The 72,089-nt window shown below is 42.7% G+C and overlaps 1 protein-coding gene across 2 annotated transcripts; it reads right to left on the reverse strand.

The window, feature by feature from the left end:
- Positions 1-34,482: 34,482 nt before the first annotated feature.
- On the reverse strand, positions 34,483-40,941 carry LOC127299578 (cystinosin homolog). Of its 2 annotated transcripts, XM_051329558.2 has the most exons (9): positions 40,580-40,941; positions 39,366-39,498; positions 37,294-37,383; positions 37,078-37,202; positions 36,912-36,954; positions 35,933-36,050; positions 35,796-35,845; positions 35,601-35,673; positions 34,483-34,730 (listed from the first exon to the last, which is right to left on the reverse strand). In XM_051329558.2, exons 1-9 carry the CDS (start codon positions 40,699-40,701, stop codon positions 34,678-34,680), a joined length of 807 nt encoding a protein of 268 aa, XP_051185518.1. In that variant the 5' UTR covers positions 40,702-40,941; the 3' UTR covers positions 34,483-34,677. The 2 variants fall into 2 exon arrangements, with proteins under 2 accessions (XP_051185518.1, XP_051185517.1); XM_051329557.2 differs by lacking the exon at positions 34,483-34,730 and having other exon boundaries at positions 35,369-35,673; positions 40,580-40,940.
- Between the last annotated feature and the right edge of the window lie 31,148 nt (positions 40,942-72,089).

Raw genomic sequence — 72,089 nt, forward strand, 5'->3', positions numbered from 1 at the left:
ATTGTTTCCTTCGAAGGCCATTCTAGGTGATGGTAGCGTGAGAAACATCGAGAAAGATACATTTGTAAAATTTGAGGTTGAATTTTCAGAGATGGATCCTCAAGAACTACAGTCAATGGAGGAGAAGGCAGTGAAGAATTGGGTGGAGAAAATAGGGGAGAGTGTAGTTTGGGGTCCAGAGCAAGAGTTGTCACAGTTAAGGTTCGATGATTGGTAGGGCGAGTATGTTAGAATTGAAGATGGAGATGATTTGGTTACTGAAATTGATCGGAGAGATGGTTGGACTAGCAAACATGCAACCTTTTATGCAGACCTTGTTGATCGCAAATCTGATTCCAAAGTTGGATATGTGGCCTCCAAGTTGGCTGCACAAATTGCAGATGATGAATGGGCTTCACAAAGCCAGATTATGCCCATAGTTACTAAAGTGTCAGCTATATCTGAATCTGATGCAGCTGCACAAGAGGTGTGTCATGGTGATGCAAATGTAGCTACAATTGATTGGAATGCAGTAGAGCTAGAGGAGGGTACTGATTTAGTCATTGCACCAATGAGTGACATTGAGATGGCAAGAATGTATGGCATTCCTGTAGATGACAAAGATAAGGAGAAAGACAAGGATGAATCTGAGATGCCTGCTAATGCTAACAGAACTGGGGCTGGGTCAATCCCTGAAGATGTTGATCCCGAGTTAATGCAAGATGCAGCAGATGAAGTAGATGATGCACATGATGATGAACTGGTGAATTTGTATGATTAAAAAAAACCCTGTAATTGAAGTTGGGAAATTGTTCCCAAATATGGATAAGTTTAGAATGTGTTTTAAGACATATGTAGTGAAAGCTGAGTTTGATGCCAAGACTCTTTGGACTGACAGAAGCAAGTTTTATGCAAGGTGCAAAGGTTTTGATGGGAATGCCAATCCTTGCAAGTGGTACATATCTGCTAGACGCCAACCTGATGGTACTACCATTAGGGTAAATCAAATACCACATGAACATACTTGTATTACCTGTTCACAGAGAGTATCAAGCATGACATCTCAACTTTGGGTTACTAAAAAAATTACTCCTGTTTTAGCCATGACACCTAACACTACTGCAAAGAAACTTAAAGTTGACTTGGAAAAGCAGTACCCCATTGTGCTGAAATATACCACAGTGTGGAAGGCAAAACAAAGGGCGATGAAATCACTATATGGTGATTGGGCAAATACATTTAGGATGTTGTACAATTTTAAAGCTGAGGTGGAAAAGAGGTCACCTGGGAGTGTGGTGGAGATAGATACAGAGGTATCAGAGGATGGCAAGGTATATTTCTCCAAGTTTTTATGTGTTTTAAGACTTGCATTGATGGATTCAAAGCGGGGTGCCGTCCATATTTGAGCATTGACTCATCTTTTTTGACTGGAAAGTGGAATGGCCAATTGGCAGCATGCAATGCACTAGATGGACACAACTGGATGTTCCCTGTTGCTATTGGTTTGTTTCAGTCAGAGTCAGAGGCATCATGGACATGGTTCATGATGCAGTTGAAAAGATGCATTGGTCCAGTTTCACCCTTGGCCATTCATACGGATGCATGTAAAGGGTTGAAAAATGCAGTGAACAATGTTTTCCCCCATGCTGAGAATGCCATTCTAAGAGGTCACCATAAAAAGGTGATCCAAGGGGTCAATCGCCAGGATGAACAACCCTAGAGAGAGGGGATGGTGACCCTACCGCCACCCCCGTCCATGAGCAATCCTCGGACTCGGCTTCCCGTTGAGCATGACCCTGTATGTTATCATGGAGAGCAAGAGACAAATCCAACGCCACTGTGGCCCAAACCCTAGTACCTTCAATAGCTCCAATAGGTAGGCCTGGCTTATGAAGTCCCCTTGGACTATAAAAGGACCATGGCAGAGAGAGAAAAAAGGCCGAGACGAGTCACGAGAGACAGAGAGAGGGGGCTTTAGGAGTAGTTCATCTTCTACCTTGGAATCCCGTCAAGGAAGAACCATCCATGTAATCCAAGATTTTATGCACCCACTAAAGCAATACGGATCGGACAAGCATGAGTAGGGGTGTTAGCCTATGGGCATCCTGAACTTGGCTAAATATCTTGAGTCTTTGCATCTTGTCTAAGATTCAGAACGTACTAGCCGCGCCCTCACTCAATCTCTAAGAAGGGGTATATAATATCCCTTATGTCCGTGTTCCCGCACACGACAATACACGAGTCCCTCTTTCCTGGAGCGTCAGACCCAAGTAAGCTCTAGCCCAGAGCGTTCGCGAAATGTGGGATGAACCACGGACGGGGGAGGGGGTCTGCCAGCTGAGAAAACAACAACATCGTCCCCAACATACATACCAAAGCGACATACTTCTGGACAAGGATTACATCCAAGACCTACTACATGGTGAAAGGTGTAGGCATAGATGCTTCACAGTGCTACATGGTGTGAGGTGTAGACATAGTTGCTTCTTGAAATTCCTTCTATGCCATGATCTGCCTGTCCACGGCCTTTAGTCCCATGAGAGCACAGAAAGTACAAAAAGAAGCAAGCTAACTCGCATGCTCAAAATATATCACCCAAGGCATCGATAGTTACATACATGGTAGACACACCAGCTGGCAACAACTAGAACACGCGCTCTTTCACATGCACATGCGCACGAACATGTTGCAACCACAAAGCCACGGTTTCATGGACGAAGCACAAGGAAGCCATGCACACAAGCATCACAAACAACAAGCATAAGCAGAACAGCCCACATGCGGCTGCTTCAGCTAGCACATCCGTGGAAACCTAGTGGACAAAAGATGGCACCACCACCTACCACGCTTCGCACAAGAATCAGTCGATGGTAGAACCCTGCCCCACATGAATGTGCCTATGCAACACAACATAAGCATGCACCACAACCGATACCCTGAACACACGAGGATCATGTTCACACAATCAGCGTCCATGACCAACCCCACACGAACACACACAACTTTGATATGCCTCACCACACTATAGGTTGGTGTGCGCAAGGCCACCATCACACCATGGACAAACGGTTGTGAGAACCGACCGACTCACATAGATAACTCGCCTGCTAAGAAAGCGTTGAAGACAACAGCCTAGCATACCGAGCATATGGGAGCACGTCAAAGCATAGAGGCTGAGATACCTAGATACTCACATAATACCTCTCATGTCAACAGATTCCTCGTTGTTGGTCTAGGATCGTGGTTGAACCGAGCTGAGCTCCCATGCATAAAGAACAAACAAAATCAGTAAAGAAGAAAAAAGACATCAGACACCAAAAAAGCGAAAGGTAACTTGAAAGTCCCAAAACGCACGTAGACTGAACTAATGAAAAAATCAATAATAAAAGGATTTTACATCCTACTACATGGTGCGAGTTGTAGGCAGAGGTGCTTCACATGCTACATGGTGCGAGGTGTAGACATACCTGCTTCTTGGAATTCCTTCTAGGCCATGCTCTGCCACATCCACAGGCTTTAGTCCCATGAGAGCACAGAAAGTACAAAAAGCAGCAAGCTATATAATGATCGTAAACCATAAACCTTGTTCTTTAAGCAACATAGAATGATCGTATAAACTTGGAGCATCTTTGTTAGTGTAATATCTAGTTTTGTTTGGAAATAAATAAGACCACCATGATAGATATTCTTCCATTCTTAGTCAAAAGCTACTGAAACAAACTATCCCTTGAATGAGAGCTTTGATTAAAATAAGTTATATGCCATGAAGAGAAAAGTGAATGAAAGAAATAAAAAATCTGAAATTCAAAGTTATTCTTAGTGTTGCTAGTTTCAAATACTTTGATGGATAATATTTTGCTAGTGCCTTATATGGTGCTACCTTTTGCTCATATACATGAATGTTTAATACTAAGGAGCTTTGGTTATAATGAATGATTGACGCTATGGGATTCTTCTAGATCATTTTGTAAGCCCAAAAATTCTCAAAACAAGCTAAGACTGTTTCCAAACATCTCAAACTAAACACCCACCATACCTACCTATGTGAAACTTGCTACTCCAAGTATAATATGTGTGTTATGCCTCCAAATACTTCAAAATATCTCTTGTGTGTAGTTTTAAGCTCATGAGAGAGTAAGGTGTGGGGGATACCGCTATGGAAATTTATGTGGCTGACATTTTAAAGTTGTTTGTTAGCTCAACCATGTTATTCTAGAGAAAACTTTCACATGATATCATGTTTTTTTTGTTAAGGATGCACGTCGGTGTGAAATGAAATGGAACACTATGGAGTTCTCATATAATGAGAGACACGCCTGGACCGCCAACTAAAGCCATGCTAAATCATGGTGGAAATTTATAGCATGAACATTATGTGAAGCCTTTTTGTAAAAAGCTATGGAAATAGTAAATAAAAGAAAGTGTTGAGGTGATTCATTTGTCAGTTCTCTTGTCTTCTGAGGTATTGATATGACCCGCCAACCATGAAAATAAGAATTCCAAAATGGAATTTGCTACCAAGGGGAAAGAGGTACCTCAGTTGACGCTCTTGAGGACATTATATGTTTACGATGACAAGCCTAAGTGTCCTAACTATCTAGCATGAGGTGTGGGTACTCATGGTGAAGGTGCATGAGACATTCAAATTGTAGGATGTTGAAAGGACACGGATGTCGCCTAGAGGGGGGTGAATAGGCGGTTTAAAACTTTTACGAGATGGGCTTAACAAATACGGAATAAAACTAGTGTTTACTTTGTCAAGCCCAAAGCCTATAAACTATGGTTCACCTATGTGCACCAACAACTTATTCTAAGCAAAGGTTCACCTATGTGCACCAACAACTTATGCTAAGCAATACAAGCAAGTATGTGATAGCAAGATATATATAACTTCAAGCACGATAGCTATCACAAGGTAAAGTGCATAAGTAAAGAGCTCGGGTATAGAGATAACCGAGGCACGCGGGAGACGATAATTTATCCCGGAATTCACACTCTTGCGAGTGCTAATCTCCAGTGGAGAGGTGCGGTGGCTTAGTGCTCCCGAACGCCACAAGAGGCTCACCTTGAGGTGTGGTTGCTCGATGCACACCAACGCCACAAAGGCCTCACCCCAATATGCGGTACTCACACCACACACCGAACGCCACGAAGGCGCCTCACCTAAATCTCCGGTAACCCTCGCCACAAAGGCCTAGGTCACGGTTCCACTAAGGGATTTCCTTCGAGGCGGAAACCGGGCCTTACACAAAGGTTGGGGCACACATCCACAACTTAATTGGAGGCTCCCAACAAATCACCACAAAGGTCTAGAATCCGTCTAGGGTTCCAAGAACCCAAGAGTAACAACCTTCTTGCTTTCACCTCCACGAATCACCGTGGAGAACTCAAACTGATGCACCAAATGCAATGGCAAGAATACCACAAAGATGCTCAAGTCCTTCTCTCTCAAATTACAACAAAGCTACAAAAGCTATTGGGGGAATAAGAGAGGAAGAACAAAGTGGAGAACACAAAATTCTCCAAGATCTAGATCTAGAAGATTCCACTCACAAAGAGAGGGATTTGATTGGTCAAGATGTAGATCTAGATCTCCTCTCTCTTTTCCCTCAAGAATATGCAAGAATCATGGGAGGAATCAAGAACTATGGCAAGCTTTGAAGGACAACAATGGAGGGGAGAGAGAGAGAGAGTGAACCAACCAGCCCAAGGAGGAAGAAGGGGGTCTTATATACCCCCTCCCAACGAAATATGACCGTTTGGGACCTCCCAGGCCGGAAAATCCGCCCCCGGGCCGGATTATCCGCCCCCCGAAAACGCCCCTGGACTCGGGCCGGATATTTGGCGGATATTTGCCCGGAATTGGCATTCGGGCCGGATTATCCGCCCCCCAGAAAACTGCAGAAACACCAAAACTAAAACGGGCATAACTTTAGCATCCGAACTCCGATTTTGATGATCTTGGGCTTGTTTTGAAGCTAGGAACAAGCTCTACAAGATCATGCAGAAAACCATCATATTCCAACAAGGGAGGATAGAAACAAATGATGAAAGGTTTGACCTATCTAAAAAAGACATACCGGTAAAACCTCCAAACTCGAAAATGCAACAAGTTGCCCATGCAAAAAACCATTCTCAATGAACTAGAGCTTGTCATGAGAATAAGAACAAGCTCTAAAACATCACATGGATAAGATCCAAATAAAACCAAGAGAGATGATGAACCAAACTCGAAAACGCAACAAGTGATCTATGCGAAATCCGTTTTCGATGAACTAGAGCTTGTCATGAGAATAAGCACAAGCTCTAAAACATCACATGGATAAGGTCCAAATAATCAACCAAGAAAGATGATGCAAGTATGCAAAGGTTTGAGCTCTCTCCGAACGATACGATCGAGTTACTCACTCGAGAGCCCTCTTGATAGTACGGCAACTAAACTATAAACCGGTCTCCAACTACACTATGAGACCGGTGAGAAAGAAACCCTATCAAGAGCAAACCTTATACTTGCGCATTCCACTTGAGCTCGATGATGACGATCTTGACCGCAACAAGATGGAACGCCCTTCTTGATTGTGCTTGCTTGACGAAGTCTTGTGGATTGCTCCCCCATAATCCATCATGGGAGAACTTCTTCTTCGGTGCATCTTCACATATCCATGAACACCATATGGAGAGAATGCTTCAAGCAAATGATCTCTTTGAGATGGCTCACCTTGAACTTGCACTTCATTTCTTCATGGAAAGCTTCAAGCATATGATCTCTTCGAGTTGGCTCATCTTGAACTTGCACATCATTTCTTCATGGCAATCTTTAAGCATATGATCTCTTCGAGTTGGCTCATCTTGAACTTGCACATCATTTCTTCATGGCAAGCTTCAAGCATATGATCTCTTCGAGTTGGCTCATCTTGAACTTGCACTTCATTTCTTCATGGCAAGCTTGGAGCATATGATCTCTTCGAGTTTGGCTCATCTTGAACTTGCACTTCATCATGTTGATGTCTTGAAGTAACTTGAGGGCTCACTTCATCTTCATCTTCAAGACATACTTGACACTTGATATCCTTCATCAATTCTTCTTATTGCAACCTTGAAGCCAACATATGGTTCAAGCATTGCCTATAGACAACACCTACAAATATAACTCAATGCAAACATTAGTCCATAGGGATTGTCATTAATTACCAAAACCACACATGGGGGCTCCATGCACTTTCAATCTCCCCCATTTTGGTAATTGATGACAATCTCTTTGAGAGGGTTTATATAAGGAATTTAAGTAACAAACTAGTTGAATATATAGAGCAAACTCCCCCATAATATATGCATGTGTGAATGATCTTGACTTTCATTGCATATATTGGCATTCAAAGCCTAGTGGAGTTTCCTCTAAATATTCAACTATGCAAAGCAACAAGATGCAATGCAATAAAGGCACATGCTTAAGCACAAAGCAAAGACATAACCAAATTCCCTTAAACCCTCCAAACTTCTCCCCCATTGGCACCAATTGCCAAAATGGGTGAAAAATTTAGAAGGCTAATATAGTGAGAGTTCCTCCATAGCGTGTGCATTTCTCATAATTTGAGTGGAATCAAATGCACATATCCAATGACAAATATTCGGAAGGAATCACACTATAGATAGGATCAAAGATTGCAAAAAGATAACAACTTCAAGAAGCCTCAACAAATGAAGCAAGCAACCAAATGAACCACAAAGAAGATACCATAAGAAAGATAGATATTATGATAAGGTCAAGAAAATTGCTCTAAATAATATGAGGAAGCTCCCCAAGGTTTGTGCACAAAACTAGACAATTTACATTGGAGTATAAAGTGCACAAACATGGAATCATCACTCCCATAATATCATTCAAAACAAAAGATACCAAGTGAAATAAACTCTAATGATCACCACAAAATTGTGCTTTAAATAAAATGAGGAAGCTCCCCAAGGTACATGCATAAATTAAAATGTTGCATTTGAATACAATATGCATAACATGGAATCCTTACTCTCTCATTACCATTTAAAGGCACAAACATTTGCAATAGATCATAGATAGAAAATTAAGCTTAACACTTGCAACAAACAAATGGTTGAGCAACAAGTAAGAGGCACCATAATAAAAGGCTCAACAGTGAGGATATGTCAAAGGCATGATAAAGCATATTATAAGACTATTACAAGGATGAGCAAAAAGCATCATCATAGTCTTCAATGAATTATATTGCTTAGCATGACCAATCAACATGCAACAAATAAATAAGATATCAAATGGAGATGTATCATCTCTTATGTGTATAAGTTTCTCTAAGTGAGCAATATCACAAAGATATTTATCCACAAAGAAGCATGCACACACAAAATAGATACACAAGAAATATAGCATGATATCCAAGACGAAGTTATGCAATATACCAATAAGAATTTTTGCTTAATAGCATGGCCAAAGGCTCAATTTTATCTTATGGTACATTCATGAACTTCAACCATAAACACATGAAATACATCACAAATATCCACAAGGGATAGAAGATAGTTGGGATGCTTTGAGAAAGGCAACAAGTATCACAAACGAGGATACTAAAAGAAATAACTCAATTTGCACTTTCATCGATATTGCACATGTGAGAGGCTTGAGGAATTGTGATACGGGGTGGCCTATGGACACCGCCGCCTCAAGACCGACAAGCCCTCCTCGTGGTCCAATGACACGAGCTCGAGCCCAAGCACTACGCCAAGAGGTGAATTCGCTCCTCTCTACCTATGACTTTGACACCCCCTTGGATGGCTTGCTACTTCATGCAAATACCCTATGTTCAATCAGGTACATCGACCAAGACACAAGCCATGGAGACCAAGGCGTTGGAGAGAGAGCTGGAAACGATGAAGACGGAGCTACGAGCGCAGGCCGGAACTTCCGCCCCCCAGGACCGGAACTTCCGGCCAGATTCCCCCAAGATGCCCCCAAGATGCCCTCCAGCGCGCAGGAAAAAGCATCGGACCGGAACTTCCGCCCCGAGGGACCGGAACTTCCGCCCGGTCGGAACTTCCGCCCAAGTTCCGCCCAAGCTCCGAAAGTCCACGAAAAGGCCCCTGGATGTTACTGCAAGGAAATGGACGACTTTCGGAACTTGGCCGGAACTTGGCCGGAACTTCCGGCCCCCAGGACCGGAACTTCCGCCCGGTCGGAACTTCCGCCCAAGACGGCCGGAACTTCCGCCCCCGCGAACTTCAGCACAACAGCACTTTTCAGCATGTAACTTAACTCTTCGCCCCCCACCTATAAATAGCCTAGTTGGCTCAGATCTCAGATTAGACTTGATTTGAAAGAAAACCTGAGCTTAGCTCACCCTTGTGGGAACCTTACCTAGATCTATGATCTTGTATCACCACCCGGGCTCCTATCGACTCGTGAAGATCTCTTTGGCGACTTCTACCGTTTGTTTGATCTTTTGCTTGCACTTCTACCTATTTGGTCTTTTGCTTGCACTTCCATCAAACCTTCCGGTCTTTTCGCCCTTCTAGATCTCCCGAGCTTCGATTAGTCGATCTCTTTGCGGGACTTCTACCGGAAGGTCTTTTCCTGCAATCTCTATCGAGTTGGTGTTTCGAGCCAACGAGGGAAAACTCGAATTGTATCCGTGTGTGTGTGTATCCCCGCGTTTCCCCCACGTGTTCATCGCGTTCATCCACCTACCCCCACGAATCCCCTTCAAATCCGTGAAGATCGGGCACATCCCTGGGCTTAGCCCATATCATATGGTATCAAGAGCTCCTTGGTTGCCACGGATTTGACCCCCACACCCACCAAATCCACCAATTTCGCCCAAAAAAATTTCCAAAAATTTTCCCAAAAAATAGCCCCAAATTGGCCTTGGTTGGATCTCGCGATTTGTTGAGTTTTTGGTGGTTTTGGTCCAATAGAAACTTGTCTTTGGTGTTGATCTGCAATTCCCCCACCTTCCCACCGCTCTTAGTGCCAAATTTTCCACGAATTCGAAGATTTTCGGCCCGGATTTCCGCCCAAATCGAAGAACAGCCCGCAGATCTGATTGAGACCGGAAGTTCCGCCCCGGAGGACCGGAAGTTCCGCCCGGGACCGGAAGTTCCGCCCCTCAGGGCCGGAAGTTCCGCCTGACCGAATTTTTGACAGCAAACTTCGTTTTTCGTTTTGGCACTAACCCCTTGTGTTTGGACTTCGTTGTGTGTGCCATTTCAGCTACCACAAAGCTTCCGCAACATCAACTACGACGACGGCACCCCGAGGATCCAAGCGGTTCATTTGACACCTTCAACCATAGCAAGTTCAACATCGTCGGCCACCGTCATCAAGTGGTATAACTTGCCCCCTAACTTGTAGCCTTAGCTTCCTTTGCGTACCTTTCCTATCGAGAGTGGCTTTCTAGTGTTGCGAAGCATTGCGCAAGCGTCCCGACCGTGAGGGTGTGCATGTGTTGAGCAAAGCTACGAAGCAAGCTCGTGTGAAAAGATAGGCAAAAGAAGTGTGACATACTTACATAGATAGTGAGAAAAGAAAGCTTCTAAGCATACAAAAAAAAAAAAAAAAAAAAAAGAGTGTGAGTGACACCTATACACAAAAGAGTCCAAAGCTTATAAGCAAAAGAGAGAAAAGAGAAGAGAGGCGTCTTGCGCAAATCTTGTTGCTTCTCAATTTTGCAACCAAGCCACGGTCTCTCTTGCGTTAGCGTGACACCGAGCTAGTAGTCTTCGTTAGGACCAATTTTGTACGTGCTCATTTTCCGTCGCGCTAACCCCATTTTGTCCCACGCGTGTGTTCCACCTTGTGTATGCCTTTTGTGATCACCGCCTTTGACTTGTGACTTTTGGATCTTACCCACTTTTGACAATAGACTTTTCGTTTGGTTCTTCCATTTGGCTTTCCACATCCATACCTAACACCATATAGAGTTTGTTTTGTGTGTGTGCATACATATCGGTTGTTCCTCGACTTGAAACACCTTTTCGATTTTGGTTTGCAAGTTTTGACACTCTTGGTAGTCTTTCCTAACCACCCACCACATAGTTCTTGTTTTAGTTGTAACCATGTCTAGTGGAGAAGGGAACCAACTACCGATGACGCGGCACCAACATTGGATAGCTACTCAAGCCGTCCACGCAAAGCTCAATCAATTTGAAGCCATGCTCAAGGATACCAACGTCCGCTATGAAGAAAGAGCTCAAGTGCAAAGGATTGACCTCAACAATCAAGTTCAAGAACTCAATGAGAAGATTGAAACTCAAGGCAATGAGTTGAAGGCAACACTTGCCATACAAGGTCAAGAAACAAGAGAAATGAAGACGGCGTTGGACAACATCCTCCATACACTCAACCGTCAAGAAGATAGAAGACAACATTCAAGGTCTTCGCGCTCCCATAGCTCAAGGTCACGAGCTCCTACATCGTCGCATCATGATTCCAATCAAGACCCACGCCACCATAATGTGGATGCTCAAGTGCTTCAACAACAAGCTCAAGAAGCGGAGCAAGCACGACTTCGACTTGTCCAAGAACGTCTACGCCTTGAAGAAGAACGCCTTCAACAAGAACATCTCCATGCTCAATTCCAAGAGGAACAACAACGTCTTCGTCATGATCAAGATCTCCTTCATGCACGTGAACAAGAAAGGCTCCGCCAAGAGCAAGAGGCACGTCATCATCAAGGGCAACCTCGCCCATCTCAAGTGGCCAATGCTCAAAGGCACCACCATAATGCCGAACAAGAAGTGAACCAAGACCGCCGCATCATCAATGTTGATCAACCTCCTCGTGATAGGGCACCACGCCGTCAAGGTCAAGACAACCGTCGTCATCATGATGATCGCCCTCATGGTAGAAGACCACCTCATCAAGCACGAGATGTTGAGATGGAGGAAGAATCAAATCATCACCAAGCATCAAGTGAAGAAAGTGTGAGGCCTCATCAACGCCACAACCATGATGATCAAGATGAAGGTCATGGAAGACCACCTCCTCCTCAACAACAAAGAAACAACAATGAAGATGCTCAAGGTCCACAACCTCAACCTCAACAACGTCAAGATCATGGTGAAGCAAGACCACCTCCTCGACGCAATGACCGCAATGAGGAAGAAATCTTTGGGAAGCTCAAATTCACCATGCCCAAGTTCCAAGGAGAGGAAGATCCTGACGCATACTTGTCTTGGGTCCTCAAGGTTGATAAGATATTCCGCATCCACAACTTCTCCGAAGCAAAGAAAGTTGCCATGGCATCACTTGAGTTTGAAGGATATGCAAATGTTTGGTGGGAAGAGGTCAACAAGAAGCGTGAGAAGGAAGACCTAGCACCCATTGACACATGGGAAGAGATGCAAGAAGTCATGCACACCCGCTTTGTACCAACTCACCACAAGCGTGACCTCTTCAACAAGCTCACTCAACTCAAGCAAAGCTATAAGTCCGTTGAGGACTACTACAAGGAGATGCACATGACCATGATGAGTGCAAATGTGGATGAGCGAGAAGAGCAAACTATGGCAAGATTCTTGAATGGCTTGAACATCCCCGTCAAGAGGATAGTGGAATTCTTGCCTTACAAAAACATGGTTGAGCTACTCCACCAAGCAACAAGGGCCGAGCGCCAAGTGCGAGAAGACCTAGCAAGTGCAAAGACAAAGACCTTCTTCGCCGCAAGAAATGCCATGAATGCCTCCTCAAGCATCAAGAACACAAGTGCACTTGCCTCCAAGGATCCTCCAAAGCAAGCAAGAAGCGCCATCAAGACAACAAGCTTCAAGCCGGAGCAATCAACCATGTCCTCCAAAGCTTCCACCGGACCTAGTAACATCACTTGCTTCAAATGTGGTGCACAAGGACATAAATCCTTTGAATGCAAGAACACAAGAGTTATGATCACTCGAGATGATGGAGATGTGGAGTACTTGAGTGAAGGAGAATATGAAGCCTTGGTACAAGCCGCAACCTCTCATGAAGAAGATGACTTGGAAGACCAAGAGCAAGTCCTATGTGTGCATGATGCAAGCCCTTCTCTTGTGGTGACCAAAGTGTTGACAACCCATGCACTTCCAAATGAAGACCAAAGGTGCAATATCTTCCAAACAAGAGCCGGAATCAATGGCAAGTCAATAAAGGTTATCATAGATGGAGGGAGTTGCCACAATCTTGCAAGCACCGAACTATGCACCAAGCTCAACCTCCCGCTCCGGAAACACCCCCATCCCTACCATGTGCAATGGCTAAGCGACAATGGAAATGTGAAGATCCAACACACCGTCACGATATCCTTCAAGATTGGCGCTTATGAAGACACCATTGATTGTGACGTCGTGCCTATGACGGTGTGCCACATGTTACTTGGTCGCCCTTGGCAATATGACAAGAAAGCCAACCATGATGGCTACACAAATGCCTATAGCTTCAAGGTCAACGACAAGACCTACATCCTACGCCCAATGACTCCTAGCCAAGTAATTGCGGACAATGCAAAGGCTCTAGCGAGGGCTAAGGAAGCCACCATCACTAGTGAGTTGAGAGGTGAGAGAGTGATCCACCAAAAAGAGAGTGAGCGCCACAAGCCATATGTGAGTGAGATGAAAAGTGTCCTCCTAGCCACCAAGAGTGAGATGAGAGAAGTGCACCACAACCCATCCACCACTCTACACTACGTGCTCATTTGCAAGGGCCCCTCGGAGGAGACTAACGACTTAACCAACATTCCTTCGTCTTTGTTGTCTCTTTTGAAGGATTTCCAAGACGTCTTCCCCGACGAGCTACCTCATGGACTCCCACCGCTTCGGGGCATCGAGCACCGCATCGACCTCATACCCGGCGCTCCCCTTCCAAACCGAGCCGCCTACCGCACCAACCCCGAAGACACAAAGGAGATTCAACGCCAAATACAAGACCTCCTCGCCAAAGGGTACGTTCGAGAAAGCCTTAGCCCTTGTGCCGTTCCCGTCATTCTTGTGCCTAAACCGGATGAGACGCAACGGATGTGTATGGATTGTAGACCCATCAATGCCATTACCGTCCGTTATCGCCATCCCATTCCGCGTTTAGACGATATGTTGGATGAATTGAGTGGTGCCACGATTTTCTCTAAGATTGATTTGCGTAGTGGCTACCACCAAATTCGCATGGCAATAGGTGATGAATGGAAGACGGCATTCAAGACCAAGCTTGGTCTCTATGAATGGCTTGTCATGCCATTTGGTCTTTCAAATGCTCCATCTACTTTCATGCGCCTCATGAATCACATCTTGCGACCTCTCATTGGCAAGAGTGTGGTTGTCTACTTCGATGATATTCTAATTTATAGCAAAAACCTCGAGGACCATGTACAACATGTGAGAGAAGTCTTGTGCATCTTGCGTCATGAAAAGCTTTATGCTAACCTCCCCAAATGCACTTTTGCTCAAAACAAGTTGGTTTTTCTTGGTTTTGTGGTTTCCGCCAACGGGATTGAAGTTGATTCTTCCAAAGTTGAGGCCATCCACAATTGGCCCACTCCCACAAATGTTGGCCAAGTTCGAAGCTTCCATGGACTCGCCGGATTTTACTGCCGCTTTGTGAAAGATTTTAGCACCATCGCTTGCCCTTTAAACGAGCTTACAAAAAAGAATGTTCCGTTTGTTTGGGGCAAAGCACAACAAAAAGCTTTTGATGAACTGAAAAAGAGACTCACCGAGGCACCACTCCTTGCTCTTCCCGATTTTGCTAAAACATTTGAGATAGAATGTGATGCAAGTGGCCTTGGAATCGGTGGTGTCCTCATGCAAAATGGAAAACCCGTGGCATATTATAGTGAGAAGTTGGACGGCGCACGCCTCAACTATCCTATTTATGACAAGGAACTTTACGCTTTGGTTCGTGTTCTTGAAGTTTGGCAACACTATCTTTGGCCAAGAGAGTTCATTATTCACTCCGACCATGAATCTTTGAAGTATTTGAAAAGTCAACACACTTTGAACAAAAGACATGCAAAATGGGTTGAGTTCATTGAGTCCTTCCCATATGTAATCAAATACAAGAAGGGCAAGGACAATGTCGTTGCGGATGCCCTTTCCCGCAAGCTCACCCTTTTACTCACTCGTTTGGATTTCCATGTGTTGGGTCTTGATGAAATCAAAGAACAATATGCCTCCGATACCTTCTTTGGCCCAATTTTTGCAAAGTGTTCCATTGAAAAGGGCATCGATGATTTCTATTTGCACCAAGGATTCTTGTTTAAGGGCAACAAACTTTGTGTTCCAATGTCCTCGCTTCGCCTTTTGCTCTTACAAGAATCGCATGGTGGTGGTCTCATGGGTCACTTTGGACGAGAGAAGACATATGCCATGCTATCCACTCACTACTATTGGCCAAGAATGTACCGAGACGTGGAACGCCTTTGCCGCCGGTGCACAACATGCTTACAAGCTAAGTCCTCTTCCAATCCATGTGGTCTTTATACACCGTTGCCGATTCCTTATGCTCCTTGGTCCGATATAAGCATGGACTTTGTGCTAGGATTACCTCGAACTAAATATGGTCATGATTCAATCTTTGTGGTAGTTGATAGATTCTCAAAAATGGCTCACTTTATACCATGTTCCCGAACGGATGATGCTTCACACATTGCCTCCTTGTTTTTTAGGGAAATTGTGAGACTCCACGGTGTACCAAGAAGCATTGTCTCCGACCGAGATGTCAAGTTCATGAGCTATCTTTGGAAGACACTAATGGCCAAGTTCAACGTCAAGCTTTTGTTCTCATCATCCTCGCACCCCCAAACCGATGGGCAAACCGAAGTGGTGAACCGAAGCCTCTCCACGCTACTCCGAGTCCTTGTCAAGAAGAATTTGAAAGCATGGGAAGATTGCATCCCACATGCGGAGTTTGCATACAACCGCGCCAAGCACTCTACAACAATGAGAAGCCCCTTCATGGTCGTCTACGGCTTTGAACCACCTACGGCGATTGACCTCCTACCTCTTCCGCTACATGAGCAAGTGAACATGGACATCGACAAGCGAGCACAATACATGAAGAAACTCCATGAAGACACAAGGGCAACAATCGAGCAACAAGTTCTCCGTCAAGCCACAAGACTAAACTTGAAGAAAAAGGCACGGATCTTCAATGAAGGCGACCTAGTGTGGATACACCTTCGCAAGGACCGCTTCCCTCAAGAAAGAAACTCCAAACTCAAGCCTCGAGGTGATGGTCCCTTCAAGGTCCTCAAGCGCATCAACGACAACGCCTACGTCATCGACATACCAACATCCAAGTACTTGGTGAGCAACACATTCAATGTGTCCGACCTTTCACCATATCATGGAGATGAGGAGAACTTAGAGTCGAGGACGACTCTTTCCCAAGGGGGGGGGAGATGATACGGGGTGGCCTATGGACACCGCCGCCTCAAGACCGACAAGCCCTCCTCGTGGTCCAATGACACGAGCTCGAGCCCAAGCACTACGCCAAGAGGTGAATTCGCTCCTCTCTACCTATGACTTTGACACCCCCTTGGATGGCTTGCTACTTCATGCAAATACCCTATGTTCAATCAGGTACATCGACCAAGACACAAGCCATGGAGACCAAGGCGTTGGAGAGAGAGCTGGAAACGATGAAGACGGAGCTACAGCGCACAGGCCGGAACTTCCGCCCCCCAGGACCGGAACTTCCGGCCAGATTCCCCCAAGATGCCCCCAAGATGCCCTCCAGCGCGCAGGAAAAAGCATCGGACCGGAACTTCCGCCCCGAGGGACCGGAACTTCCGCCCGGTCGGAACTTCCGCCCAAGTTCCGCCCAAGCTCCGAAAGTCCACGAAAAGGCCCCTGGATGTTACTGCAAGGAAATGGACGACTTTCGGAACTTGGCCGGAACTTGGCCGGAACTTCCGGCCTGGCCGGAACTTCCGGCCCCCAGGACCGGAACTTCCGCCCCTGACCGGAACTTCCGCCCAAGACGGCCGGAACTTCCGCCCCCGCGAACTTCAGCACAACAGCACTTTTCAGCATGTAACTTAACTCTTCGCCCCCCACCTATAAATAGCCTAGTTGGCTCAGATCTCAGATTAGACTTGATTTGAAAGAAAACCTGAGCTTAGCTCACCCTTGTGGGAACCTTACCTAGATCTATGATCTTGTATCACCACCCGGGCTCCTATCGACTCGTGAAGATCTCTTTGGCGACTTCTACCGTTTGTTTGATCTTTTGCTTGCACTTCTACCTATTTGGTCTTTTGCTTGCACTTCCATCAAACCTTCCGGTCTTTTCGCCCTTCTAGATCTCCCGAGCTTCGATTAGTCGATCTCTTTGCGGGACTTCTACCGGAAGGTCTTTTCCTGCAATCTCTATCGAGTTGGTGTTTCGAGCCAACGAGGGAAAACTCGAATTGTATCCGTGTGTGTGTGTATCCCCGCGTTTCCCCCACGTGTTCATCGCGTTCATCCACCTACCCCCACGAATCCCCTTCAAATCCGTGAAGATCGGGCACATCCCTGGGCTTAGCCCATATCAAATTGATATGCAATAAAATTGCTAGATAGGCATAGATGGGATGGGTGAATCATGAGCATGATTTTATATACTTCCCAACATATGTACTCATCTCAAATTACTCACATTCGCAATAAAGAGGTTTCGTTAAGACTTTAGCAAGAAGCACAACATTTGAAAATCAAGAGATTCATGCCACGATGCAACCACATGGTTGGATGCTAGAAAAATATGCATGAGAAGATACTTGTTACCGAGATGGCATTGGTGAGGATGTAGTAGATATGTGTTCGTTGACCATCCAAGCTTGCCTCAAGTTACCATTGAGTCACCACTTCTCCCCAAGAGTGAGACAAGCATCCAATGCATATCCATTGTACCTAACACAAAGGTAAGTACAAAAAGGTCCCCAAACTAATTGGGTCCGAAGTAGTTAGACACACTACAACATATATGACAAACTCCACAAAACTATGTGCATATAGATATGAAATTGAATTTCATGCATATCTTAGCCAAATTAGGATTTGATGGAGTTTACCCTATATATTGGATCAAGGAAAGTAACACATACCACAAGATATACATATATTCAATATGCATGCACAATACTTTCAAGAACCAACGGAGGATACAATTTGGAAAAACCACCAAATAAATCAAGAGACAATGGTTGCCCAAATTATATCAAAGAATAAAATCAACACAAGATTGACTCCAAAGACTTATCTCATTATAAGAAGCTAATTAAACTTAAACACAAAGCAATGAGATAACCAACTCCCAAGAGAGCAAGGTTCTAACAAGTAAACCAAACCCTGGAAACTTTTTATGATGGCACAAAGTACCAAAAAAAATTATGTCTCCGAAAACCAAATTTTTGATAATGATCAAGAGATGTTAAGCATTCTAACAAATATAGGAGAGCTCCCCCATGATTAGTGCATTATCTAGGATTTTGCATATGAATACAAAATGCACAAAACTAGGATCATCACGCTACCTATATCTACTAAAATGCTAAGAAAGTTTAGACAAATTAGATCCATAAGATGCAAGGAAGACACATGGGAGTCAAAGCACAACTAATTCGTGGCAATGAATAAGGCAATTAAACACATGAGCCAATGTAAATATGATCAATAAATATCTACCTCATAATAGATTGCCAATTGTCCTAGGACAAGAGGTATTTAGGAAATATTTCCCGGTGGTAGTTTGTAAGTATACCTAAGATCATATTTGCAACAAATAAAGCATATGGTAAAAGATAAGATTTAACCATCATGCAAAAAGAGTTTCTTGATAGATTCAATTAGTCATACCAACATGCAAAGCAATTAATAGTATTCATACAAACATGCAAAGCAATTAATAGTATTCATACCAACATGCAAAGCAATTAATAGTATTCATACGAACATGCAAAGAAATTAATAGTATTCATACCAACATGCAAAGCAATTAATAGTATGAATTGAAGCACATGGTTTTTCATAAAGTGTATTGAGGGACACGTTGTGAAAAACCATGCCAAGAAAAACTTTCACAAATAAGATCCACAAAGATATTAGCAATGAAGCCATTTAAGCAAATTGGAACTTGTTTGAGCAAACATGCCACATAGGAGAGAGATAATTTACAATAGCAATTCTATGTGACACAACCTCAAATGTTCACATTTTCTAGGCTTGTAATATGCACAAAGCTTATTACTCCCCCATAATGTGATAAGGAATTTAACTTCACAAGAGGCAAAAAAAAGATCCAACTAGAGATATTAATGGACATTAGAATTTGAATTTCTCATGAAGATGACATACCACATAGAGACTAGATAATTTTGCAATATCAATTCTAAGTGATATTCCTCATGTACACACATTGTTAGGATGGTGAAATTCCAAAAGGAATACCACTCCCCCAAAATGGGGTAGTCCATTAATTGCTCATAAGAGCCATATAAGATACAACAAGATGCAAAGAGGCTCCAACACAAACACAAATACATGGTGTGCAACCCAACATACATAGACTTGATTTCTCAAGAAAATCAAGTAGGAAGCAAAACATATACAAATACATGCTAGGAACAAAACTAACACATGCAAAGGGGCGAGTAACTTTCAATAGAAATGAGTTGAGCACATGTTACCGCAAGGAGGAACATTGGATATATGATAGAAGCAAGATAACCAAAATACTTGGCTTGATATAATATAAATGATGAAGATCCCTTAATTCTTCATGATGTAGCCATGTCTCCAATGCCCTCCAACAAGAACATATTGATCAAGTTTTGGATTGTTGGTCCCCAACTAAGTTGGGTCCTAAGAGGTTAGTCACAATAGGCTTGGCAACCCAAATGGTTCTTTTCTTGACACCACTTTGAGCACCAACAAATTTGGCAAACACGTTGCCCCCCTCATCCTTACGAAGAGAATAAACATCATCAATGGTGATATAGTTGGATGAGGTACCAATAGTGCAAAAGGAGGAGATGTGGCCCTTCTCGCGGCATATGTAGCAAGTTCTTTTCTTCTCCTTCTTCTCACTAGATTTCTCCACAATGGGAGCATTGGCTTGATTCTTCTTGGGAAGTGGCATTTCTTCAACTTGAGGTTGAATATGAGTTTGAGCTTGAGGCCGCTTCGCTTTTGCTTCTTCTTCAAAGGGCAAGATCTAACATGATGCCCTTCAATTTTGCATTTGAAGCAAACAATCTTCGCCGGGTCTTTGACTTGTAATTGACCCTTCTTAATATTGTTGCTCTTGGACTTGTTCTTGTTGTTGGAGTTGAATCCAAGTCCACTCTTGTCATTGGGGGATTGTTGCACACTCAACATCTTGTCAAGTTTGCATTTCCCTTCATGACTCTTTACCAAGTCGTTCTTCAAAGAAGTGACTTGGGCCTTGAGCTCTTTGATTTCCTCTACATGGTTAGTAGCAACACAAGTAATAGAGGAAGTAGAACCTTCATTGTTAGAGCAACAAGGAAAGGAAGATAATTCATCACAAGATTTAGCAATACTATGAGTGGACGAATTACTAGGACTAGCACATGGTAATATAGCATTTTGAGTAGTAGTGCTAGTATCCACATGAGGCTCACAAGGTGTTGCCTTTGATATGATAGCCTCATGAGCTAACTTTATCCTATCATGAGAAGCTAGAAGATCCTCATGGGAGCTAGAAAGCTTTCCATGATTTTCTTCCAATTTCCCATAATTTCTAGTTAGCAATTCAAGTTGAGCCCTTAGCTCAACATTCTCCTTCAAGATAGATGCTTCACAAAAAGTGGAGTTAGTAGCACAAGCATCATCACAAGACATATCAAGAAGAGAGGGTAACATAGCATGCTCTTTTAAATAGGAAGCTTGAAGTTTCTCATGGGACTTGGTGAGGATAGAGTGTTCGCTCTCCAAGACCTTGTGGGCCTTGTCTAGATCATCTAGATCCTTAACAAGTTTATCATGACCAACGCCAACTTTGGAATTTTCCTTTTTAAGCATTTTTACTTGAGCTTTAGCATGGTCTCTTTCCTTAGTGAGTTTAGAAACTACTTCATTTTGAGACACTTCAAGGGTTTCAAGTTGCTCTTCAAGAGAGGCTACGGTCTCTTGTTCTTCTTCAAGTTCATTCTTTAATGATGCTACATCATCGGCATACTCTCGTTCAAGAGCACCCTTTTTATCAATGGTGTTCTCATGCATCCAAATAAGTTTTTGGCTCTCAATAGCGGTAGTCAAGATTTCAAAGAAGTGAGAGCTAGCAATTTTATCTTTGTAAAGAACCTTGAATACACTCTTACCCTTATCGCGTAGAGAGACAACTCAATCCTCTTCTTCATATTCATCCTCATCCTTATCACCACGAGAAATATTAGGTTCCATGGTAGGAGGTACCGTGAAACCTTTGGCCATAAGGCATATATGAGGACCGTGAGATAAAGATGAGGAGTTACTTGAGGCTCCTTTCAAGATCTTGTCTTGACCAATAGAATTTTTGGTTTCCTCTACATTGTTAGTCACATAACAACTAGAGGAAATAGAAGCATTTTTATCATGGTCACAAGACAAAGAAAGCATATCATCTTGAGATTTATTCAACAAACTTACACATGATATGCAAGGACTATTAACACAAGCATGTAGATGATTTATAGTGCTATATGTGTTTATGTCCATAGATGAAGCATTGCAATGAGATAGAGATGAAGACTCATCAATATTAAGCTCAATATGAACATTGCAATTTTCATCACCACTCACCATATCATTACCTTGTGTCTTGCCACACATTGGTGAAGTGGAAGAAGATGAGAACTCATCACGGCCGGAAGTGGAAGCAATACAATCATCCTCAATAATATTGGACACATCATATTTATCTTGAAGCTTTGTCCATAATTCATGAGCGCTCCCAAAAGGCATAATTGATGAAGTAACTACATTGCTCACAATAATGGAAAACACATGAGAAGCAAGAGCATCGAGACAAGAGTTTTTCTTCTCCTCATAAGATAAATTTTGGGGATCCTTAGGAGAAGAAAAACCCATGTCAAAAAATTGCTCCATGTTCGGGGAATACCCCTCAAAATATTAAGCACATAAATTTTCCAAAGATCATAATTTGTGCCATCAAATATAAACAAGTTATTGTGATCTAATCCCCTAACCGACATATTTACTCTCAAGGCGGTGAAGCCTAAGAATGAGAGACCTTGCTCTGATACCAATTGAAAGGACACGGATTTCGCCTAGAGGGGGGGTGAATAGGCGGTTTAAAACTTTTACGAGATGGGCTTAACAAATGCAGAATAAAACTAGTGTTTACTTTGTCAAGCCCAAAGCCTATAAACTATGGTTCACCTATGTGCACCAACAACTTATTCTAAGCAAAGGTTCACCTATGTGCACCAACAACTTATGCTAAGCAATACAAGCAAGTATGTGATAGCAAGATATATATAACTTCAAGCACGATGGCTATCACAAGGTAAAGTGCATAAGTAAAGAGCTCGGGTATAGAGATAACCGAGGCACGCGGGAGACGATGATTTATCCCGGAGTTCACACTCTTGCGAGTGCTAATCTCCGGTGGAGAGGTGCGGTGGCTTAGTGCTCCCGAACTCCACAAGAGGCTCACCTTGAGGTGTGGTTGCTCGATGCACACCAACGCCACAAAGGCCTCACCCCAATATGCGGTACTCACACCACACACCGAACGCCACGAAGGCGCCTCACCTAAATCTCCGGTGACCCTCGCCACAAAGGCCTAGGTCACGGTTCCACTAAGGGATTTCCTTCGAGGCGGAAACCGGGCCTTACACAAAGGTTGGGGCACACATCCACAACTTAATTGGAGGCTCCCAACAAATCACCACAAAGGTCTAGAATCCGTCTAGGGTTCCAAGAACCCAAGAGTAACAACCTTCTTGCTTTCACCTCCACGAATCACCGTGGAGAACTCAAACCGATGCACCAAATGCAATGGCAAGAATACCACAAATATGCTCAAGTCCTTCTCTCTCAAATTCCAACAAAGCTACAAAAGCTATTTGGGGGAATAAGAGAGGAATAACAAAGAGGAGAACACAAAATTCTCCAAGATCTAGATCTAGAAGATTCCACTCACAAAGAGAGGGATTTGATTGGTCAAGATGTAGATCTAGATCTCCTCTCTCTTTTCCCTCAAGAATATGCAAGAATCATGGGAGGAATCAAGAACTAGGGCAAGCTTTGAAGGACAACAATGGAGGGGAGAGAGAGAGTGTGAACCAACCAGCCCAAGGAGGAAGAAGGGGGTCTTATATACCCCCTCCCAACGAAATATGACCGTTTGGGACCTCCCAGGCCGGAAAATCCGCCCCCGGGCCGGATTATCCACCCCCCGAAAACGCCCCTGGACTCGGGCCGGATATTTGGCCGGATATTTGCCCGGAATTGGCATTCGGGCCGGATTATCCGCCCCCCAGAAACACCAAAACTAAAACGGGCATAACTTAGCATCCGGACTCCGATTTTGATAATCTTGGGCTTGTTTTGAAGCTAGGAACAAGCTCTACAAGATCATGCAGGAAACCATCATATTCCAACAAGGGAGGATAGAAACAAATGATGAAAGGTTTGACCTATCTAAAAAAGACATACCGGTAAAACCTCCAAACTCGAAAATGCAACAAGTTGCCCATGCAAAAACCATTCTACATGAACTAGAGCTTGTCATGAGAATAAGCACAAGCTCTAAAACATCACATGGATAAGATCCAAATAAAACCAAGAAAGATGATGAACCAAACGCGAAAACGCAACAAGTGATCTATGCGAAATCCGTTTTCGATGAACTAGAGCTTGTCATGAGAATAAGCACAAGCTCTAAAACATCACATGGATAAGGTCCAAATAATCAACCAAGAAAGATGATGCAAGGATGCAAAGGTTTGAGCTCTCTCCGAACGATACGATCGAGTTACTCACTCGAGAGCCCTCTTGATAGTACGGCAACTAAACTATAAACCGGTCTCCAACTACACTATGAGACCGGTGAGAAACAAACCCTATCAAGAGCAAACCTTATACTTGCGCATTCCACTTGAGCTCGATGATGACGATCTTGACCGCAACAAGATGGAACGCCTTTCTTGATTGTGCTTGCTTGACGAAGTCTTGTGGATTGCTGATGGCGTGTAACTCACACCTTCGTTGGGAACCCCAAGAGGAAGGTATGATGCGCACAGCAGCAAGTTTTCCCTCAGAAAGAAACCAAGGTTTATCGAACCAGGAGGAGCCAAGAAGCACGTTGAAGGTTGATGGCGGCGAAATGTAATGCGGCGCAACACCAGGGATTCCGGTGCCAACGTGGAACCTGCACAACACAACCAAAGTACTTTGCCCCAACGAAACAGTGAGGTTGTCAATCTCACCGGCTTGCTGTAACAAAGGATTAACCGTATTGTGTGGACGATGATGTTTGCGAAGTAAATAGTAAAACAAGTATTGCAGTAGATTGTATGCGATGTAAAGAATAGGACCGGGGTCCACAGTTCACTAGAGGTGTCTCTCCCATAAGATAAAAGCATGTTGGGTGAACAAATTACAGTCGGGCAATTGACAAATAGAAAAGGGCATAACAATGCACATACATGATATGATAAATATAGTGAGATTTAATTGGGCATTACGACAAAGTACATAGACCGCCATCCAGCATGCATCTATGCCTAAAAAGTCCACCTTCAGGTTATCATCCGAACCCCTTCCAGTATTAAGTTGCAAGCAACAGACAATTGCATTAAGTATGGTGCGTAATGTAATCAACAACTACATCCTTAGACATAGCATCAATGTTTTATCCCTAGTGGCAACAGCACATCCACAACCTTAGAACTTTCTGTCACTGTCCCAGATTTAATGGAGGCATGAACCCACTATCGAGCATAAATACTCCCTCTTGGAGTTAAGAGCAAAAACTTGGCCAGAGCCTCTACTAATAACGGAGAGCATGCAAGATCATAAACAACACATAGGTAATAGATTGATAATCACCATAACATAGTATTCTCTATCCATCGGATCCCGACAAACACAACATATAGTATTACAGATAGATGATCTTGATCATGTTAGGCAGCTCACAAGATCCAACAATGAAGCACAAAAGGAGAAGACGACCATCTAGCTACTGCTATGGACCCATAGTCCAGGGGTGAACTACTCACTCATCACTCCGGAGGCGATCATGGCGATGAAGAGTCCTCCGGGAGATGGTTCCCCTCTCCGGCAGGGTGCCGGAGGCGATCTCCTGAATCCCCCGAGATGGGATTGGCGGCGGCGTCTCTGGATGGTTTTCCGTATCGTGGCTCTTGGTACAAAGGGTTTCGCGACGAAGACTTTAAGTAGGCGGAAGGGCAACGCGGGGGGCCACACGAGGGCCCCACACACCAGGGCCGCGCGGCCAGGGCCTGGGCCGCGCCGCCCTGTTGTGGCGGCGCCTCGTGGCCCCACTTCCTTTCCCCTTTGGTCTTCTGGAAGCTTCGTGCAAAAATAGGACCCTGGGCGTTGATTTCGTCCAATTCCGAGAATATTTCCTTACTAGGATTTCTGAAACCAAAAACAGCAGAAAACAGCAACTGGCTCTTCGGCATCTTGTTAATAGGTTAGTGCCGGAAAATGCATAAATACGACATATAATGTATATAAAACATGTAGATATCATCAATAATGTAGCATGGAACATAAGAAATTATCGATACGTCGGAGACGTATCAATTGCTCCCCCATAATCCATCATGGGAGAACTTCTTCTTCGGCGCATCTTCACATATCCATGAACACCATATGGAGAGAATGCTTCAAGCAAATGATCTCTTTGAGATGGCTCACCTTGAACTTGCACTTCATTTCTTCATGGAAAGCTTCAAGCATATGATCTCTTCGAGTTGGCTCATCTTGAACTTGCACATCATTTCTTCATGGCAATCTTTAAGCATATGATCTCTTCGAGTTGGCTCATCTTGAACTTGAACATCATTTCTTCATGGCAAGCTTCAAGCATATGATCTCTTCGAGTTGTCTCATCTTGAACTTGCACTTCATTTCTTCATGGCAAGCTTGGAGCATATGATCTCTTCGAGTTTGCCTCATCTTGAACTTGCACTTCATCATGTTGATGTCTTGAAGTAACTTGAGGGCTCACTTCATCTTCATCTTCAAGACATACTTGACACTTGATATCCTTCATCAATTTCTTCTTATTGCAACCTTGAAGCCAACATATGGTTCAAGCATTGCCTATGGACAACACCTACAAATATAACTCAATGCAAACATTAGTCCATAGGGATTGTCATTAATTACCAAAACCACACATGGGGGCTCCATGCACTTTCAGATGTCAAGCACATAAACCATAGAATCTCTAAAAAAAAGTAAAAAAAGTAGGAGCTTGGAACTCCATCCTTATGAGTATCGTGGACATGAACTACAAATCTCAAAATTTTATTTTATGCTCCCAATTATCTTTTACTTTATTGGAGATCTCTCACATATGTTCCCTACTTACTTTCTGCTATCTAAGAGTCAAAAGAATCAAAATAAGAGTATCCAAAAAGAAAATAAACAAAAGAGTCTTCCATAAATTCTATAGGTTCATCCAAGCATACTTTATGGTCTATAATACTTTCATTTGTTTGAACACAAGATCACTTATTGTTGAGCATGTTTTGTAGATTGTAAAAGATATCACTTTATAGTTCACTTGCTTATTTTTTTGTTTAAGGATTTGACCTGTGAACTTTGTGTGATAATGAAAAGAAGCAAATCAACAAAGTCCAAAGTCCATGTTAGTTTTATCACCTTTATGCTCGGGGACGAGCTTAGGTTAAGCTTGGGATGTTGATGCATGTAAAATGCATGCATGGACTTTGTAGTTTGTTGACACATATTCCCACATATTTGCAACATATATGATGTTATATCCATGTTTTATATTTATTTTTGGGGATTTACCAATGACCCCCTTTATTTGGGTTATAACTCTGCAGGACAGGAAAACCCTTTTTGTGTTTATTATTTATTTTCAAGGACCTTAGCGAAGTCAAATTGAGCTAGGATTTCGGGGATGTCAATATTTCATCAAGAGAAGTATATAGAGCGCTTGGACGTCACGAGATGGGCCAGGAGGACCAAAAGAGGTCCGGTGGCGAGCACAGACAGGGAGGACACGCCACCAACTCTTTTTCCTCCTCGGTCGTCTGATTCGCTTGATTCTTTTGCCCACAGACTTTGTTTGACCTAAAACCCCATTATAAAGGACTTCCTGAGGTTTCCTCAAAGAGAGCATGGCGCAAATAGAGAAACACCGAAATAGATCCAGAACCACGGAGATTGGAGGGGGAACTCAGCTGGAGCCGCTGCCCAAGGGATCTCCTCCTTCTCCAACGTCCCCACCATTATCACCATGATGAATAGGGAGTAGTCCACCTCTAGATAATGGGTTTGAAGCAGTAGCTTGATCTCTCTCTAGTTTTTATAGATTGTAGTACGATATGAGATGCCCAACATATGATTATGGTCAGATATGTAATTCATATGTGGTGGATCTTTATTCTATGATATTGATATACGAGACTGGAACCTATTATGTGTAAGATGTATTGATAGATGCATATCATGCACCCGGTTCTTAAGTGCTTGTTTTATTCCAACTTGTATGCAAGAGCATGTGTGGGAGAAGTGTGTATTAGATGGAGTAGCATGGTGGTACTGATTGAATAGTGACAACAAATTCATGATCTACTATACTATTACCTTTCTTCTGTTGCCTCACTAGGGATAAAGTAAATACATGTGATACGTTTATCATGTGATATTGTGATAATCTTTTTTGTTTAAGGTAACATATTTTAGATTCAAACATTATGTCATATTACTTAAGGCTATACTCGGTTGATTCTTAATTCAAGATTGTTTGGAGTATTCCCTTTCTTGAGGAGTATAAGAGAGATGTGTTGCATCATCTCTATGTTAATTAGGACGTAATGCACATATGAATGCTTATCAAACACATATTGAAGTTCAACCATTATTATGCCATTGATGAATCGTTAGTGTCCATTAAAACTTAAAAAGAGAGTAGACAAGTGAATCCATGAACCTGATCCATTTTAAATCACTAGAAACACATTTCCAACACTTTTACTTTGCTTTACATTTAATACTGTTATATAATCCGAAAATACCAAAACTACTATCTCTACATACACACATAAAACCCAAATAAAACTAGCTTTTATTTGCTTTCATCTAGTTTACTTAAATCATTTACTTTATTTTACTTTACTTTGCTTTTATCTTGTATTTTCTATTACTAATACGAAACATTGTGCTTGACAACCAAACGGTGGAGTTGGGGACACAAGGTAAGAACTTTATTTTGCATGTTTCTAGAAGAGGAGAAAATGATGAATTCAGCTTCTAAGCTAATTCCCTGAGAGTTTGATATAAACTCTCGAGTCACCCTTGTGCGGAAAATACGCTTGCTGCATCACTTTGCACTTGGAGTCCCAACGAATTGGTACACACATAGTTGTTGCCATCAACCATATTTGGTGACGTCACCAACCGTCATCAGCGGGCAGTGCGCTGCCAGTAAACATATACTGGTAGCATGCAGGCAACGTGTTGCGATTGGACTTATTGGCAGCGTGCCGCGGCCGCACGCGACTGGTAAGTAGCCTACTAGCCGTGTGCGAAGTCCGCACGCTACAAGTAACCCTTACCACTGGCGGGCTTGCGCACGCGACTGGTAGCCAAAATCCGCACGTGAGCGGTAGGCTATTATGTACAAGTGAAGGAAGTAATCCTGGTCGCTCCATGCCTTTAGATTCTATGAGCCCACAACGCATATGATAAAACCTCATGCCACCGTCTTGGATGATCCTCAACTTTCTTCTTGATGAGCTTGATCAAACTTTTGTTGGAAGATTCGGCTTGTCCATTGGCTTGTGCGTAGTAAATAGATGATTTGAGCATTTTGATCCCATGTGATTCATCGAACTGCTTGACCTCCTTCGCCATGAAGGATGTGCCTTGATCAGCAGTGAGTGGGGTATGCCGAATTGGAGAACAATGTACTCGGATATAATTTCGATCACTGATTCATCTAATATGCATACATGAACTTTTCAGCTTATTGCCATATTTCAAAATATTTGCATGTTATAAGATGGTATATTCATGATTTTCACTGATTTATGGTTATTTTCCATTGATCCCCTTTTATATTGGTTTATAACTCTGCAGAACAGGAAATCCTGGTTTTGTGTCTTTTTAAGTTTCAGGGACCTTACGGAACTCAAACAGAGCGAGCACTTTTCTGGAGTCAATATTTTTCCCCGAGACACAATATGAGAAGAATAAGTACCAAAGGGGGTCCACGAGGCTCGAACGAGCACAGGTGGCGTGGGCGCCACCCTAGGCCACGCCACCATGTGTCGTTCCCTCCTCGAGTGTCCGTAGCCATTCGTTTTGATCTCAAACTGGCGGGCTTGACCTAAAAAACCCTTATATAGACCACCCCTCCCCCAAGGAGCTCTCGGAGGAGGCGGCATGGAAACACGAAAACCACGAAATTGAAGCTGAACCTGCGAAGATTGGAGGGGGGAAATGTTGTCGGAGCCATCCCCTGTTGCATCTCCATGCTTTCCAACATCTTCAACACCGCCACCATGATGAAGAGGAAGTAGTTCACCTCTGGACTATGGGTTTATGGCAGTAGCTTTATCTATCTCTCCCTTGTGCTACGTTGTTTGGATTCCATATGAGTTGCCCATCATGATTATGGCCACATTTCTAATTCTTATGTGGTGGATCTTTTGTTTTATTGTATGATCTATGAGTTTTGAATCTTTATTGTGTTCTTGATGTATTAATAGATGCATATTGTTACCCCATTCTTTATTACTTATTCTGATCAAACTTGTATGTGAGAGCATGTTTGGGGGATGGTGCGTATTAGATGGATTAACATATGATGGTAGTAATTAGTTGTGACAACAAGCCTCATATCTACTATGGTATTTACCAATTAGGGATAAAGTGAATGCATGTGCTATATAATTCTTTGTGATATCTAAGAAGTCTTGTTTAATCTATGGATCATATGCTTAATTCAAGGTAGCATATTTGTTGTTCAAACATCATGTTAAAGTACCTAAAGCTATTTCTGTTAATTCTTAAATCTAGTGGAGTATAAGTAACATGTGTAGTATCATCTTTATGTTAGGATGTGATGCCCATATGAATGTAATCAAGACACATAATAAAATCTCATCAATATTTAGTTATCTATCATGTTATTAATGTCACCACATCTTTATGAGAGAGTAGACAAGTGAACCATGAACCCCGGTCCACTTTTTATCATAAGAAATAACTTTTACTCCATTTTACTTGCCTTTAAATTTTTATCATTAACTAATTTCGAAAATACAAAAATATTTGTACTTCTTGCAACTATAACCAAAAACCCACAAACATATTTATTTACTTTTTTTAGTTTACTTTCTAATTTTAATTTTATTTTTAGTATTTTATTTATTATTATTTTACTTTACTAATACCGAAGCCCCTTGTGATTGACAACCACACGTGGAGTTGGGGCCACAAGACAAAAACTTTGCTTTGCAGGTTGCTACACGAGGTTGGAAAAAGCTTCACCTTTGTTTCCCGTGAGTTCGATATAAACCCCAAGTCACCCTTGTGAGGAAATTTTTTTTGTTGCATCACTCTCGTAGTGTCATCAATCACTTCCTTGTGAGTCATATTCCGAGAGGTACTACTTCAGACCATTTGGTGAAATAATCAGTGGCCACCAACACGAACCGATGCCCCTTTGGTTAAGCTGGGTGGATCACTCCAACAAATTCAAGCTCCCAACCTCGAAAATGCCACGATTTTTTGATAGGATTAGGCCTAGAAGCCGGAACCATCTAAATGTCTCCAAACTCTTGACACGCTTTGCACCCATTGTAGTATCTGAAGCATTCATTGATCATAGTTGGCCACTAAAATCCGGCTCGCCAGAGCATCCACTTCATCTTGTGGGTCGACTGATGAGTACCACACAAACCTTCATGTGTGACGACTCTAGCCTAGTCTTTATCCAAGCACTTCAAGAGGAGGCCATCAGTTGTTTGGCGATACAGGTCATGATCGAGCAATGTATATTTGATAGATAAATGAAAAAATGTCTTATCTGTTTTTCGGCTAGGATCCTGCAAATATGTCCTGATGGGCTTCTTCTAGTCGGAAAATTTGCTGCTCACGGGTCTTCCGCCGTCATCTCACTAAGCAAGTAAGTCAAAATTATGAAGGTCTTTAGATATTTCTCTGAAATCTCAGCACCAATTGACTCAACAAGCAAGTTGGATCTTTGACAAGCTAAGGGTTCTTCCTAGTCAGCCTATTTTGCAAGTAAATCGGCAACATACACATTGGCTTCCTTGAGGTTAGAACAAGCAAACATCGGCTTTTCTGATATGAAGAAAACACTACGACTAATGTGATAGCCCGATGCTTGTTGTGCCAACTCATTGGAAACCCAATTATTGTGCTTGGACACATGACCTATGCTAAAGTAATCCAAGGTGGAAATAATGTCCAACCAAGTGTCGATGTAAATGTTGAGTGGTCCGTCTAGGCATTGGAACGCGTTGGATATTTGTTGTACAATCAACAACGAATCGTTGTAAGCCTTAATATGTGTAACTCCTGCAGAAACTAGAAACTCCAGCCCGAATAGTGCTTCAAGTTTGGCTTGGTTGTTAGTGCAATTATACTTTGTTCTGCAAGAGGCCTAAAAAATGGTACCAGTAGGAGATATGTATACAACGACGAGTCCTTGGCCGTTGCTATAAACCGATCCGTCAAAGTATAACCTCCATGGTACCATGGAGACAAGATTCAAGGTGGAAACAACTTGATCGAAACGAGTTGGTCGGAAATAACTTGGTCTTGCTCCTCACAGCCACGATGTTGCACATGATGAAGTCATCTAAAATTTGGCCCTTCATAGACTTGATGGATTCATAGGCCAAACCATACTCGACCAACGTGTATGCCATTTTTTGATTCGCCCACTAAGAATCGGCCTTTGCAATATGTTTGATAACATCGGTCTAGCACGCAACTACACAATCACTGGAAACAAGTAATGTCTTAGCTTTGTGGAAACGTAATACAGACATAGGCACAACCTTTCGATGAAGCTGTACCTAGACTTTTTTTTCGAACCATGCAGGAGAACTGCACGTATTATATTAAGAAGGGAGAAAAAATGCCCAAAAAAGGGCAAAGAGTACAAAACAGAATATAGTCTTGTGAAACTCGACCTAACCTGTACCTAGACTTGGCATCCAGCAAACGACGACTCAAGTATGTGATGGCATATTCCTTGCCTTCGGCTTCCTGGGTAAAAACAGTGCCAATAACTTTCTCCTCGGTGGCAATGTATAGTCGGAACGGTTTTCCATGAGCTGGTGCTCTCAGAATGGGAGGAGATTATAAACATGCCTTGATTTTTTTTCAAATGCCTCTTGTTTTCTTGCCCCCCAAGTGAATTCATCATCATTCTTCAGCCAAGGATTGGGGTGAAGGCATCAATTTTTTCAGCTAGATTGATTATAAATCTTCTGAGATAATTTACCTTGCCAAGAAACTTATGCATCTCCTTTTTGCAAGTCGGAGTTTGGACTTTCTGGATAGCCTCTATCTTTGTCGGATCAATTTCTATTCCATTCTCATGTATGTTGAAGCCTAGAAATTTTCTGGCTCACACACCTAAGGCACATTTGAGCGAATTCATCTTGAGTCCATACTGTCTCAGCCTTTCAAACGCTAGGCACAAGTCGGCCATGTGATACTGCCCGGCTTCCGACTTGACGACAATGTCTTATATGTAGACCTCTAGTATGACTCCGAAACAATCATGGAAGATCGCATCTTACTTGTTCCTTGGCGTTGCTTGCCCTAAGGTCCTGAAGAATCTTCTCCTTGCCCTGACACTTTCTGATCGCCTCGTCCATGTCACGCTGCAGGTTCCTCCATGCATCCTCCTTCTCCTTCATCGTGAGCTCCAAGCGGACATCGCGCTCTTCGGCTTTCTATACCTTGAGAAGGGCGTTGGCTACACTCTGCCTCTCAACAGCAAGGTCTCGCTGCATAGCGTCTCTCTCTTGCTGAACATGCCAAAAAAAAGGGCGCGGTTAACCAAACAACATCCTATGATGAGTGTGTTGTTGTTAGACATAATAAAAACAGCAAAATTCTAGCCAACAAAAGTTATCTTTGAAATTTGCTTGATCCTTGTTTTGATAGTAGCTTAATGTGGACTTATGTACACTTCTGTAGTAACTACTTCATATATGCATGTAGGTCCACGTGTCACAAGGTATGTTTGAACCTTATTGCGTATGGGGCAATGGCATAGAGCTGGCCAACCATCAGACACCAGTCAACTGCTTAGGAAAATGGCTACCGTATATTCCTTTGTACGTTTGGAAGATGATCAAGTCAGATGCAATTGCGCGGAAAATGCAAGATGGTAAGCATTTGGTACATTTTTATATTCACAGTGCATTTAAAAAGAAATTTATTTTTTCTCCTTTTTAGGACATTTCAGCCAAGCTCAGAAAAATTGCTTCCTAGACTTCGACGTTGAACAAAGAATGTCGATAGACGCCTTTTGCAGGCTCTGACGATGAGAGAAGTTTGACCTAAAGAAGTGCAAGACTTGGGAGCGCATGATCTTAACCACTTGTTGGCATGATGTCGTGGAGGCCTATGGAATCAACGATAACACAATCGACCTCTTTAGCTTTCTCGTCCAAGATAATAATTGTTTTCTTGTATATAACCCATGTGTGATATGCATGGGTTCCCCAATGCATGTGAACTTGTTCATTTGGTACTAGTTGATGATGTCTGTGTACTTATAGTTATTTAGTGTAAATTATTTTCTATATTTACATGTGAATTGTTCGTGTTTGTTAATTACATGTATTACTACATCGGTTTCTAAACATAAATGTTTTATTAGGCTAAAATAGCCTACCAAAATTTATTATATTCTGACAGGCAAATTGAGCGTGCACCTTCATACTAACTCTGCGATGCTTTAAAATAGCGTGCACTGCAGAAAATCTTTATATTGTGGGCAAGCAAACAAACGATTTTCTTCATCCGGTAGTCTCAATTTGGTTGTGAACTTTTGTCAGTCGGTGCATGAATTACTATGAATTATTGAACAACTATGAATTATAGATCCAGTGCTGTTCGAGTAAGAAACCCTTCTCTATGTAATGAGAAGATGAAATTGACGATTGGATAGAATGAAAGGTGCATGTGCGTCTCCTAGATTGTACCCTTTGTTTGCTTGTGCTAAAAAAACATGTACATGAGAATAATCCAGCTCGTGGCAATCTTAGTTCCGATGCATCTCCTTGGCTGACATATATGGGATGGATATGCCAGATTGGTATTCTTTTGAATGTTCCAAAGATGTGCTTCTTTTGTTTCTGCCCCTTGGTTCATACTGTATTTCACACTGAACTTTATCAGCCATCTTCACTCTTGGACCCTCCATCATGCTTCCTAAGATCCGGGAAGGGGCCATCTTCATCTCCAGCTAATCCAATTTTACACGGCTGCACCGTCTTTCACTTGAACAGGGAGAACAGGATAGACACCGTCTGGTAAAAATGAGGAAAAGTGAATGGAAGGCATACAAGAACCAAATATCCTCCGGTTTAGCACATCGGTAAATTACTTTGTTCCTACATCACGACATCTAGTTAGATTGCTAGGCAGTTCGCAATTTTGAACTGCATAGCCGGAAAATTCCTGCTGTCGCCTTCAATTTTATTCAGCATATAAGATCCCAACGAAATGGCAAAATAAATGCACTTGTATGATCCTCGTCTCTTCGGTCTTGTAATTATTCCACAGTTAGATTACTCCAAAAGTAAATCGATTGATGAACCACGATCTGAATAACTCGTTTGCCTACACATTACGTGATTTGGCACTGTTGAGTGTAACCAAAAAGGCCAGATTGATCGACACAATATTTTTTAGAATTTCTTTTTATCCAAATTGTCGTAGATTTTCATTCTTATACTTTATTGTACATGCCAGAGGAAACTTCATGTCTAGAAATTATAATCTGAAAAAAGGCATATAAACTACTCTCTCCGATCCATAATAAGTGTTCTGTCTTTAGTCCAAATTTAAACTAAAGCCACAACACTTCAGAAAATTTCTTGTCTAAAACATGCCAGTGGTCAACTGGTCTACATCACCAAGGTAAATAAACCACTAGGAAAATCCATGATAAGTTATCTTAAATAAAAATGTATAGTAGCTAGTTGAAGGTGCGTGGTATCTAAATTTTTACAGTAATCCGTGAATGAATATGTACAACAGTTAGTTCACACTGCATAAAATAAGAAATGTAACCGAGGCAATGTGTGGACTGCATTGTATATATCAAACACTATCTTCTTCAGGCTTGTCTAAGGGCCTAATAAGAGGCGCTACCCTCTCAGAAATGATAGCCTTACCATTCTCATCGCGTTTGACAGGGTACAGCACATAGTGTTGAATTATGAATATAACATCGAAGAAAACAACTTCCTGCAAAACCAGGCACATGAAATTTCACTTAGCATAGGAAACAATTAAACCCTGACAACACGTCAGAGAGCTATTAGTTGACAGAAAACATATAGTTGTCAAAGAATAGGAGTCATCCTCACCAATGAAAGAAGGGTTTTCCCGATATTTCCATAGAAATTCACTAAGGTGTCTGCAGCATAATTCGTTTAGTCAGAAAAAGAATCCAACAAATATAACACAAAGCAAGCATTTCCGTCAAAAGAGAAATGAATCTTACGCTGATCAATAGATTGCACACCCATCTGACCAAAGTTCAGCACTCCTCCTGTAAGATCAAGTAATATATTGCCAATACTCCAACCAGTAGTACTCTTCCTCCTGAAGTTCATCACAGCCTAAGACAAATACAAAACATTATGTTTAGAAGAAAGGAATCTAACAACATTGCACTATTTGATATATGTACTGATGGTATTAGCTTAATCCAGCAGTACCCAAGCGATACTGAACTAGTTTATATACTTAAAGGAAGGATGTGTCCCATTTCCACTGAATCCACAGCAGGGATCATCCTAGACAGTCTAGAGTCAAATATAATATAATATAATGGCAACTCTACGTAGCTGGAGTTTCATACTTGGCAAAGCTTTTGAGGGTTATGCGCTCAACTGCTGATTAACAGATCTACACACATTAATATTGGGGTGTGCCTATGTCTCAGTTGACTGAGATTTTCTTAAGTCTCAGTCAACTCAGAAAAGTGCAACTACAGTTCAAAGAAAAGTGCAACTGAACCGAGTTGCACTTTTCTGACAGAAAAGTGCAATTGCACCTTTTTAACAGAAAAGTGCAACTCAAAGCACATTTTTGTAAGTGACTTCGACTTAAGAAAATCTCACTAGTTCAGTATCCACGTTAATATTGATCATCAGTTTTAATTGACCATATATTTTATACTAGATGTAGGGTATCACTAGTTCAGTATCCACGTTAATATTGATCATCAGTTTTAATTGACCCTATATTTTATACTAGATGTAGGGTATCACTAGTTCAGTATCCACGTCAATAGACAATCATTTTCTAATATTTTATACTCCCTCCGTTTCTAAAAGGATGTCAAAGGTTTGTCCAAATGTAGATGTATCTAGTAGTATACACTAAAAAGTGTCTAGATACAACCAAATTTAGATAAACTGTCGAGATCCTTTTATAGATAGAGGTAGTACTATATCTTAAGTAATGATAAACACTACCTGAGGGATGTACTTGATTGCTGTCATCAGAACCTGTATTGTGCTGAAATTCTCAAAGATAAGGGGAAAATCAGCCACTTTTAGCAAGATATATTAATCAAAAACATTTAGATAGCCTAATTGACAATGACTAGCTACCTCAACACTGAAGGTAGAATGAACTTACTTGAATATATCAATAAGCCATAGCCAGTTACTTTTTGGCCAAGCTACAATAAGGCAAACAATAGCAGCTGTCCAGACCACAGCAGTGATTGATATGCACACTTTGGAGACTTTCTGATTCCCACGCTGTATATTTCAAGTTCAAACATTCAACGTTAAGTGTCACAATGAGACAAAGAAGATATATCAGCGGTCCCCAGAGGATACATTAACTAACCTCATAGATGAGCACTTGAGAAAGGGTAAAAGCTGTCAAGGTAACAGCATGTACAGAAAAAGCAACATCATTTGCAGCAACAGGAATCATCTGCATCAAATGATATTGAACTAATGTTAATTTTAGGCCTGCGCAATATAATTTTGATACTACCACAGTAGTTTTTTACTTATTATCAAACATAGTATCCAGTATGCATCTTTGACCATTACTTTTTTTAGTTATCTATAATAGCAAACAATATCAACAACATATTGATAGTCAAGTATCTATCACAGTAAACAAACCTCTCAAAATTTTAGGTAGCAAGAAATGCTATTCAGCAGGGTGCAAAAAAAAGTTATTCGACGCCCAGCATATCTTTCCGTTGTAACATTCAGAATTTATGTTTGTATACATACAATTATGTTTATATTGACCCACAACAACAAAAAATCGACATAAGAAACATAATATATGAGTCATAACAGCGTAAGAACAACACAAAAAATGTATTTTATGTCGTGATTTTGTACGTCACGTAAAAAAAAAAGTTGCAAAGAAACAGGGTGGGTGTAGAATAACTATTTTTCACCATGGGGTTCAAATAGCACATATATATGTATAGTTAATGTTGAAAATTCTAGGCTGTTGGCTGCAGACACTTGAAACTGCATTTATTTCAGAATGGGGGATAGTTCAACGACATCACAAATGACCTAGCATGTTTTGGGCATCAAGTATAAAGGCAAGTACAATATGACAAAAGGCATCAATGTGTCTTTTTTTTAAAATACTTATAAAGTCTATCAACATAAATGTAAAATACTTTGTACATTTGAACTTTCTTTTTAGTTACCAAACTAGCTAGAAATACTAATAGCTCACGAGATGTACAACCCAACCACCCAGGTTCAAATCCCAAGGGACACAGGTTTGGATTCTTATTATTTCAAAAACAATCACTGTAGGGATTACCCCTACCATATTCCTTTTTTTAAAAGCTAGAAATACTATACTTTAAAATTTTCATATTCAGTTACACAAGAATATTAGTATTTCTAGCTGAAAAAATTATTTGAAATTTGTCAGCTAAAACTGAGTCAATAATAAGTTTTTACATCAAGGAAACCTATACCATATGCCTAGCAGATTTCATATTAGTCCGTGGTTACTAGGGGCCAGCAATGGTACATAGGTATAATATATATTATTCTTAGTGGAAATCAGCAACTTTTCCTGGCTAAATAATAGATGTGATTGTGCAAGGGCAGTCCTAATCCTATAAAAAAATAGAAGCATTGAGTTGTAGTGATGAAAGTGAAAAATAAAATCATGCGAGCACAGTCGATGAATAAATAGCACAAAAGGCTGGTCAATCGCAAAAACTGAAACTAAAACCGCAGGTTTCTCTTAATCTGTATATCAGTGTGAGCAGAAATTTCACCAGGTTGGTCGATGAATGATGCTTGATTTACTGGAATACGTCCAAAATTTCTGAGCAGTTTGAATTTTGAAACCAAACAGTATACTGAAAGCACAAGTTTCTTTCAAATAGTATGTCAATTTTATCTGAAAACTTACCAAATTAGTCTACTGGAATCTTTTTTCAAAATTTCAGTGTAGATTGAATTCTGAACCAAAACTTACAAGTTGTTATAGACAGCAAGTTTACATAACTAAATAAGTGAGAAAAAACCAGGAATCAAGAAGATCAATACCGGTTAATTGATGAGGGGGGGGGGGGGGGGGGGGGGTATAGAGAACGGTTTTCAGAGTTTGTGGGTGTAATATGAACCAGATTCAATGTTTGAGGTTGTAAAGTGAACCCTAGGACAAGTTCACGGGGTAAAGTGGACTTCTCTCAGTACCATGTCGTAACTAACATGAAAATGCAAAAATTATCTCCCTAACCGACTCAGCATAGAAACGGAAATAAATTTGTATAAGAGCCACATATTATCCCATCCAAATTCAGATGTGCTAGTTTCTTGCATATCTAAGAATAAGTCCAAACAGTAGGTATCTGACTACACATCACGCTTGATAGCAAACTTGTTATGACACCGGGGGGAAAGTAAGTGATGCCTAACCTCTTTATCACCAAACTTGTCATGATACTGTTTTTGGATGACAGGGCTGAAGAATAGTGCAGCATTGTATATGAGGTAGGAAGAGTGCTTTGTCAAGTTCAGCACCAGGAAATCAAAGTTCAAACCCACGACACTGCAATTGATGAATAAAGTTAAAGAGCAGAACATGGAACTTAAATAACACCAAACATAAATTCACACCTTTTATTCATATTAATATTGTGAGCGATTAGAGGATTTAAGTCCATCATGTCCAAAGCAAATATTGACCAATGTAAAGGTGGTTAACTCAGGGAAGACAATCCAACAATAAATAAGACAGTGCCAACAGACTCAAAACGAGCTGCAAGAAATGGCAGATTACACTTTAGCAAGGTTGTGTAGATTTCGAACATTACCAAACTTCACTGAAAGTTCAAACTACAGTGCAAAACGAGCAAACTAACCAAAAGTGAGGTTACACATGCAGGGATCTTCAAGTCCAGCAACTAAAGGGCATACCAAAGTGGGGTGCTAATCACCAGAAACGTCTGCAATCCATTTTAATAAGCGCATATTTTCTGAATAACTAAACATGAGGACTACACTGCAGGGTCCACTTCTATGTTAATCCAAATGTGTTTAACCCATTGAAAACTTCAGACGCGGTACGTTTCTAATTCATGACTTTTATCTGACACAGCTGCAGGAGTAGTTTTACTGGTTTGTCTACTGTCTCATAGTAGTTCTCACAATCATGAATCATATATTATGGTTTTTAAGCACGACAAACAGCTATGGTGCGTATATAGACACCACATGTCCTATGTATTCCAAAGGTTCACTAAACTCACTGGCCACTACCTTTTGCTTTGCTTCACTAAAACCTGCACACATGTCACCCTTCCTGTAACCGGGACAATATCTTGTCACGGGGACGAAACAATCGAGACAATTGCGATAATTTCGCACGAAGACAGGGTTTGGCATCAGCTCAACATAAACTGCACTTTCTGAACATTTGACACTTTTCATCATCATTTCATCTTGCACAGGTACCGGACAAATTTCTTTGGTCCGCCAATTAAGAGGGCGGGTTCCCCCCCTAACCAAGACACATACTACTACGTGACAAAGGAAGCGAAGCCTAAAGATCAAGTGAAGCCCCAGACGCGCGGACGGAGCGTAAACCGACAGCGTGAGAAGAAAGGGGAGAAGGAAACACAGAGACAGACCTCTTGCGCTTGTAGTTGAGGACGACCTGCGGGTAGAAGCTGAATGACCAGGCCGCGAAGGCGATCCAGCCGATGACCTGGTACAGCACCTCCAGCCCCACCGAGTTCCACGACGACGACATCGCCGGCGCCGGCTGATCCGCTACCCTCTTGGCTTTCTTTGACCTTGTGATCTCGATTTCTATATATCTCACCGAATTCTCCCGGCGGAACTTTATAGTGCGGAGGAGAAAGGGAGGCCACGAATCCTGGCTCCGGAGGCGATGGAATCCTCAATGTCTCTCCTACCGCAGCGTCGCTGTCACCGCCGCCGCAAGGCGTTGCTTGCTTGCTGGGGAAAAGGAAAAGATGGATGGTGTTCAAGACGGACACTGCGGAGTCCGTTTATTTCCCGGTTACCCGGGACCGGATTCTGAACGGATCCAGACGGATTCCCGGCAACGTACAGAATACCCGGAGAGGTGGAGAAAGAGGCACGCTGTTCAGTGCAGTTGCGCATTCTGCTACTCTTGCAGTTATTACCATATTGACCAGGTGAGACACATCTGGCCCACGCACAAACTATTCCGGAATCTAAGGCAATTGTATCTTCTACGAAAGAATCTCTACACTGCATATTTTAGAATCTAAAGGAAATAGTATCTTCTACAACAGTATCTCTGTAATGCCGAAAATTAAAAACAGAGGCCGAGCTACATGTATAGTCCTTTATTTTTAAAATTTTAGAAAAACATAGTATTAAGTTTTAAAAAAAATCTGAAAAAAATTCTGGATGTAGACAATAATGAAATCTACAAACGTGCAAAATTTCAATATGAAATTCTTTGTATTGTAAACTACACAAAAATGACAAAATCTAACATGTTTTATAGTTTTGAAATATGCACTATTCACTATTCTCAGATCCACACATTTAACTTTTTTATGTAGCCTAAACTACTAAAAATTTCACATTGAGATTTTGATAGGGCAAAGGAGTCCGATCTTTCGATGAGATGAAGATAATGTTGATTTGTTGGTGGAGTTCGTGCTTGACGATCCGACTACACGTGCAAAGCTCGTGCGTCAATGCAATCGCTAGGACAATCTCGGAAGTTACTGATCTTGCGGATGCACGATCAGCCTGACCAGCGAGGGTCTTAATTCCTACCTGAAATCGAGAACAAGTAAGAACTAATATTGCAATCAGAATATTGCGGATGAAAGATGAAAGCTTTATTGAATAAGGTGGAATTCTGAATAGGCTGTCTTGTTCTGGGCGTTGGCCTCAAAAGAAGTACACGGGAGTTATAGCAATGGCTAACTTTTAATCTAATCAAAATATGAGTCTAAACGTGATGACTATGGGGGTATTTAATGGAGAAAAAGGTGGGGTTTCGGCCAGCCATACGTATGGTGGCCAAACCAAACCTAGAAGGGCTTTCTGAAAGAACATCTCTCATATTATGTTTTGTGTGTTTGATGTCAATGTATGTGATACACTAATGTTTGTTTAAGTGGTACAGGGATTATATAGATACATTTTTATGTGTGTTGGATGTGGTCAGTTCTGTCAAAAAGATGCAGCGAAAAGATCATCAGGCCGGATAATCCGGGCCGGATATTTCCAAAATATCCGGCCCCCAGATTTTCGGCTAAGGACTTGAGGATTTGCGGCTCAGTATGCCTCTGGATAGAGGCCGGATATTTCGCCGGATATTGTCTTGGTTTCGTCCCAGGGCCGGATTATCCGGGCCGGGCATTTCGCAAATATCCGGCCCCCTCGAAATTTGCTAAGGACTTGAGGATTGGCAGCTCAGTACAAGGGCCGGACATTTGCCCGTATATTGTCCTGGTTTTGTCTCAGGGCCGGATTATCCGGGCCGGACATTTCGGAAATATCCGGCCCCCTCGAAAATGGCTAAGGACCTGAAGAAAAGCAAGTCTGGATAGTGGCCGGATTTTTGGCCGGACATTGTCCCGGTTTTGTACCTAAAGCCGGATTATCCGGGGGGCGGATTATCCGGCCCTTACTTAGGCCGGAATATCCGCCCCCCCCCCCCCCCCCGGAAGCCCCAACGGCTGGATTTTGGGGAGGGGTATTTATACCCCTCTTCTTCTTCCTTTCTCCTTTGCTCAATCATTGCAAGAAAAATCTGTCAAGCTTCACCACCATTAGAGCCACCTCAAGAACACAAGATTTGCAAGATCTCCTTCCTCCCCCAACCAAAGCTCTTGATCTTTGGAGATTCGAAGGAGAAGCCACCGATCTACATCCTCACCGAAGCGATTTACATTTCCCCCTCATTTGTTTGAGGGCCCCCTTGCTAGTGTTCCTCTTTGGATCCCTAGTTGATTTGTGTTGATGTATTGTTGTTGATTGTTGTGTTGTTACAGATTTGGGAGCCTCCAATTCGGTTGTGGATGTGTGCCCCAAGAACTTTGTAAAGGCCTGTTTCCGCCTCGAGGAAATCCCTTAGTGGAAGTGGGCTAGGCCTTCGTGGCGTTGCTCACAGGAGATCTGAGTGAAGCCTTCGTGGTTGTTGGTTTGGCTTGCGTAGCAACCACACTCCTCCAAACGTAGACGTACCTTCTTGCAAAGGAAGGGAACTACGGGAATCATCTCCGTGTCATCGCGTGCTACACTCTCGGTTACCTCTATCCTATTCTCTCTCCTATATATTGCGTAGCTATATCTTGCTTAGTTGATAACCTTGTCATATAGGTAAATTCACTTAGTTGCATATCTAGAGAATTTACCTTTGTGTCAAGCCTAAATTGAAAAAGAACTAAAAATTGGTTAGCACCTATTCACCCCCCCCCCTCTAGGTGCGGCATACGATCCTTTCAATTGGTATCAGAGCCTCGGCTCTTATTTCGGGCTTAACCGCCTAAGAGTATGCCGGACGATGGGCCTTCGGAAGAGGCCGGTAAGATGGTCACCATGGAGGACATCAATTCGTTGAGAACCTCCATGGACGCTCAAATGGAAAGCATGAGAAAAATGGTTTCCGAACTTTTGACTCCGGTCCTTCCTAGGGATCCCGCCGTAGAGGTAAAGGACACGGGTGTGTTAGAAGAGGGAGGTGCTTCGGCATTACCCTCCTCTACCAAACCCGTGGAAGGTGATAACTTAAACACTATCAAATCTCCCATTGCATCTCCTAGGGGAACTAGTGGAGGTGAGAGCTACAATCGAGTAGCTCCACCTTTCCTATCTCCCGATATCCCGGTTCCCCATCCTCATTTGAACATTGGGGGAGACCCACCTAAGTTTAATATGAAAGATTATGATACATGGCAATTTGAGTTTCGTTCTCATGTTTGTAGTGCCTCCAATGAACTTTGGAGAATCATCGAGGAGGGCTTCAAGCCCTACAACCCCAACAAGTTGACTAGAAGAGAAGCGGTTGATAGTCAACTCAATGTCACGGCCTTGCACATGATTCAAACTAGTGTGGGGACAAAGGATTTGTCTCGTATTCGGAACTTCACCACCGCCAAGGAAGCTTGGGATGGTTTGGCCGCTAGTTGCATTGGAAGTGAAAGCACGAGAACAAACAAGTACAATTCTCTTAAGAATAAAGCCGAAGGATTCATGAGGCTACCGGATGAAGATCATGAAGACATGTATGCAAGACTCATCACCGTTGCCGATGCTTTACGGATTGTGGGTGCCACCCACATCAATGACTCTTGGATCAAGGATAAGTACATTGATTGCATGATGCCGTTTGAACCCATTGATGTCAAGACTCTTGTTGGGAGAGAATGCTATTCCTCTCTCACATCTCAACAAGCCGTGCACGAGATGCAAGCCCTCAAGGTGCTCGAGCAAAACTCCCATGACTCTCGCAATCGTGCCATTGGTATGGCAAAAGGGAACAATCTTGCCTTGACGGTCAACTCCGTAGAAGAAGTGCACCCTCAAGAACAATATAGGGCATCTTGGAGTATGTCCTATCCGGAAGATTTGGAATGCCACTACCATGATCACATGGCCTTCCATGCAAAGTCCTTTTGGGTTGATCCCTCCAAGGCCAAGGAAGACAACATCAAGAGAAACCACAAAAGTGGGTTCACTAGCTTTGGTCCAAAGACAAGATCATGCTACAATTGTGATGACAAGCGCCACTTCATTGCCGAATGCCCCTATGAGAATAGAGAGCTTCATAATGGAAGGCTCATTCCCAAGGACAAGAGCAAAGAATCAAAGGGCAAATATTCAAAAGCCCCCAACAAGAAATTCTACAACAACAAGACCAAGAAGGGCAAGAGGCCCCCAAGAGTTGTGCTAGTGACTAGGGAAGAATATTCTTCCGATGAAGTTGAAAGCTCTAGTGATGATGAAGAAGAAAGCTCAAAGGAAGTGGCCGCCATTGTCACTACCAACATTCCCTCTTCATCTCTCTTTGAATCCCCCAATGAGAATCCTCATATCAAGAATGCCCATTGCTTCATGGCAAGTTCCTCCTTGGACACATCTATTGTGCTATCAACTCAAGAAGAATATACCTCCGGAGATGATGATGTTGATGATGAAGAAGATGCAACCTCTAATGGATTGGTCGCTCTTGCCTCCCTATCCACTAAATATTCATCACCAAGTGAATCCCCCAATGAGATCATTCATGTGGAGGAAGAAAGTTGTCTCATGGCCAAATCCTCCGAGGTATCATCTCCTAGCCCCTCTATGCCTAACATATCAAGTGATCTAGGGGTTGATGATGCTAGTCTAAAAGTGAAACAAGAAATGCTAGAGTTTGATGAATTCATTTTTAACCTACAAGGTAACAACAAAAAGCATGTTTCAAATCTCATGGCTCGTTTAGCTCAAAAAAAATGATACTCTTGAGAAAAAGGGTCAAATAGAGAGAGAAGACTCTCTTGAAATCCATGCTCTTAAAATGCTCTTGAGGAAAGTCAAGAAACTATAGCTTCTCTTGAGGAGAGGCTAGAAAATCTTGAAGAGCCTCAAGATAAAATTAACAAGCTCACTAAAGCTAGAGATCTTGCTAGGGCTAAGACTAAATTGCTTAAAAAGGAAATGGCCCAATTTGGTGTTGATCATGAGAAACTTGTGAAGGATCTAGATGAACTAGACAAAGCTCACAAAGCTTTGAAGAGTGAATACACTCTCCTATCCACGTCAAATGAGCAACTTAAAATTAGGCTTGCTTCATATGATGTGCCTAGTTCCTCTACCCCTTCATGTGATCATGCAAATATTATTGAGGAAAATGCTAGGTTGAAGGATGAACTTGCTAAGGCCTCCTCTCCCCAAAGTAAACTTTCTTTGGATGATCTTTTGAGTAAGCAAAGATCAAACAATGGGAAGGAGGGCCTAGGTTATAATGCCAAGGCAAAGAAGGCAAACAAGCAAAAGGCCAAGCCCGCACAAGAGAAGAAGAAAGCTATCACCAATGGTGAAGCCCCTAAGGGCAACACCATTAATGATGATGATGCGGGAAATGCTAACCCTCACTATGTTCTATTTAAAGATTATTATGGTGATGTTTATGCTAAATATGTTGGCCCATATGATGGTTATGTTGCTTGGTCTATTTGGGTCCCAAAGACCCTTGTTGCTAACAAAAGAGGACCCATTGAGAAATGGGTACCTAAATCCAAGAATTGATCTCATGTAGAACTATGCCGCCGGAGGTTCAAAATGGGTACTTGATAGTGGATGTACAAGTCATATGACCGGCGGCAAGAACCTCGTCAAGGAGTTGAGGCCCAACATAAACAATATCACCGTCTCCTTTGGCGATAATTCTACATCCGAGGTATTGGGTTTTGGCAAGGTTGTGGTTGCACACAACATAACACTTGTGGATGTCATGCTTGTCAAAACCCTTGGTTACAATTTGCTTTCCGTTTCCGCCCTTGGCAAGATGAGTTTCGCCGTCTTTATTGATAATGATATTGTGGTCCTCTTGTGGAGCAAGACTCTAAAAGTCGCTTTCATTGGGTATCGCGAACATAACTTGTATGTGGTGGACTTTTCCGGGACCACCACTTCAAGTGCGATGTGCCTATTCGGAAAGGCGGATGTGGGTTGGTTGTGGCATCGCCGCTTAGCCCATGTCAACATGAGAACTTTGCAAAGTCTTCACAAGGGGAACCATATTGTGGGACTAATGGAAAATGTTTCTTTTGCCAAAGATCGTGTTTGTAGGGCTTGTGTTGAAGGCAAAATGCATGACTCTCCACACCCAAGCAAGACTATCATCTCTTCCAAGAGGATCTTGGAGCTCCTTCATGTGGATCTCTTTGGTCCTACCACTCATGCAAGCTTTGGTGGGAAGAAATATTGATTGGTAATTGTTGATGACTATTCAAGAATCAAGATACACTTGGGTCTTCTTTCTCAAAACGAAAGATGAGACTCAACAAATCTTCATTGACTTTGCCACCGAGGTGCAACGCCAACACAATCTCCTCATTATGGCAATAAGAAGTGACAACGGCTCCGAGTTCAAGAACTACACACTCAATGATTTTCTCAGTGAAGAGGGGATAAGACATCAATATTCCGCTGCATACACCCCTCAACAAAATGGTGTTGCGGAGAGAAAGAACCGGACTCTCTTGGATATGGCAAGGTCTATGATGGCGGAATACAAATCCCGCTATAACTTTTGGGCCGAAGCTATCTCCACTGCTTGTCATTCTTCTAACCGGCTCTATCTCCGCAAGGGCTTGAACAAGACTCCATATGAAATACTCACCGGTAACAAGCCTAATATCTCATACTTTAAGGTGTTCGGTTGTAAGTGTTTCTATAAAATCAAAGGATTTTGTTTATCTAAATTTTCTCCTAAAGCTTTGGAGGGTATATTTGTTGGTTACGGTGCCGAATCTCACACTTATAGAGTATTTGATATATCTTCCAAGATTATCATCGAATCTTGTAGTGTGAAGTTCGAAGAAAATGATGGCTCCCAAGTGGGGCAAGTTGATGTATGTGCAGGTGATGAAATACCTCAAGATGCCATAGTAAGAATGGGTGTGGGATTTTTCCGCCCCATTGAGGGACACGGTGTGGCGTCTCGGGAAGGACTATGCTCCACCACGGTGGAGCCCTCATCTTCTCAACATCAACAAACCCCATCTCTTGAAGCTAATGATGCACCAACCCAAGAACAAGAAGAAAACCCTCCCTCTCATGTACAAGATCAAGGACAAGATCAATCAAGGATTCATGATGGCTCCGATGAGTTTCCATTTGATGTTTGCACTTCACCAACTATTGCCCAAGATCAAGCACATGAGGTTGAGCATTCTCAAGAAATTGAGGAAGCTCCAATTGAAGGTCAAGACGGGGACCCAAATGATCAAGTTGATCAAGTGACACCTCCAAGGCCTAGAAAAACCAAGGAGGAGATCGAGGCCCGTCGTCTAGCAAGAAGAGAAAAGCAACTTGAGCGTCTTGAACACACACATGACAAGGTTCTTGGTGATGTAAGGGCAAAGGTTTCCACAAGAAGGCAATTGGCTAACTTTAGCAATCATCATGCTTATATCTCCTTAGTGGAACCCAAGAAAGTATTTGAAGCCCTTGAAGATTCGGATTGGTTGGAAGCTATGCACGAAGAACTCAACAACTTCAAGCGCAACAAAGTATGGACCTTAGTAGAGAAGCCAAAGGAGTGCCGCAATGTTATAGGCACTAAATGGATATTCATGAAGAACAAGCAAGATGTGTTTGGAAATGTTGTGAGTGTTGGAGATATGCCCAAGAGGCAATAATAAAGTGGTTATTATAATATCTTTGTGTTTATGATAAATGTTTATATACCATGCTATAATTGTATTAACCGAAACATTGATACATGTGTGTTATGTAAACAACAAGGAGTCCCTAGTAAGCCTCTTGTATAACTAGCTTGTTGATTAATAGATGATCATGGTTTCGTGATCATGAACATTGGATGTTATTAATAACAAGGTTATGTCATTGGTTGAATGATATAATGGACACACACCCAAATGAGCGTAGCATAAGATCAAGTCATTAAGTTCATTTGCTATAAGCTTTCAATACATAGTTGTCTTAATCCTTCGACCATGAGATCATGTAAATCACTTACACCGAAAGGGTACTTTGATTACATCAAACGTCATTGCGTAAATGGGTGACAATAAAGGTGGGATTAAGTATTTTGAAAGTGTGAGTTGAGGCATATGGATCAACAGTGGGATTTGTCCATCCTGATGACGGATAGATATACTCTGGGCCCTCTCGGTGGAATGTCATCTGATTAGCTTGCAAGCATATGAATAGTTCATAAGAGATCACATACCACGGTACGAGTAAAGAGTACTTGTCGGTAACGAGGTTGAACAAGGTATGGAGATACCGATGATCAAACCTCGGACAAGTAAAATATCGCGAGACAAAGGGAATTGGCATCGTATGTAAATGGTTCAATCGATCACTAAGTCATCGTTGAATATGTGGGAGCCATTATGGATCCCCAGATCCCGCTATTGGTTATTGCTCGGAGAGGAGTCTCGACCATGTCTGCATAGTTCGCGAACCGTAGGGTGACGCGCTTAAGGTTCGATGTCGCATAAGTAGATTTGAATATGGTATGGAGACGAAGTTTCTTCGGAGTCTCGGATGTGATCCAGGATGTCATGAGGAGGTCCAGAATAGTCCGGAGAATAAGATTCATATAAGGGAAGTTGATTTCTGGGTTTTCGGAAATGTTCGGGATTGTTCCGGTGTTGACTGGAAGGGTCTAGAAGGTTCCGGAAGGGTCCACCATGAGGCCCACGACCTGGGAGGCCCACCGTGGGCCGAGGGGATGCTCCCTGGCCTAATGGGCCAGGGGCACTTGGCCCCCAAGGCCCAGGCCGGCCAACCCCCTAGGGTTTCCCTGGGGGGATCAACTTGGGGGAGGGGAAAGCCCCTCTCCCCCCCTTGGCCGCCGCCCCCCCCCCAACCCTAGATGGGAAGGGGGGCCACCTTGGCCGGCCAGCCCCCTATATAAAGAGGGGAGGGGGTGGCCGGCCACACCATTCCCCCATTGCCTCCTCCTTTGGCCGCCTCTCCCTCCACCATACGCTGTCCGGGCTTAGGCGAAGCCCTGCAGTTTTCTTCCTCCACCACCACCACCACGCCGTCGTGCTGCTGGACGTTGGAGGAGATCTACCACACCTCCGCTGCCCTCTGGAACGGGAGAGGAAGGAGCTTCATCGACACCGTACGCGCGACCGAGTACGGAAGTCTTTGGATTGCAGCACCGGGGACGATCGTCTACACCAACAACGAGATTAATCTCGTAGGCTTTGGAATCTTCGAGGGTTAGTCTCATCTCCGTCTCGTTGCTTAGATCTAGTAGATTGGATCTTGGTTGTTCCATAGATTAGATCTGTTGGTTTTATTCGCTTTGCGGTAGGAAATTTTTTTGTTTTCTATGCAACGAACCCCATCAGTGGTATCAGAGCCACGTCTATGCATAGATCTGTTGCACGAGTAGAACACAATGGTTTGTGGGCGGTGATGCTTTTGTTGCTTTAGTTTGTGTACTTTGCTTCTTGCGGGATGGTGGGATGAAGCGGCCCGGGCTAACTTTACATGACCGCGTCTCATGAGACTTGCTCCACGCTTGACATGCAACTTGTATTGCATAAGTGGCTTTGCGGGTGTCTATCTCTCCCACCATAGTGAAGATTGTAATTTGCACTTCTATTGTCAACACTAGTATCACCGTTGTGGTTCATGTTCGTAGGTAGATTGGATCTTACTCGAAAACCCTAAACCACGTAAAAGATGCAAACCAAATTAGAGGCGTCTAACTTGTTTTTGCAGAGTTTGGTGATGTGATATGGCCATAATGTGATGATGATTATATTTGATGTATGAGATGTTCATTGTTGTATTATGGCAACCGGCAGGAGCCTAATGGTTGTCTTTAATTTTTGTTAAAGACCTGCGTGTCTATTCATCATGTAATAGCTTTATTTCAAGTAGTTGTTATAGTAGCTATAAGTGATGGACAACCATGAAGCGGCGCCACTGACCTTGACGCCATGCTGGTGATGATGGAGATCATGTTCGTGCTTTGGAGATGGAGATCAAAAGCACAAGAAGAAAAGGCCATATCATATCACACATTATGAATTGCATGTGATGTTAATCCTTTTATGCATCTTATTTTGCTTAGATCGCGACGGTAGCATTATAAGATGATCCCTCTCACTAAATATCAAGATAATAAAGTGTTCATCCTTAGTATGCACCGTTGCTAAGACTTGTCGTTTCGAAGCATCTCGTGATGATCGGGTGTGATAGACTCTACATGTGCATACAACGGGTGCAAGCCAGATTTGCACACGCGGATACTAAGGTTGCCTTGACGAGCCTAGCATGTACAGACATGGTCTCGGAACACGGGATACTGAAAGGTAGAGCATGAGTCATATGAATGATATGATGAACACTTTGAGTGTTCGCCTTTGAAGCTACATCTTTTCTCGTGAAGATCGGACTTGGTGTAGTGGATTTGGTTCGTGTGATCACTAAGACAATGCGAGGGATGTTGTTTTGAGTGGGAGTTCACCTAGTTAATTTAAGAATTAAAATTGAACTCTATTTATCATAAACTTAGTCTAAACTCTTTGCGAATATGTTGTAGATCATGGCGCCCCCCTCCATCAATTTTAATCAGTTCCTAGAGAAAGAAAAGCTTAAGGGCAATGGTAGCAACTTCACTGACGGGTTCCGTCATGTGAGGATTTTCCTCACTGGCGTAAGCATGCAATATGTGTTCGAAGCACCGCTAGGTCCCCCACCACCTCCTGCAGTATCCGAGGACATAAAGAATGTTTATGAGACTCGGGTAACTCGGTACTCCGAAGTTCAGTGTGCCATCTTGTGCAGTTTAGAGGCAGAGCTCCAAAAGCGTTTTGAGCACCACGACCCTTGTGATATGATGCGTGAGCTCAAACTTATCTTTGAAACTCATGCGGCCGTGGAGAGCTATGAGGCCTCGAAACAGTTCTTTAACTGCATGATGGAAGAGGGCAGCTCCGTTAGTGAGCACATGTTCGCAATGTCCGGACATGCGAAGAAGCTCAGTGACTTGGGGATTGTGATTCCTAACCAGCTGGGTATTCATCGTGTCCTCCAATCACTGCCACTAAGTTATAAGAACTTCGTGATGAACTACAACATGCAGAACATGAACAAAGAGTTACCTGAACTCTTCTCCATGCTGAAGTCTGCTGAAGTAGAAATAAAGAAGGAGAACCAAGTGTTGATGGTCAACAAGACCACCAGTTTCAAGAAGCAGGGCAAGCCTAACAAGGGCAACTTTAAGAAGGGCGGCAAGAAAGTTGCAGCGCCTCCTGAGAAGCCTAAGGCTGGTCCTAAGCCTGAGACTGTGTGCTACTACTGCCAGGGGAAGGGGCATTGGAAGCGGAATTGCACCAAATACTTGGCCGATCTGAAGAGCGGCCACGTCAAGAAGAAAGGTATATTTGATATACATGTTATAGATGTCTATCTTACTGGTTCTCGTAGTAGTGCTTGGGTATTTGATACTGGTTCGGTTGCTCACATTTGTAACTCGAAACAGGAACTGCGGAATAAACGAAGCCTGGCAAGGGACGAGGTGACGATGCGCGTTGGAAATGGATCCAAGGTCGATGTGATCGCCGTCGGCACGCTCCCCCTACATCTACCTTCGGGATTAGTTTTAAACCTTAATAATTATTATTTGGTACCTGCGTTGAGCATGAACATTATATCTGGATCTTGTTTGATGCAAGACGGTTATTCGTTTAAGTCTGAGAATAATGGTTGTTCGATTTATATGAGTAATGTCTTTTATGGCCATGCACCTGAGATGAATGGTTTATTCTTGTTAAATCTCGATAGTAGTGATACACATGTTCATAACATTGATGCTAAGCGAATTAAATTGAATGATAATTCTACTTATATGTGTAATCGTCTTGGTCATATTGGAGTGAAGCGCATGAAGAAACTCCATTCCGATGGACTTCTTGAGTCACTTGACTTTGAGTCACTTGATAGATGCGAAGCATGTCTAATGGGAAAAATGACTAAGACTCCATTTTCTGGCACAATGGAGCGAGCTACAGACTTATTGGAAATCATACATACCGATGCGTGCGGACCAATGAGTGTAGCATCGCGCGGTGGTTATCGTTATGTTCTAACCTTCACGGATGATCTGAGTAGATATGGGTATATTTACTTTATGAAACACAAGTCCGAGACTTTTGAGAAGTTCAAGGAATTCCAAAGTGAAGTAGAAAATCAACGTAACAAGAAGATTAAGTTTCTGCGTTCTGATCGCGGAGGCGAATATCTGAGTTATGAGTTTGGCATGCATTTAAAGAAATGCGGAATACTTTCACAGTTGACACCGCCGGGAACACCACAGCGCAATGGTGTGTCCGAACGTCGTAATCGAACTCTCTTAGATATGGTTCGTTCTATGATGTCTCTTACCGATTTGCCACTATCGTTTTGGGGTTATGCTTTAGAGACAACCGCATTCACTTTAAATAGGGCACCATCTAAATCCGTTGAAACGACACCGTATGAATTATGGTTTGGGAAGAAACCTAAGCTGTTGTTCCTTAAAGTTTGGGGTTGCGATGCTTATGTAAAGAAGTTACAACCTGACAAGCTAGAACCCAAAGCGGAGAAATGCGTCTTCATAGGATACCCTAAAGAAACAATTGGGTATACTTTCTATCATAGATCCGAAGGCAAAATCTTTGTTGCCAAGAACGGATCCTTTCTTGAGAAGGAGTTTCTCACTAAAGAAGTGACTGGAAGAAAAGTAGAACTCGACGAGGTTGATGAACCTTCTCTCATAGATCAGAGTAGCGCAGTGCCGGAAGAAGTTCCTGTGCAGCCTGCACCGATAGGAGAGGAAGCAAATGATGATGATCATGAAACTTCGAACGAGGAAGCTACTGAACCTCGCAGATCGACGAGGGAACGTACCACTCCTGATTGGTATGATCCATGTCTAAATGTCATGATTGTGGACGACAATGATGAGGACCCTGCGACGTATGAAGAAGCGATGATGAGCCCAGATTCCAACAAATGGCAAGAAGCCATGAAATCCGAAATGGGATCCATGTATGATAACAAAGTATGGACTTTGGTAGACTTACCTGATAGCCGCAAGGCTGTCGAGAATAAATGGATCTTCAAGAGAAAAACAGACGCTGATGGTAATATTACTGTCTATAAAGCTCGACTTGTCGCAAAGGGTTTCCGACAAATTCAAGGAGTTGACTACGATGAGACTTTCTCACCTGTAGCGAAGCTAAAGTCTGTGAGGATTTTGTTAGCAATAGCTGCATTTTTTGATTATGAGATTTGGCAGATGGATGTCAAAACGGCGTTCCTTAATGGACATTGAGGAAGAGTTGTATATGGTACAACCCAAAGGTTTTGTCGATCCTGAAAATGCTAACAAGGTATGCAAACTTCAGCGTTCCATTTATGGACTGAAGCAAGCATCCCGGAGTTGGAACCTACACTTTGATAGAGTGATCAAAGACTTCGGTTTTATACGGACTCATGGTGAGGCCTGTATTTACAAGAAAGTGAGTGGGAGCTCTGTAGCGTTCCTGATATTATATGTAGATGACATATTGTTGATTGGGAATGATATAGAACTTTTAAGCAGCATTAAAGGTTATTTGAATAAGTCTTTTTCAATGAAAGACCTTGGTGAAGCAGCATACATTTTAGGCATCAAGATTTATAGAGATAGATCAAGACGCCTAATAGGCCTTTCACAAAGTACATATCTGGACAAGATTCTAAAGAAGTTTAGAATGGATGAAAGCAAGAAAGGGTTCTTGCCTATGTTGCCAGGTAAGGTCTTGAGTAAGACTCAAGGTCCGGCTACGGCAGATGAAAGAGAGAGGATGAGCAAGATCCCCTATGCTTCGGCAGTAGGCTCTATCGCCATGCTGTGTACTAGACCGGATATCGCACATGCTGTTAGTTTGACCAGCAGATATCAAAGTGATCCAGGGATGGAACACTGGACAGCGGTCAAGAATATCCTAAAGTACTTGAAAAGGACTAAGGATATGTTTCTTTGTTATGGCGGTGACCAAGAGCTCGTTGTAACCAGTTACACCGATGCAAGTTGGAACACCGACCCTGATGACTCCAAGTCTCAGTATGGGTACGTGTTTATATTGAATGGTGCGGCAGTAAGCTAGAGCAGTTCCAAGCAGTGCACGGTGGCGAAATCTTCAACAGAATCTGAATATATAGCGGCTTCAGAGGCTTCATCAGAAGCGGTATGGATGAAGAGGTTCATTGTTGAGCTTGGTGTGGTTCCTAGTGCATTGGACCCGCTAGTCATTTATTGTGACAACACGGGTGCCATCGCCAATGCAAAGGAACCAAGGTCACACAAGAAGCTGAAGCATATCAAGCTGCGATTTCATTCGATTCGCGAGTACATCGAAGATGGTGAAGTAGAGATTTGCAAAGTACACACGGATCTGAATGTTGCAGATCCGTTGACTAAAGCTCTCCCAAGGGCAAAGCATGACCAACACCAGAATGCCATGGGTGTTAGGTACCTTACAATGTAATCTAGATTATTGACTCTAGTGCAAGTGGGAGACTGTTGGAGATATGCCCAAGAGGCAATAATAAAGTGGTTATTATGATATCTTTGTGTTTATGATAAATGTTTATATACCATGCTATAATTGTATTAATCGAAACATTGATACATGTGTGTTATGTAAACAACAAGGAGTCCCTAGTAAGCCTCTTGTATAACTAGCTTGTTGATTAATAGATGATCAGAGTTTCGTGATCATGAACATTGGATGTTATTAATAACAAGCTTATGTCATTGGTTGAATGATATAATGGACACACACCCAAATGAGCGTAGCATAAGATCAAATAATTAAGTTCATTTGCTATAAGCTTTCAATACATAGTTGTCTTAATCCTTCGACCATGAGATCATGTAAACCACTTACACCGAAAGGGTACTTTGATTACATCAAACGTCATTGCGTAAATGGGTGACAATAAAGGTGGGATTAAGTATTTGGAAAGTGTGAGTTGAGGCATATGGATCAACAGTGGGATTTGTCCATCCTGATGACGGATAGATATACTCTGGGCCCTCTCGGTGGAATGTCATCTGATTAGCTTGCAAGCATATGAATAGTTCATAAGAGATCACATACCACGGTACGAGTAAAGAGTACTTGTCGGTAACGAGGTTGAACAAGGTATGGAGATACCGATGATCAAACCTCGGACAAGTAAAATATCGCGAGACAAAGGGAATTGGCATCGTATGTAAATGGTTCAATCGATCACTAAGTCATCGTTGAATATGTGGGAGCCATTATGGATCCCCAGATCCCGCTATTGGTTATTGCTCGGAGAGGAGTCTCGACCATGTCTGCATAGTTCGCGAACCGTAGGGTGACGCGCTTAAGGTTCGATGTCGCATAAGTAGATTTGAATATGGTATGGAGACGAAGTTTGTTCGGAGTCTCGGATGTGATCCAGGATGTCATGAGGAGGTCCGGAATAGTCCGGAGAATAAGATTCATATAAGGGAAGTTGATTTCTGGGTTTTCGGAAATGTTCGGGATTGTTCCGGTGTTGACTGGAAGGGTCTAGAAGGTTCCGGAAGGGTCCACCATGAGGCCCACGACCTGGGAGGCCCACCGTGGGCCGAGGGGATGCTCCCTGGCCTAATGGGACAGGGGCACTTGGCCCCCAAGGCCCAGGCCGGCCAACCCCCTAGGGTTTCCCTGGGGGGGATCAACTTGGGGGAGGGGAAAGCCCCTCTCCCCCCCTTGGCCGCCGCCCCCCCCCCCCAACCCTAGATGGGAAGGGGGGCCACCTTGGCCGGCCAGCCCCCTATATAAAGAGGGGAGGGGGTGGCCGGCCACACCATTCCCCCGTTGCCTCCTCCTCTGGCCGCCTCTCCCTCCACCATACGCTGTCCGGGCTTAGGCGAAGCCCTGCAGTTTTCTTCCTCCACCACCACCACCACGCCGTCGTGCTGCTGGACGTTGGAGGAGATCTACCACACCTCCGCTGCCCGCTAGAACGGGAGAGGAAGGAGCTTCATCGACACCGTACGCGCGACCGAGTACGAAAGTGCTGCCGGATTGCAGCACCGGGGACGATCGTCTACACCAACAACGAGATTAATCTTGTAGGCTTTGTAATCTTCGAGGGTTAGTCTCATCTCCATCTCGTTGCTTAGATCTAGTAGATTGGATCTTGGGTGTTCCATAGATTAGATCTTTTGGTTTTATTCGCTTTGCGGTAGGAAAATTTTTGTTTTCTATGCAACGAACCCCATCAGTGAGGAACAAGGCAAGATTGGTGGCTCAAGGTTTCTCTCAAGTTGAAGGAATTGACTTTGGAGAGACCTATGCTCCCGTGGCTCGCCTTGAGTCCATCCGTATCCTTCTTTCTTATGCATCGCATCATAACTTTAAGTTACAACAAATGGATGTGAAAAGTGCATTTCTTAATGGTCCTTTGCATGAAGAGGTTTATGTTAAGCAACCCCCGGGGTTTGAGGATCTCAACTTTCCTAACCATGTCTACAAGCTTGATAAAGCACTTTATGGTCTCAAACAAGCTCCTAGAGCTTGGTACGAGCACCTTAAAGAATTGTTGGTAGACCGTGGGTTTGATGTTGGGCTAATCGATCCCACTCTTTTTACTAAGAGGGTTAATGGGGAGCTTTTCGTTTGCCAATTATATGTTGATGATATTATCTTTGGCTCTACTAACCAAGCTTTCAATGATGAATTTTCAAAGCTTATGACCGATAGGTTTGAGCTGTCTATGATGGGAGAGATGAAGTTCTTCCTTGGTTTTGAGATCAAGCAATTGAGAGAAGGAACCTTCATCAATCAAGCAAAATATCTCCAAGACATGCTCAAGAGGTTCAAGATGACCGAGTTGAAGGGTGTAGCCACTCCTATGGTTACTAAATGTCATCTTGCACTTGATCCCAATGGTAAAGAGGTGGATCAAAAGGTATATCGCTCCATGATTGGATCCTTGCTTTACCTTTGTGCATCTAGACCGGACATAGTGTTGAGTGTTGGTGTGTGTGCAAGGTATCAAGCTTCTCCGAAAGAGAGTCACATGATGGCTCTCAAAAGAATCTTTCGATATTTGGTTGATACCCCAAGATATGGTATTTGGTACCCCAAAGGCTCAAGTTTTATTCTCAATGGATACACCGATGCGGATTGGGCGGGGGACAAGGATGATAGGAAATCAACTTCCGGGGCTTGCCAATTTCTTGGTAGGTCCTTGGTGTGTTGGTGTTCTAAGAAGCAAAATTGTATATCTCTCTCCACCGCCGAAGCCGAATATGTTGCCGCCGCAAGTGGTTGCACTCAATTGTTATGGATGAGGCAAACTTTAAAGGAATACAGTGTCATTTGTGACAAAGTGCCTCTATTATGTGACAATGAAAGTGCTATCAAGATTGCCTATAATCCGGTGCAACATTCAAGAACGAAGCATATTGAGATCCGGAATCATTTCATTAGGGATCATGTTGCCCGTGGTGATATTGAGCTTATCTATGTTCCTACCAAAGATCAACTTGCCGATATATTCACGAAGCCTCTTGATGAAGCAAGGTTCTCTTATTTGAGGAATGAGCTAAATATCATTGATTCAAGGAGTATAGCTTGACCATCTTGCAAACACACCTTTGTCTCAAAACTTTATTTGGTTTAGATGTGGGCATGGAGATAGGGGAGTGCGGTTTAAACTATTGAGCTATCCCTCCCCCATAATGCCAACATTAAAGAAAATCATTCTCTTTATATCATATAATGATATGTGAGCTTCAATGATGAGTAGTGATTTTGGGCCCAAGATATATCTTCGCGGTGCCATGCCATAACACTCATATATGGTGGCCTAGGCCACCACACTCTTCTTTGAGAAGAGTTGGAGTTATTTGGATCTTATCGCCTTTTATTTGACAACTCCATGTTCTTATGGGAAATCACTCTAGTTTGGCCTTATTTGCTCATATCTTGCAAACTTGAGTGATCATGTACCATTAACAGTTTGTACCCTCTAAACCTAAGCCTACACTCTCCTATAAGCCACTTCCATCTTGCTCATTTGTCATGTTTGGTAAAAACTTGGAGTTTGAGGTTTCTCGGTCGGATGATCAAGGTTGCCCCATCTTATTGGTAAATATGCATCTTATATGTGATGTGATATTTCATTGCACCACATATGGGTTCGCAAATAACCAACTAAAGATAGGCAGGATTTCCGGTGTTCTGGAATTTTCCAGAAAACTGGATAATCCGGCCCCCTGGCACCCCGGAATATCCGGCCTGGCCGGATTATCCGCCCTCACTTTGGGCCGGATTATCCGGCCTGGGCGATTTGCGGGAGGGTTAAGGGAGGCCGCGGGGAGAACGGTTGGCTCTTCAATCAGTTCCCCCCACGCGCCCCCTTCTTCCTCCTCAAGCCGCTGGAGCTCCTCCTCCTCGCCGGAGACGCCCCGTCCGCTCCCTCTCGGATTTTTTTGGGTGGATCGGGTGCCTATCCTCCCTAGCTACCTTCTCCTCCAAGCGGCTTTTGCAATGGATGCGGGTATGACTCACAATCCCTAACCCTAGGTGTTGTGATTTGTATGTGCTATTTTCTTGGTGGATTTGGTGTCTAGTTGTTCCAAATCGTTTGTAGTGTACTCCTCTTGCATGCTATAAGGCCGATCTGTTCATGGACAAGTTTTTGATTGCAAACTCTGCTAGATTCGCAGGGCCGGATTATCCGGCCCCCGCGAAGACCGGATTATCCGGTCTGGCCGGATTATCCGCCCCCCGGGGACACCGGATTATCCGGCCTGGAGCTTCATCGCTGCTGCAGTTTTGATTCAATCTATCTTGTCTAGACTTGTATCAACTTATAGTATGTTTCTAGAGTATATTATTGTATCTTACATGACTTATGAGATTATCTTCTCTTTGCTATCCGTCTTTTCTATTCACAGGTCGTGTTTCTCGGGGTGTTCGGAGACGCCCAAGGGGTGATCGGTGATGCGCGTAGATGTACACGTCCGTTGGGAACCCCAAGTGGAAGGTATGATGCGCACAGCAGCAAGTTTCCCTCAGTATGAAACCAAGGTTATCGAACCAGTAGGAGCCAAGAAGCACGTTGAAGGTTGATGGTGGCGAAATGTGATGCGGCGCAACACCAGGGATTCCGGCGCCAACGTGGAACCTGCACAACACAACCAAAGTACTTTGCCCCAACGAAACAGTGAGGTTGTCAATCTCACCGGCTTGCTGTAACAAAGGATTAACCGTATTGTGTGGAAGATGATTGTTTGCAAGAAAACAGTAAAACAAGTATTGCAGTAAATTGTATGCGATGTAAAGAATAGGACAGGGGTCCACAGTTCACTAGAGGTGTCTCTCCCATAAGATAAAAGCATGTTGGTTGAACAAATTACAGTCGGGCAATTGACAAATAGAGAGGGCATAACAATGCACATACATGACATGATAAATATAGTGAGATTTAATTGGGCATTACGACAAAGTACATAGACCGCCATCCAACTGCATCTATGCCTAAAAAGTCCACCTTCAGGTTATCATCCGAACCCCTTTCAGTATTAAGTTGCAAAGCAACAGACAATTGCATTAAGTATGGTGCGTAATGTAATCGACAACTACATCCTTAGACATAGAATCAATGTTTTATCCCTAGTGGCAACAGCACATCACAACCTTAGAACTTTGTCACTTGTCCCGGTGTCAATGAAGGCATGAACCCACTATCGAGCATAAATACTCCCTCTTGGAGTTAAGAGTAAAAACTTGGCCAGAGCCTCTACTAATAACGGAGAGCATGCAAGATCATAAACAACACATAAACAATAGATTGATAATCACCATAACATAGTATTCTCTATTCATCGGATCCCGACAAACACAACATATAGAATTACAGATAGATGATCTTGATCATGTTAGGCAGCTCACAAGATCCAACAATGAATCACAATTAGGAGAAGACGACCATCTAGCTACTGCTATGGACCCATAGTCCAGGGGTGAACTACTCACTCATCACTCCTGAGGCGATCATGGCGATGAAGAGTCCTCCGGGAGATGAATCCCCTCTGCGGCAGGGTGCCGGAGGCGATCTCCTGAATCCCCCGAGATGGGATTCGCGGCGGCGGCGTCTCTGGAAGGTTTTCCGTATCGTGGCTCTCGGTACGGGGGTTTCGCGACGGAGGCTTTAAGTAGGCAGAAGGGCAGGTCAAAGGGCGTCACGGGGGGCCCACACACTAGGGCGGCGCGGCCAGGGCTTGGGCCGCGCCGCCATGGTGTGTCCCCACCTCGTGGCCCCACTTCGTCTCCTCTTCGGACTTCTGGAAGCTTCGTGCAAAAATAGGACCCTGGGCGTTGATTTCGTCCAATTCCGAGAATATTTCGTTACTATGATTTCTGAAACCAAAAACAGCAGAAAACAGCAACTGGCTCTTTGGCATCTTGTTAATAGGTTAGTTCCAGAAAATGCGTAAATACGACATATAATGTGTATAAAACATGTAGATATCATCAATAATGTAGCATGGAACATAAGAAATTATCGATACGTTGGAGACGTATCAGCATCCCTAAGCTTAGTTCTGCTCATCCCGAGCAGGTAAAACGATAACAAAGATAATTTCTGAAGTGACATGCCATCATAATCTTGATCATACTATTTGTAAACATATGTAATGAATGCAGCGATCAAAACAATGGTAATGACATGAGTAAACAAGTGAATCATAAAGCAAAGACTTTTCATGAATAGTACTTCAAGACAAGCATCAATAAGTCTTGCATAAGAGTTAACTCATAAAGCAATAAATCAAAGTAAAGGTATTGAAGCAACACAAAGGAAGATTAAGTTTCAGCGGTTGCTTTCAACGTACAACATGTATATCTCATGGATATTGTCAACATAGAGTAATATAACAAGTGCAATATGCAAGTATGTAGGAATCAATGCACAGTTCACACAAGTGTTTGCTTCTTAAGGTGGAGAGAGATAGGTGAACTGACTCAACAATAAAAGTAAAAGAAAGGTCCTTCAAAGAGGAAAGCATCGATTGCTGTATTTGTGCTAGAGCTTTTATTTTGAAAACATGAAACAATTTTGTCAACGGTAGTAATAAAGCATATGAGTTATGTAAATTATATCTTACAAGTTGCAAGCCTCATGCATAGTATACTAATAGTGCCCGCACCTTGTCCTACTTAGCTTGGACTACCGGATCTTCGCAATGCACATGTTTCAACCAAGTGTCACAAAGGGGTACCTCCATGCCGCCTGTACAAAGGTCTAAGGAGAAAGCTCGCATTTTGGATTTCTCGCTTTTGATTATTCTCAACTTAGACATCCATACCGGGACAACATGGACAATAGATAATGGACTCCTCTTTAATGCATAAGCATGTAGCAACAATTATTATTCTCATATGAGATTTGAGGATATATGTCCAAACTGAAACTTCCACCATGATTCATGGCTTTAGTTAGCGGCCCAATGTTCTTCTCTAACAATATGCATGCTCCAACCATTAAGGTGGTAGATCCCTCTTACTTCAGACAAGACAGACATGCATAGCAACTCACATGATATTCAACAAAGAGTAATTGATGGCGTCCCCAGAAGCATGGTTATCGCACAACAAGCAACTTAATAAGAGATAAAGTGCATAAGTATATATTCAATACTACGATAGTTTTTAAGGCTATTTTGTCCCATGAGCTATATATTGCAAAGGTGAATGATGGAATTTTAAAGGTAGCACTCAAGCAATTTACTTTGGAATGGCTGAGAAATACCATGTAGTAGGTAGGTATGGTGGACACAAATGGCATAGTGGTTGGCTCAAGGATTTTGGATGCATGAGAAGTATTCCCTCTCGATACAAGGTTTAGGCTAGCAAGGTTATTTGAAGCAAACTCAAGGATGAACCGGTGCAGAAAAACTCACATAAAAGACATATTGTAAACATTATAAGACTCTACACCGTCTTCCTTGTTGTTCAAAACTCAATACTAGAATTATCTAGACCTTAGAGAGACCAAAATGCAAATCAAATTTTAGCAAGCTCTATGTATTTCTTCATTAATGGGTGCAAAGTATATGATGCAAGAGCTTAAACATGAGCACAACAATTGCCAAGTATCACATTATCCAAGATATTTTAGAATTACTACATGTAGCATTTCTCGATTCCAACCATATAACAATTTAACGAAGAAGTTTCAACATTCGCCTTGAATATTATGAGTAAAGCCTAAGGACATATTTGTCCATATGCAACAGCGGAGCTTGTCTCTCTCCCACACAGTGAATGCTAGGATCCATTTTATTCAAACAAAAACAAAAACAAAAACAAACCGACGCTCCAAGTAAAGAAAACAAGATGTGACTGAATAAAAATATAGTTTCAGGGGAGGAACCTGATGATGTTGTCGATGAAGAAGGGGATGCCTTGGGCATCCCCAAGCTTAGACGCTTGAGTCTTCTTAAAATATGCAGGGATGAACCACGGGGGCATCCCCAAGCTTAGAGCTTTCACTCCTCTTGATCATAGTATATCATACTCCTCTCTTGACCCTTGAAAACTTCCTTCACACCAAACTTCAAGCGAACTCATTAGAGGGTTAGTGCACAATAAAAGTTTACATGTTCAGAGGTGACAAAATCATTCTTTACACTTCTGGACATTGCATAAAGCTACTGGACATTAATGAATCAAAGAAATTCAACCAACATAGCAAAAGAGGCAATGCGAAATAAAAGGCAGAATCTGTCAAAAACAGAACAGTTCGTAAAGACGAATTTTAAAATGGCACCAGACTTGCTCAAATGGAAAAACTCAAAACTAATGAAAGTTGCATACATATCTGAGGATCACGCTCGTAAATTGGAAGATTTTTTCGAATTTTCTACAGAGACTTGTGTCAGAATTCGTGACAGACAATAATGCTGTTTCTGCGCAGCGATCCCAAATATAACATCAACTTTAACATAGAAACTTTACTTGGCACAAAAACATGATAAGGAGAGGTTGCTACAGTAGTAAACAACTTCCAAGACTCAAATATAAAACAAAGTACTGTAGTAAAAACATGGGTTGTCTCCCATAAGCGCTTTTCTTTAACGCCTTTCAGCTAGGCGCAGAAAGTGCAAATCAAGTATTATCAAGTGATGAAACATCGACATTACCTTGGGCTTTACCCTTACCTTTGTTGTCCTCTTTCTTACTCTTTGGCTTAGGGAATATATGGCTACACCCAGGTGTAGAGGTGAATTTTAAGGTGCCTTCCCTCACGTCTATGACTGCTCCCAATAGTTTCAGCAGGGATCTTCCGAGTGTGATTTGTCCTGTTCCTGCGCATTCAATGACAAGGTAATCAATGGATATTGTTCTCCCAAAAATGGTTGTATGCACACCCGCAGCTATCCCTTTAGGAATTATAACAGAGTTATCAATAAGAGTTATTCCTTCTCCCCCTTCAGCGAATTCCCAAAGTTTCAATGATTTATGAATACTCTTAGGCATTAGGCAGAATTCAGTCATAATATCACAATTAGCACGACGAGTTTGGTTACCTATGACAATTTTAATAGTAGGATCCCACAATGAAGGTTCAGAGTTCACTAAAACTTGATCAAGACGGTTACGAATATATCCATAATTTTCATTTAGGCGAGATGCACTTGTTTCAAGAGTGTTTAATCTATTATAAATGCTAATAAGGGCTGAATCAAAGTTATTAGCTGAATCATGTGATGCAACCAACTTCTTTATGGCATTAAAAGCTTGATCCCCATTACAATGAAGGAAATCTCCTCCCACTAGAGCATCCAAGGCCTATCTATAGCGAATCATAAGACCAAAATAAAAATTACTAAGGAGCAAACTTAAAGTCATTTGAGGTTCAGTTCTACGATAAGAAGTAAAAATCCTGGACCAAGCATCTTTAAAACTTTCCTCATCCCCTTGTTTAAAAGTAAAAACTAATTCCTCAGGTGAAGAAGTAACAAGTACAGAACTAGACATGATAACAAAAGTAAACTAAATGCAAGTAACTAATTTTTTGTGTTTTTGATATAGAGAGCAGGACAGTAAATAAAGTAAAACTAGCAACTAAACTTTTTGTGTTTTGTTTAGGTGCAGCAAACAAAGTAGTAAATAAAATAAAGCAAGACAAAAACAAAGTAAAGAGATTGAGAAGTGGAGACTCCCCTTGCAGCGTGTCTTGATCTCCCCGGCAACGGCGCCAGAAATTTAGCTTGATGCGCGTAGATGTACACGTCCGTTGGGAACCCCAAGTGGAAGGTATGATGCGCACAACAGCAAGTTTCCCTCAGTATGAAACCAAGGTTATCGAACCAGTAGGAGCCAAGAAGCACGTTGAAGGTTGATGGTGGCGAAATGTGATGCGGCGCAACACCAGGGATTCTGGCGCCAACGTGGAACCTGCACAACACAACCAAAGTACTTTGCCCCAACGAAACAGTGAGGTTGTCAATCTCACCGGCTTGCTGTAACAAAGGATTAACCGTATTGTGTGGAAGATGATTGTTTGCAAGAAAACAGTAAAACAAGTATTGTAGTAAATTGTATGCGATGTAAAGAATAGGACCGGGGTCCACAGTTCACTAGAGGTGTCTCTCCCATAAGATAAAAGCATGTTGGGTGAACAAATTACAGTCGGGCAATTGACAAATAGAGAGGTCATAACAATGCACATACATGACATGATAAATATAGTGAGATTTAATTGGGCATTACGACAAAGTACATAGACCGCCATCCAACTGCATCTATGCCTAAAAAGTCCACCTTCAGGTTATCATCCGAACCCCTTTCAGTATTAAGTTGCAAAGCAACAAACAATTGCATTAAGTATGGTGCGTAATGTAATCGACAACTACATCCTTAGACATAGAATCAATGTTTTATCCCTAGTGGCAACAGCACATCACAACCTTAGAACTTTCTCATCCTTGTCCCAGGTGTCAATGAAGGCATGAACCCACTATCGAGCATAAATACTCCCTCTTGGAGTTAAGAGTAAAAACTTGGCCAGAGCCTCTACTAATAACGGAGAGCATGCAAGATCATAAACAACACATAAACAATAGATTGATAATCACCATAACATAGTATTCTCTATTCATCGGATCCCGACAAACACAACATATAGAATTACAGATAGATGATCTTGGTCATGTTAGGCAGCTCACAAGATCCAACAATGAAGCACAATTAGGAGAAGACGACCATCTAGCTACTGCTATGGACCCATAGTCCAGGGGTGAACTACTCACTCATCACTCCGGAGGCGATCATGGCGATGAAGAGTCCTCCGGGAGATGAATCCCCTCTCCGGCAGGGTGCCGGAGGCGATCTCCTGAATCCCCCGAGATGGGATTCGCGGCGGCGGCGTCTCTGGAAGGTTTTCCGTATCGTGGCTCTCGGTACTGGGGGTTTCGCGACGGAGGCTTTAAGTAGGCGGAAGGGCAGGTCAAAGGGCGTCACGGGGGGGCCCACACACTAGGGCGGCGCGGCCGGGGCTTGGGCCGCGCCGCCATGGTGTGTCCCCACCTCGTGGCCCCACTTCGTCTCCTCTTCGGACTTCTGGAAGCTTCGTGCAAAAATAGGACCCTGGGCGTTGATTTCGTCCAATTCCGAGAATATTTCGTTACTAGGATTTCTGAAACCAAAAACAGCAGAAACAAAGAATGGCTCTTCGGCATCTTGTTAATAGGTTAGTTCCAGAAAATGCGTAAATACGACATATAATGTGTATAAAACATGTAGATATCATCAATAATGTAGCATGGAACATAAGAAATTATCGATACGTTGGAGACGTATCAATCGGTCAAGTGATGAGCTCACATCCAACGCTCCTCGCAAGTCCTCAACATCTAGGCATGAGAACAAGGACCCAAGAGAAAACTACAAGACCATGGACCCTATCTCCTATTCCGCTATCCGCATGAAGAACTGGTATGAAGACCTCCCAAGGGATGAAGAGACAGAGGGCAGGAAATTCTGGTGCATGGAGCAGGAGTACATCTACAAGGATATTTATGAGCCCATGCCGAAAGTGCGACCCATGCAAGCAATCAATGTGGAAGACCTTGCTGAAAATCATCATTTTGCGGATGCCATCTGGGTGACGGGTAGGATGGGCTTGCAGGATCTGATGAAGATTAAGTGTGACTATAGTACAGAGTTGGTGAAGCAATTCTTTGCCACTTTGGCCTTCCAGAAAGATGAGGACCACATGATGAAATGGATGACTGGTTCCACTCACTGTAGCGCAACCTTGCGCCGATTTGCTGGTATTCTTGGTGTTCCTGCAGGAGGAGGTCGTCGTCTTCACGGACCACAGAAGCCGGATAAGAATGTGCTGTTTGATCTCTATACCTCAGCTGGAAAAGTTGGTTCTTCTAAGGGACTGCTTCCCATCTATAGTCAGTTACTCAGGTTCTTTCGGGCCACCATCTCTCCAAGTGGTGGCTGTTGGAGATATGCCCAAGAGGCAATAATAAAAGTGGTTATTATATATCTTTATGTTTATGATAAATGTTTATATACCATGCTATAATTGTATTAACCGAAACATTGATACATGTGTGATATGTAAACAAACAAAGAGTCCCTAGTAAGCCTCTTAACTAGCTTGTTGATTAATAGATGATTAGTTTCATAATCATGAACATTGGATGTTATTAATAACAAGGTTATATCATTGTATGAATGATGTAATGGACACACCCAATTAAGCGTAGCATAAGATCACGTCATTAAGTTATTTGCTATAAGCTTTCAATACATAGTTACCTAGTCCTTATGACCATGAGATCATGTAAATCACTTATACCGGAAAGGTACTTTGATTACATCAAACGCCCTTTAACGTAAATGGGTGGTTATAAAGGTGGGATTAAGTATCCGGAAAGTATGAGTTGAGGCATATGGATCAATAGTGGGATTTGTCCATCCCGATGACGGATAGATATACTCTGGGCCCTCTCGGTGGAATGTCGTCTAATGTCTTGCAAGCATATGAATAAGTTCATAAGAGACCACATACCACGGTACGAGTAAAGAGTACTTGTCAGGAGACGAGGTTGAACAAGGTATAGTGTGATACCGATGATCAAACCTCGGACAAGTAAAATATCGCGTGACAAAGGGAATTGGTATCGTATGTGAATGGTTCATTCGATCACTAAAGTCATCGTTGAATATGTGGGAGCCATTATGGATCTCCAGATCCCGCTATTGGTTATTGGTCGGAGTGAGTACTCAACCATGTCCTCATAGTTCACGAACCGTAGGGTGACACACTTAAAGTTGGATGTTGAAATGGTAGAACTTGAATATGGAATGGAGTTCGAATATTTGTTCGGAGTCCCGGATGTGATCCCGGACATCACGAGGAGTTCCGGAATGGTCCGGAGAATAAGATTCATATATAGGATGTCATTTTATGTGAATAAAATGATACGGAAGGTTCTATGGAAGGTTCTAGAAGGTTCTAGAAAAATCCGGAAGAAACCACCAAGGAAGGTGGAGTCCACATGGGACTCCACCTCCATGGCCGGCCAACCCTAGTGGGGGAGGAGTCCCAAGTGGACTCCCCCTTAGGGGGCCGGCCACCCCCCCTATGGAAGGTGGAATTCCCACCTCTAGTGGGAGGGAAGGTTTCCCACCATATGGAAGGTTTTGGGTTCGGGTCTTATTCGAAGACTTGTAGTCCAACACTTGGGGCTTCCACCTATATATAGAGGGCCAAGGGGAGGGGGCCGGCCACACAAAAGCCACAAGCTTGGCCGCCCCCTATAGTGGCCGGCCACCCCCTCTCCCCAAACCCTAGCGCCCCGCTCCTCCACCATATCCTGCACGCTTAGCGAAGCTCCGCCGGATTTCTCCACCGCCACCGACACCACGCCGTCGTGCTGTCGGATTCAAGAGGAGCTACTACTTCCGCTGCCCGCTGGAACGGGGAGGTGGACGTCGTCTTCATCAACAACCGAACGTGTGACCGAGTACGGAGGTGCTGCCCGTTCGTGGCGCCGGAACCGATCGTGATCAAGATCTTCTATGCGCTTTTGCAAGCGGCAAGTGAACGTCTACCGCAGCAACAAGAGCCTCCTCTTGTAGGCTTTGGAATCTCTTCAAGGGTGAGTCTCGACAATCCCCTCGTTGCTACCGTCTTCTAGATTGCATCTTGGCTTGGATTGCGTGTTCGCCGTAGGAAAATTTTTGTTTTCTATGCTACGTTATCCTACAGTGGTATCAGAGCCGTGTCTATGCATAGATGGTTGCACGAGTAGAACACAATGGTTTGTGGGCGTTGATGCTCTTGTTATCTTTAGTTGAGTACTTTGCATCTTTGTGGCATAGTGGGATGAAGCGGCTCGGGCTAACTTTACATGACCGCGTTCATGAGATTTGCTCCACGCTTGACATGCAACTTGTATTGCATAAGTGGCTTTGCGGGTGTCTGTCTCTCCTACTATAGTGAAGATTCAATTTACTCTTCTATTGACAACACTAGTATCACCGTTGTGGTTCATGTTCGTAGGTAGATTGGATCTTGCTCGAAAACCCTAAACCACGTAAAATATGCAAACCAAATTAGAGAACGTCTAACTTGTTTTTGCAGGGTTTGGTGATGTGATATGGCCATAATGTGATGATGAATATGTATGAGATGATTATTATTGTATTGTGGCAACCGGCAGGAGCCTTATGGTTGTCTTTAAATTTCATGTTGAGTAGTATTTCAAAGTAGTTGTAATAGTTGCTACATGGAGGACGATCATGAAGACGGCGCCATTGACCTTGGTGCTTCACGACGATGATGGAGATCATGCCCGTTGATGATGGAGATCATGTCCGTGCTTTGGAGATGAAGATCAAAGGCGCAAAGACAAAAGGGCCATATCATATCACATATGAACTGCATGTGATGTTAATCCTTTTATGCATCTTATTTTGCTTAGATCGCGACGGTAGCATTATAAGATGATCCCTCTCACTAAAATCTCAAGATAATAAAGTGTTCATCCTTAGTAGCACCGTTATCAAGTCTTATCGTTTCGAAGCATCTCGTGATGATCGGGTGTGATAGATTCGATAAGTACATATAACGGGTGCAAGACAGTTTTGCACATGCGGATACTAAGGTGGCCTTGACGAGCCTAGCATGTAAAGACATGGTCTCGGAACACGTGATACCGAAAGGTAGAGCATGAATCATATGATTGATATGATGAACACTTTGAGTGTTCGCCATTGAAATTACATCTTGTCTCGTGATGATCGGGCATAGGTGTAATGAATTTGGTTCGTGTGATCACTAAGACAATGCGAGGGATATTGTTTTGAGTGGGAGTTCACCTAGATTTTTAATTATGTAGAATTAAAATTTGAACTCAATTTGTCATAAACTTAGTCTAAACTATTGCAAATATGTTGTAGATATGGCGTCCTCAATCAATTTTAACCAGTTCCTAGAGAAAGAAAAGCTTAAGAGCAACGGTAGCAACTTCACCGACTGGTTCCGTCATGTGAGGATCTTCCTCAATGGCGGAAATCTGCAATATGTGCTTGATGCACCGCTAGGTGACCCTCCTGCAGAAACTGAAACCGATGAAGTAAAGAATGTTTACATGACTCGGAAAACTCGGTACTCTCAAGTTCAGTGTGCCATCTTATGCGATCTGAATCCGATCTTCAAAAACGTTTTGAGCACCACGATCCTCATGAGTTGATAAAAGAGTTGAAGACTATTTTTGAGACTCATGCGGCCGTGGAATGCTATGAAGCATCGAAACATTTTTTCAGCTGTATGATGGAAGAAGGCAGCTCCATCAGTGAGCACATGCTCGTCATGACCGGGCATGCGAAGAAACTTCGATGACTTGGGAATAGTGATTCCTAACAGACTGGGGATTAATCGTGTCCTTCAATCACTGCCACCAAGTTACAAGAACTTTGTGATGAACTACAATATGCAGAACATGAACAAGGAGTTTCCTGAACTCTTTGGCATGCTAAAAGCTGCTGAGATTGAGATCAAGAAAGAGCACCAAGTGTTGATGGTCAACAAGACCACCAGCTTCAAGAAACAGGGCAAGTCTAAAGGCAAGAACAAGAAGAGTGGCAAGAAAGCTGCCACGCCTCCTGTGAAACCTAAGTCTGGCCCTAAGCCTGATGCTGAGTGTTATTACTGCAAGGAGAAGGGACACTGGAAGCGTAATTGCTCCAAGTATTTGACGGATCTGAAGAGCGGCCTTGTCAAGAAGAAGAAAGAAGGTATATCCGATATACATGTTATAGATGTTTATCTCACTAGTTCTCGTTCTAGTACCTGGGTATTTGATCTTTGGTTCGGTTGCTCATATTTGTAACTCGAAACAGGAACTAAAGAATAAACGACAACTGCTTGAAAGATGAAGTGACGATGCGCGTTGGAAACGGATCCAAGGTCAATGTGATCGCTTGATCGGGACACTTCCTCTACATCTACCTTCGGGATTAGTTTTAAGCCTAAATAATTGTTATTATGTACCCGCGTTGAGCATGAACATTATATCAGGATCTTGTTTAATGCAAGACGGTTATTCATTCAAGTCTGAGAATAATGGTTGTTCTATTTTTATGAATAATATCTTTTATGGTCGAGCACCACAAAAGAATGGCTTATTTCTGTTAGATCTCGATAGTAGTAATACGCATATACATAACATTGATGCTAAGCGAATTAAATTGAATGATAATTCTACTTATATGTGGCACTGTCGTCTTGGTCATATTGGAGTGAAACGCATGAAGAAACTCCATACTGATGGATTACTTGAATCACTTGATTTTGAGTCACTTGATAGATGTGAAGCATGTCTGATGGGAAAAATGACTAAGACTCCATTCTCGGGTATGATGGAGCGAGCTACTGACTTATTGGAAATCATACATACAGATGTATGTGGACCAATGAGTGTAGCATCGCGCGGTGGTTATCGTTATGTTCTAACCTTCACAGATGATTTGAGTAGATATGGGTATATCTATTTAATGAAACATAAATCCGAAACTTTCGAGAAGTTTAAGGAATTCCAAAGTGAAGTAGAAAATCAACGTAACAAGAAGATTAAATTTCTACGATCTGATCGTGGAGGTGAATATCTGAGTTATGAGTTTGGCATGCATTTAAAGAAATGCGGAATACTTTCACAATTGACACTTGGGAACACCACAACGAAACGGTGTGTCCGAACGTCGTAATCGAACTCTCTTAGATATGGTTCGTTCTATGATGTCTCTTACTGATTTGCCGTTATCATTTTGGAGTTATGCATTAGAGACAGCCGCATTCACTTTAAATAGAGCACCATCAAAATCCGTTGAAACG

This window comes from Lolium perenne, chromosome 5 (genome assembly GCF_019359855.2).
Source record: "Lolium perenne isolate Kyuss_39 chromosome 5, Kyuss_2.0, whole genome shotgun sequence".
Classification (NCBI taxonomy): Eukaryota; Viridiplantae; Streptophyta; class Magnoliopsida; order Poales; family Poaceae; genus Lolium; species Lolium perenne.

What these genes read in the sequence shown, in the direction of transcription:
- LOC127299578 (XM_051329557.2), bottom strand. Translation starts at nt 40,701, where the DNA reads ATGTCGTCGTCGTGGAACTCGGTGGGGCTGGAGGTGCTGTACCAGGTC. An exon ending in CTCAAGTGCTCATCTATGAG is followed by an intron (nt 37,203 to 37,293) that starts GTTAGTTAATGT and finishes TGAAATATACAG; the next exon opens with CGTGGGAATCAGAAAGTCTC. An exon ending in CAATCAAGTACATCCCTCAG is followed by an intron (nt 36,051 to 36,911) that starts GTAGTGTTTATC and finishes TATTTGTCTTAG; the next exon opens with GCTGTGATGAACTTCAGGAG.